Source organism: Gigantopelta aegis, unplaced genomic scaffold, assembly GCF_016097555.1.
Source record: "Gigantopelta aegis isolate Gae_Host unplaced genomic scaffold, Gae_host_genome ctg2974_pilon_pilon, whole genome shotgun sequence".
In the NCBI taxonomy this organism is placed as follows: Eukaryota; Metazoa; Mollusca; class Gastropoda; order Neomphalida; family Peltospiridae; genus Gigantopelta; species Gigantopelta aegis.
The window spans coordinates 54,875-116,532 of NW_024533124.1; the positions used below are offsets into that span (position 1 = coordinate 54,875).

The 61,658-nt window shown below is 34.8% G+C and overlaps 1 pseudogene; it reads left to right on the forward strand.

Annotated features, from left to right (window-relative positions):
* Positions 1–28,743: 28,743 nt before the first annotated feature.
* On the forward strand, positions 28,744–57,711 carry LOC121391797 (annotated as a pseudogene).
* The last annotated feature ends 3,947 nt before the right edge of the window (positions 57,712–61,658 follow it).

Consider the following 61,658-nt stretch of genomic DNA (forward strand, 5'->3'; position numbering starts at 1 on the left):
TTATTTCCTATGCTACTATCGTTAATTAATTATTAATAGCCACATCGTCTCTTATATAAGAATGTCATCTACCAAGACTCACCCTGCAGATACACTAGAGCAGAAGTACGCTACACAAGAAACCTCCAAGATTTATGGCATTTTAATTGATGGTAAGTCTATGATGTTACCAACTGGTTTTAAAAACGTCATCCTTGGTGGAGACGGGGTATACAACATTATGGAGGAGAGATGCTACAGTGAGATTAGTTGGAACAATATTTTCAAGACAGTACATTGTTTTGTAGCTTGCCTTTGATCTTTTCATAAAATAAAAAACTAGCAAGCGGTTATATGAGTGACTTTTTACATTGGTAATATTACTTGAAGAAGAGAAGAGAGTAAGATATTTGTGAAAGAGTTGATATAAATATTCTTTTAATAGTTAGACTGAAATTAATAAAGACTTTTTACAACTAAGAAAGGAGCTTTTTGATGTTGTAAGTTGTTTATTATAACATTTAATTATCAAATTAATATATCAGTTTGTTAATAGGATATATTATAATTGATGGACTCTTTATATTCGGTGGTTTTCTTCATGCAGTTCTCTTTTGAGGGTACGCGAGTAGCGTCATCTCGATGTGGTTTTGGTACCGGTTGGATCCCATATATACACCACTCTCTTTGTGTGTTGTATTGCCACAGGATACATTACATCATACTTATAGAGATCATGAGAATCTATTTAGGTACAAGCAATTGTGGGTAGCACATGATTTCCGGACATTTTGTCTATAGAGCTGGCACCAACTGAATGTTTATCCTTTCATAATGATATCTAATAGGGTTTTGTTCCAGGTTTGTCCTGGTCCAGCTGTGTATCAGATTTCGTCATAAACCAACATCCATGCTAAAGCACCAATATGGTTAGATAGAACATTATTATGACCAACCCTTTTTGTGTTTTCTAGTTTAATGTAGATTCCTGAATAGTGGAGAATCTATCCTTATTGTTGGCATGGTTGTGCAGAATAAGGGAATATTAGATCAAGAGTTTTGATAACTAGTTCCTCTTAGTGGGAAAAAATTCACTGTAAACTCCTGATCAACCTAAATAATACTTTATTGTTAGTGAGTCCTATAGATACAACTATTCCTATCTATTATCACAAGCATTGTGCTTTAATACGGGTACCTATAATAGTTTAAAATTTGATCACATTATTATTTCCTTCAAGAAAATAAGTGGGAGGTACATTTATTGATACAAAACAATATTATAATAATCTTGACTTGGCAGCAAATTCAATCGGGGCACTTGCATTTACTGCGTGCATGATTCTGTTGCACCTCTTTTAGGAGGATGTGGGATCACTATATTTTATATGAATGGAGTTAGAGAAAACAGTACTGTTTGTAGTGATTGTATGATAAGTATAATAGAAATATGTACTGTATTTATAATGATAAAACGTAGAACAATAAAAGCTATTGGATGGGTCAGTTCTTATACTACATACCAATGGAAAGTGGTAATGCCAGGACAAGTTTGAAGAGGGGATCCTGGGACAACAATGCAGGTATAATAATATTAGGTCATAGATTTAATATATATTTTAGATGAGAGGAACACGTAATATAAAACCTACTGGTGCTGGAACTGGTTTACAGGCAGCCAACTTCAAATGGAACATCAGTATGTGTTTCATGGTTTCTCACTTGTTGTCTTTTCTACTTTATGCTTTTTTTCACTACAAGCCAAATTGATACCTTGTCAAAAATTCACCTATGTAATGGAATGTTTTAAACAACTGGTCTGACATCAACACAACAAAAACCTGGTCTAATTGGCTATTCTTGACATCGTTAAGGTCTCTACAAGAGTTTGGTTAAACATGTAATAATGCAGGGACTCCGTACCTAATAAAAATCAATTAACTTTATTAATATATAAATTATTCGGGGGGGGGTTGATTTTCGTCATTTTGTTGATTAATTTTGGATTAAATATGTATGCAATGGAGGAGCTGAATGTGCGGTTGCATTGGAGATTACACAAACACAAGTGACTAAGACTGGATACAGCCTTCCTACTACTACTCAGTAAACACCATGTCAATTAACCAATAATATAACAACACTTATGTAATAACTTAAGATATATAAGTGGTTTTATTCAATGATGTGTATTATGGTTATTTAGAGGGAGTGGTACCAACACCACCATGTCACTTTCATTCTGTCCACCAAACTGCACGAAATAGTCTAAAGGAGTCCCTAAATCTAATGTTCGTACATCAAGGTAATATTGGTACAGATTATCCGAATGAGGTTCACAGCCCTAATAATCAATTAACAAGCGTACTTTCCGACCACACCTATCAATTACCCAGTCATTCGGTCAAATGGGCAACTCATATCTTAATGGCCACATACAATGATACATAGATTATAACATTTGACTGACCCTAGCCATGATCTAAAACGAGCTCTTGGTTGAGAAATCTTTAGCTCTACCTCTAAAACGACCCAGTTTCGGAAATCTACATTCACATACCCAAGTTATTTACTTACTACCACAACAATGAGATGAGACACTTACTGAAGCATGAAGTGCCAACCGCATTTCCAAAACTACCTCCCGCCGCACACTCCCATTTCAATTACTTCTGCCACGCCCCTCTATTCGATTAGAATAGCAATAATGTGTTTCATATCCTCTTCTTTCAGCTCTTCATTAGTCCATTTCCACCCCTAAACAACAGTGGCATCTCATATCACAATATTGTTTTGGGTGTTTTCTAATTTTACAATCAAACAGAATAACATGATAATTCCTATGCTGTGTCGAATACCTTTCGAACCCATGAGCATTAAAAAATTGTTTCTGAAGGATAGACCCATTTCTCATTCTCTGCAACCAAATTTGGGAAGTTCGATGACGTTTTCACATCTTATTTGAGAGCTGAGGAATGGTTGATCCGGTAGTGATCTTGACTCAACGGAGGAATCTAATTATTGTTTAATAAAGTTTATAACAATAGTTGAACTAATACCATATTCCTCTGGATCAAGTTCCATCAGACCACCTTCAAACATGACTATACCATATAGGACCTTGTGTATTCTCCTTTTTTCTTCTCTGTTTTATTTCGAGCTGGACATTCACAGCCAGTTTTTGGTGTCTGGTTGGTAGGAAGTGATGTAAATATTCGTCCAGAACAATACTTCACTGTAGTAGTATAGTAAGACTTTGTCTTAAACAATAATGAACATAAAAAGGTTAGTTACATCCCAATTTTTTAGTAAAGTTCTGTACAATTGGTGTTACCTGATCTACTAAAAGATGTACATTCTGCTGTGCTCATCATGATGACTCTACCTTCAAGTGTATCGTTCACCACCGTTCCTGTTCTTCCACTCAACGAAGTCTTGTAACACAAGAACGATTCTGTCCTCTCGATGTGATATACGGTCGTCACAATCTCCTGGATTTTGAATGGGAAATTGATTCTGTAATTTCACATTGAATGAATGTGAAGACTGCTTGGGACGCATTGGGAAGAATGATTCAATAAAGATCAAAAATTCGATTCGACAAACCCTCAATTACAACTGTAGAATTAAATCCAACATCTCAAGGATAATGGTTTCGAATTATTAGGAAAGTTCACCACCTGTCATCCACCTGTGTGTAATTAAAATGTAGCACTAATTACTACTATACTACCTTTGTATTTTAGTGTGGTGGAGCTTGAAAGAAAAAGGACTAAGTTTCTGGTGACAGACTGTTGAGAGTCAATGGAGTTATCAGTACGCACCTCAACTCATCCAGAGAAGCTCGGTCTTTAATATGCTAAAGCTGGTGCTATAATATAATTAAATGTTATTATATTATTTTATTATACAGATAGTGTTATTCTATTGGTGCATACTTTTAAACCAACAATTACTCCTAGTGGTAAAATTGTATACTCTGGTTGGCTCTACAAACGAGGAGGAACGGTGATTGCCCCAGTCGCACTGGCGTCAATATGGTTTTGTAGTTCGTGATGATTGTGGTAGTCTTACTATTACCCTTCCATTCTGATTTAAGGTATACATTAAATGTAAAATTATCATGGATTTATTTAAATAACCGCAAGCTCTGAGAAATTTGTAAAATGCCAGGAAGTTTGCCATAAACCTTGTGACCTAATAACAGTACTTCATTTACTATAATGATGGTGGTAGACACCACCTAGCAACACTATATAGTCGTATTACATCTTTTATAACACTCAGGTACACAATCCAGTGCAAGAAAAGAGCAAACCTCTCGCGTCTACCTAGAACCTCTTCTCCTTGGGTGCTATTGTTTTCTACAATCATTATCCTATTAGTAAAAGGCAGGTAGTGATGTCAAACGTCTATATGCTTTTAAGGCAACTAAGTGTGGAGTAAAACAGTATTATTTGCTCAGAAGATAAACAGAAATAAAAGGTAACCAAAAGTTTTCTTGACATTAATGTTTTATTTAGCTTATCTTACCTCTGGTCCAGTGGCAGAACAGGTCTGTTACTGAAGCTGCCAACTTAGAAAATAGAGTAAGTCTCTTACAAACTCTAATTACTTTGTGGTCTTTGAGTTGATGGTTTATCAAAAGACAGGTCTTACCACTTACCCTTGTTCATTCTAAAAACCACCTGTCTTGTTTTGAGAAGACCAGCGTGTTATGTCTATTAAAGCCCTTCCCCTTTAATTCATACCTGCTAGTTTAGCTCTATCATGATGAGACTAACAGCTTGTATGACTGGGTCCGTCTATGAGTTATTAATGTTACTACAGCGTTGATGATACAAACAACATTGATCATAATAACGCTTGATGATACTATTTAGCTTGATTGTGCTAAATCAAGTCTGGATAATACTGATCGTGATGATGATGCTAATAGTATGATGATGCTAATAGTATAGGATTACTACTAATAGTATGATGATACTATAGTATGATTACTACGAAAGTGGATGGTGATCCTAATAGTATCGTTGTGATACTAATAGTGTGATGATAATGATACATATGACCTTATATGTACTCTCTAAACACAGGTCCCCTATATAACAGAGAATGTTGCACAAAAAGGTCAGTGTAAGTGCACTTATCACTTAAATGATCAGAATGTTATGGGATATCTAAAAACACGGCAAAGGATTACTGGTTTTGGACAAAGGACATATTTATTCTTAAAGTAACATATCAAAAATCTATGTGCAAATATATGTTATTGTCTCTTCTCTTGTATAGTGTAAACAACTCTTCTTTTATACAAATAATGCAAACAGAACATCTCAATGGTGCCCTTAACTTACAAGGAGATACGAGTTTCTTGTGGTAGACGTAAAGACAAACGATTATTATTCATGCTGATAAACCAAAAACGATAATCTCGGGTTAAAACAATTAATTTCTCCCGAGTTTTGATAGTTAACAAGAGAAGGTATGTGTAGCCTAATAATTCAGTGAATATGATGTCGTATCATGTGACTTGTATCCTTATATTGCCTGTTATTTAGATGGATTGAATGGCTATACAATACAAAACAAGTCAATACCAGGGACCTACTCCATTACAAAAGACACCATAATATGATAGTAGAATTGATGACTTAATGTATATACTCTTTATCTCTCTTTATCTTTTGGTTATCCTTTATATTCCCAAATGGGCCCCCCCCTATGGATAATTTATATTTTTAATAAAATTATGGAATCATGGGTTCATGGAAGAGGTCCCTTTTGAGGAAAAAACCATTGCCATTTTTTCTAATGTGATGGAGTGGTTAAGTGTGGGTTCCCTTAGTGCTACACCTGGGCACAAAGCAGATTGGCAAAACTTATGTTTAATTATAGGAGTGGTCCAACACCACGTCCCAACTTGCACTGTCGAAATCTATCCAGTATGTTCAGGTTGAGGTACACAATATAAATCAATACATAGCCTACCTTCCCAACCACACCTATCAATGACCCAGTCATGACAAATCAAGGGAATTCCTTTAAAATGGCACAATCCCAATGTAGATACAGCAGGATTTTATAACATTTTGACTCAACCCTAGCCAGGTTCTAAAAGAGCTCTTGGTGGAAACATCTTTGTGCTCTACCTCTAAAACTAACTATTTTTAGAAAATCTCCATTCCACTACCCAAAGATATATAAATTAGATGACACTTTCCTGAGCATGGAATGGTTCGATAAAATGACAACAAACACATTATATTCTCGGATAAATCCCAACCCATCATCTCATTAATCAATAATAGTTAAATGTTTTTTATATTATACTTTTTTGCTAATGAATTTTTTTTCATTGTGATTTAATTAGAATGTTGTTTAGAAAAGGTCATTAGTTGCTGATGCAAAGGTCACTCCAGTTAGGGCTGAGAGGCAATAATGTCCTCTTTAACTGGTTGCTGATATGACCGAGTCTACTATTACCACAAGACTCAAACCTGCCATACAACTAGAGCAGAAGTAGCTCTACACAAGAAACCTCCAAATTTATGGATTTATTCTTGATGGTAAAGTCTATGAATTGTTTTCCGCACTGGTTTAAAAATATCATCCTGGTGGTAAGAAGATTATCACCATTAATGAGGAGAAGAATCTACAGTGATATACCTTGCAGATAACAAAACTTAGTAAGAAATAATCCATTTTTTTAGCTTGCCTTTAATCTTTTCACAATAACAGAGACTTGTACGTAGTCATTGGAGTAAAAATGTTTACAATTGAGTAATATTTGGAAGAGGAGAGAGGGTTAACTAAAAGTTTTGAACACCTTATATAACCTCCTCTAAATAACCTTTAGTTTAAGTGGAAATTAATTACACTCTTTTTTGAGATTACAGAGAGAGGTCATTCAAAGGGGACCAGTAGCAGATCATATCTCTTTATTGTTGAATTCTCAATTATAGGGTAATTTCCAAAGTCAATCCTTTCTATTTGGGTTCGACAATGTTTGCTCATATTGTACCTGCTTGAAATACTGGGGTTTGTTAGCTTTGGGTGTACTGGATAACTGGGTGGATACCATACTTAACCGCTACACTGTGCTTTAGTGACATCCCAAGTAAAATTAAGAAAGATTGTCCATCTCAAATTAAACCAAATATTTCTAGGCCTCACAGCAGGATGTTCCAAACATGACGTTGGTCATCGAGCATTCTTCAATACTACTACATTAAATCGGTATTTTTCATGAGATCGTCCCTTGGGATGGTCGAAGGTGTGTCCATTGCATTGTGGTGAACTTCCGACATTGATCCAGCACCATTGCTAAACCTAACGTGGTTGTAACCACACCCACACAATTAATATAGTGAATTTATTATTCATTAGTATCTTCTAAAGATCCTGATATTACTATTGGCTATCTTCTTCTTTTTGGGTAAAATTGTACCCAGAGAAGGTACTTGTTCAAGATTTGTGTGTCTTGCTCCATTTATTTTATTGTATAGGTGGGGTACATTCGAACTATTGTGGGCAAGTTTACCTTATCAATATCAACACAAGTACTTTCTTCCTTCGTGAGATAATAAATATAACTTAATAACTAGCCCCCCCAACCCTCTTATACTGCAGCCCTGCCACCTTTGTGTTTTAACCATTCTATTTTCATATTGATGTGGTCCTTTTATTTATTAAAGCCAAAAAATGGCAGTATAGGATAGTAGCCACAGTTGCATATGTTACACATATTTGTACATAGGATATGTTGTGATGCTTGGATTTATATTTCGGATGCTTTTTTATGTTTTTCTCCATTACTTGGAGATTTTGGGGATCGTTCACAACTATATTTCTCTTTAGTGAGGTAGGCACCTTATATACAGTGTATATCAATGTGAAATTACGTGTGATACAGCATTTTATAAATGTCAGTTTAAGTGCATGTGTGTTTGCATGTGATATAGCAAGTTATAAATATGTTAAGTGAAGGTTATATACATTACTATGTTAGTTTTTTGAAAGTGCCTGTTTACATAGGGCTAACACAAATAATTCATATACCAATGGAAGTCAAAATGTGGATAAACAAGAGACTTGGTAACAATGCAGGTTAGATATATGACCACACCTCCTCTTAATTAATCTGCCACTAGTTGGCAGGAACTTGTAATGCTGAGTCTAATATATTTTGGGGGACTGTTTTTTGGGTCATTTGAACTTCCAATAGAACATCAGTAAGTTGTAATAAATTGATAGATGACCATATATGGTTATAGTCTATTTCCAACGCTTCCCACTACATAACTACATCAAGGTCCAACCCTAATGTAATAGAGTTCTGTAAGAAATATGGATTAGCTTATCAATTAAAACCTGTCTGGACTGCATTTGCTGATATTATAGATCATTAAAAGGAGTCGGGTGAAATCTGTTAATGCATGGAAACATCATCTTTACTCAAAAGGAATAACAATATGTGTCCTTTATAAAACTGTCTACTTTTATTAACATGTTTTAAATTATGCCAGTTTATAATGTAATATTGTTATATTTACCAATACACGTTGCTATGGAAACATGTCATGGTGGGTAGTGGTATAGGGACCATTTTAATCATTGGTATTTCTTGTGATCAATACATGGTGTCGCACGCCCCTCAGCATTATCTTCACGGAGTCAAAAGATCATATGCCAGTTTACTCATACCAGTCCGCACATTGTCGATGATACCACTTTTCACACCCACTCTCACATTGATACCTTCATCTTCATCTTTCACTTCCTCGTCACTATAACCACAGGGGAAATCCTTAAAGGGACGAGTCACTTGTTGTGTCTTCAGGTTCCCCTCATCCTCCTAATAAAAAAAGATATGGGCACGCTCAACTAATAAAATTTAAGTTAAAAACTCTTCAAGGTCACCTCCTATCTTCTTCAAGGACATACTGATTTTCTAAAACTAATGCCCATTTCATTCTACATTTGCTCTTTTAATGCATGTGGTGATAGTACTATGGCTGTTCAAGTAAAGTGCTTTCTCTCCATAGTTATTTCGACTGCTTCTCAATTGACAATCAACGGTATCTTTATTTTTATATAAATATTGTTATCTCTCTTTTTTTTTCAGATTGAAAGATTGTGTCAAGATACAGGTCGTTCTGGACAGTTTCAGTCAGTGATGGATATTTCATTTATGATCATACTTTGTTTTACAGGTCGAATTAGTGGGTGTATCTGTTAACCAGGTTGTTGTAGCAAACAACTCATTTGTTCTGTTTAATGGATGATGGGCGTGTCTATCGAATTCCTATTCTTTAACAACGAGTTACCTAAGAGAAAGGTGTGGTCAGGGGTGTGTTATTAGATGTAATCATTTCATACTTTAGTGAGGATGATGGGTGGTTCTACTAGTAGTGCCTGTCTAGGGGGATTCACCTCGTGTGTGATCATGACCCCAAGGATTCTCATCATTTGCGTGAGTTTATGATTTTTATGATAACTTATTAATTATATTACAGTCAACGATTTAGTAGTCTTATCTCAAGAAGAGGTAGACTAGTGCCAGGAGAATAGAACGTCGTCCTGATAGATTGGGACGTACTCTGTTATCTCGTGCTCCTGTTGTACCTGTGTCTGAAATACCTGAGGAACTTATTGAGGAAGGCAATGGCCGTGTTACAAGGAAAATCACGAGATGTAGTTATTAGAGACATTACAACGTACTGTAAGTATGGATAGATTAATGACAGATGGGATTGATGGTTTAATGGATGATCCGTTAATTAGAATCTTGATGTTAATACTGCTGTTAATAATCTATTGAGTCGAGATGATGATGAAGGTGAGTTAGTGAGAGAACATTGCTCTTGTTCCTTCTGGAGGTAGTTGTGTAGCCATGGTAACCATAATCTATTTTAATAAAATTAGATGAATTATAACACTACTTGATCAGGGGCTCTGGGGAAGATTATTTAGAAGAATTGTTAATAATGTCTGGTCGTTTAATAGAGATGAAGCATTTCGTAGAGAAGGACGACCTTCAGCTATTTATAGTGATCCTTTAGGTTGCTCAAGAAATTCGTTCCTGGTGACATTAGCTGATCGTGCAGCTACAGGAAATGCTACTAACTCGTCTAGTGGAGGACCATCACATTCTTCTCTATCCTGTAGTAAAACAAAGGGTGTTGTCAAGGTAAGAGAGCTCTAATACACATCAGTTCATTTTGGAACACATTCATGTTGGAGAGAAGGAGATGTAAGTATTAATAAGTTAGATTTATAGCCACACCCCTCATTAGGACTCTAAGAGATTTTCAATCATAGCTGCTACTGCATCAGAACTATTAGCAGTTGATAATAAAGGTCCAGTTGTATGGCTGCAATGGAAATCTTTGCTTCCTCCATCAACACCTCATCCACGTTCTATTGAACTTGGCCTTCAAGAAGTAAAGGTAATACATATATTTATCTGCTCGTGTTCTTAGAGCAAGTGCAGTTACTGTCTCTGTAAAATAGCTACCTGGTTAGATCCACTGTTGCCAAAATATGGACAATATTTAGACATATAGCTTCTTCCTTTACTGAATTAGCTGGTAAATATTGTCTATTAACAACGTGTGAATTATTTTCTACAATATACACAGAGTCGGAGAATTTATTGGGGTAAGATAACAATCAATCGTTATTTTTATAATTGCTCTAATTACAGGGTGTCCCTCCATTCTCTGAGAGAAAATTACTTATATCTCAAGTCCAAGATAAGAAGATCTTATCATCCATAAGTGGATCTTTGCTTAGTGGAGAAGGGGAGGGGCTAAAAGTGACACTGTTCAAGAAGGTTCTCAAGTGTGTCTCCGCTCACTTCCTATTTATTCATCTGGATGTCGTGCTATTTATATCAAAGGGTCAACATTAAAATGTGGTATATTACAAGAATCTGTATTCTCTTTAAGTGAAAGTGTCGATTTAAAATTATTGATGATGTTTCTACTGAGAGAGTAGAAACAATGGAAGTAGATCAAAGAGATTTATCACAACCAGGTCCTTCTATTGGTGGGTAGAGTTATGTTTGCTATGACAACCTATAAAATTGATTATTTTTTTATAGGAAAATAAAGACCACACCCATTTGATGAAGAGGATGATGCTGAAGAAAATAAAAGGAAAAAGAGGAACTATGGTCACTGCGTGATGTAGTGTTCCTTTCTCCTCCTCTCCTCGTCAACTCTCTTGTACAGTTGGTCAAATTAGATGGTCTATATGCAGCTGTACTGTTTCCTACTATTAACGAGGGGGAGGGACCAGATGAAGAAGGTGATAAGAGTGTGTTTATCTCATTGGTCGTCTATTACGTCGAGAAGATTTAGTGTTTGTACAATTAAATGTCTCATTTATATAATACCAAAACTTGTCAATTAGGTCATACCAGGAACTGGTTCCAGTTTTGATCCAGTTTGTGTCCAGACAACACCTAAAAATTAAAGTTAACTCCAAAGTAATGTCTTTAGCATTAACTGCTGATATGAGAGGTATATATGTGATAGTAGCTAACCAAGGTATATCATTCTATGTAAACATTGTTAATTATGGACTAATTATAGGGACACTCTCCTGCTGTACTTTTAACTTGGAACTACTAAATTATCATTATCATGTATTTTCCAGAGCCATCAGCTCATTTTTTGTCTCTCCAATTGTTGCCACGCCCACCTTTAAATCCTCCTCCGATGCAATTAATATCTTTGGGTCTATCATTATGGTATAGTTGATTCATCTGGAGGGTTATACCCATTAGCAAAAGACAGTATGGGTGGTATGAAACAACTACGCTTACTAGTAAGAACAGAGATATTGACAATATTAATACATTATAAGTTTTATACATTAGAATTTACCCCTCCTGTACAAGCTATTACACACACTCCTTTCTCTTCTAAACAAGTATTAGTAGCTATGGTATTTCAACCACAACACATTAATACCTTTACTGAGACAGCTAATTTATCAGCATTGAAAGAGTTTCTCCAAAAACTACCCTCACCAGGTGGTTAATACAGTTATTTATTGGTCCTTTTATAATCCATATTATATAGATGTCGAACAATATCTTAGAGAGAGAACACATGGTGTTGTAATAATATCCTTCATCTGTTATCATCTCTCTCTTCTCCTGTACCTCCAACTCCAACTGCTATTAATAATAGTGGGCTGTGGACGTCCCACTCAAACAACTGGGCTGCGTGAAATAATGCATCAGGCATTGCAATTAGCCTCAACATCAGGTTTTTGCTCCACCCATTTTTTGCATTGTTTTATTGATCCTATAATAGAGTCTAAGATTATGGAATATGGGTGTTGATAATATTGGAAGTGAAGAAGAAGTTGAAAGAGACAGAGAGAGAAGATCGGAGAGTCGGCCATATTGTCATTATTAGATCACTTTTGTCTTTCAAGTTTATTTCATGATACGTTCATTGATCTCCTAACAGAAATCAATTTGATTGGTTACACACCTTTTTGGCAGCAGAGCCAGTAAAGTAAGCTAGTTAAAGCTATAGTTAATATTGTAATGATCTTTGTTAAATAGAGTTATAATGTTTTGCCTTACTTTTACTGGAATTAGCTCACAATTTAAACTGACGGTGACGAGGAGTTACTTTTCTACAATGATATATCCTTCAAGTAGTCATTTGGATATAATCCTTTGTTTCTATTATGTCGTAACGATCCATGTTCCTTTACTTGGACTGGAGAGGAGCATATACATCAAGTTAGTGACTAGAATTGACCTAGTTCACCTCATGTTCCTACATTTTAGGACATATTTGAATGTCGTACATGTGGTTTTGACAGGCAGTTTATGGGTTGTTGTACTGAATGTGCTTATACTTGTCTCGTGTCATGATTGTAGCTTTAAAAAAGAGCCTCACCAAATGGCATATTGTGATTGTTGGGAGAAAATGTAGCTGTCAAGCATTAGCACAGGAGATACTCCACTCGTATGTTGCTGCTTCATAAACATTAGGTCTGAACTTTTCTCTCTTCACATACTAACGCTCGTGGGGAACATTTGCTGGGAATGCTTTTTGGTAAGTATGAAAAGCTCCTTCAAATAACACAATTCCTCCCCTAGGTACTGTTGCTAGGCAACGACGAGAGCAAGGTCGTGGACAGGAAAGAAAACCAATTCTTCACTTCGTCAACGTACATCTCGTTTTGAAAGCTCTCATTCTGAAGTTCCTGTGCATAATTTTAACCCTCCAAGTAGTTGTCAATGTATGTTGCAATAATATCATAATGATGTCCACCAGATTTTGCTACTCGTGTTTTGATGGAGGTGATGGAAGATTGGCTTAGTGTTAGAGCAGCTTTACTTTGTGAGAGTGAGACTAGTGAGGGTGGAGGAGGGGGGAGGGTGTGGCCATTTTTTCTTATCACCATTGGAACAACATCGTATTTTAAAGGCTCAATCAAATACTAACACATTTGGACTGTCTAACATACCCATTGTTATCAAAGACCACTCACCCCAGTGAGTAAACAAAAATCTTTTTTACGATATTAACTCCAATTATAGTTTGTAGAGACATTATTGACTACATTAGTGAGCAGAATATCTCCTGAAAGAATGACGAAGAAGCTTGTATTGTCATGTCAACCGTTTCCTACGTTCAATACTTAGAGTGTTTGTTATTTGTGAGTTAGAAAAAATTAGTGGAACAGATGTTATTGCAAATAAATAATAAGAAAAAGGTAATTAATAATAAGTTATGTTTTAATAATATCTATTGTAGTACTACTAATGAAGGGGATCACTCTTCAATATATACAGAAGCTCTCTTTGTATTGTCATCATTATCTCCTTTAGCACTTCCTGAAAACTAGTCACTACTACACCGTGCTTATTATATTGCCTGTATGTATGGGCGTGGGCCGTCCATTTTTTACCTTCATTGATGAGTGAGAAATACAAGTGTTGCGGAGGAGATGTTTACGTTGCCCTCAGCTATTTATATCGTCAAACACTAAAGCACCTGTTGTGTCTGGAGCTAATGCTAGTGAAGCAGGATCAACTATTGGTAGGTATATCATGTACTGAGGAGGAGGAGGAGAGGAGGAGGAGGAGGTGGGAGGAGAAGGGGGTGAGCGACAGTGAGAGGTGCACGCCTCCTGGAGAGGGTGAGAAAACACACACTCATGTCAGAATTCTCCATCTACCTGCCACTGATTAGGATCAGGGACCTATACCATTCTTTTCTGATCAAGTGGGTGTGGTTTGTGAATAATTTTAGCCTATATTGCCCCTCCCCATACTTTAAGAAAGTAGTGATGGAGAGGATTTAGGAAAGTGTGGGTGACGAAGCATCGATAATGATGGAGGAGACATGGAAGAGGAGTTCGCTACCACGTAGGAGGAGGCGGAGAGACACATTGTCACCTCACGCGTCATGGGAGCTACTCATTGGGCGTTACCCAGAAACATTCAAATACAGCTAAAAGTTCTCTAGAAATGCTGGACGGTATGGTGTCTGTATTTCTAGTGATCTTAATGTGATTCTTGTTATTAGAGAGATAATCATCTAGTTTACAATACAAGTGTTGTCTTTACTAAGTCAAGCATTTTCTCTCATTGTACGATTATTACAAGAATTAGAAGACAATCTATTACTAGACGGACCACACCCACCTTTTGTTTTTACAACCACTCCCATATGATAGAGAAAGGGTAACATCTTTATTGACAATACGATGTAATAATGATGACATATTATAGATACATTCTTTTTATATGGGAAGGTTTTAGAACAAGTTGTGCTGCAATGGGTAGCTACTGTAAGGACACACTGGAAGCTTCAACTTCGACTTTATGTGCTTTAAATAGTGGCTGGAACAGGAGAACCAATAGAGTTTGCCACACGCCTCTCTCATCTCCCTACAACAAGTTTCTAAGCAGATCTTTCAATTCACCTGGTTTAGAAAGTCGCCGAAGTTTTCTTAGTTAATATTCTCAGTCTATGAGAGCAGAAGAGACCAATGGACATGGAGGCATTTTTACCTGGTCGGGATGTAGCTCGTATGGAACATGTTCCTTGGGTATTAAATCACTGAATATTTATTAACCTCATACAGACCCTCCACAATCCAGTTAATTATATTGTCTTATTCTCTCGTGGTTTATTAATAATCTTTAGTGATAGATCAACTACTGTCTTATCCTCTGAAGGACAAAGAAGGTTCTTTCGCAAGGTCTTCGTCGACTGTTTGTATCAGCTATCCTCCTCCTTCGCCATTTGCATCACTAGGAAGCCTACCTCTAGCTGAACGACCACAATTACTTCATCAAGTGTAAGTCATATCTTATTATTCATTATGTGCTTATCATTTTTAATTAGACAAACAGAGAATTATGCTTTGTTTTATAATCATCCAGAAATTTTAGAGGTGTGGCCTCAAACCTCCCTTAACGCCCCCACATTTATATCCATTAATTCGAAATATTGTTCAAGTTTCAAGTTAGTCTTAACAGAGCTACTACTCACGTGACTGACACTAATCCAACAGGTATAACTGCTCATAATTATTAGTTGGTGTGGTTTTTATCTTTTTAGTTCTCCTCTGATGAAACAAGTATTTTGTGAGACAAGTCATTCACTTGCTGCCTGTGTTTCTTCTTGGTCGTTGGTGTATGACTGTTGAATTGTTAGGTCGTTGTTCTCTGATAGCTTAGGTCGTCATCGTTATTCCATTTTCCATCAGTTACAAGGATTTGAAGTAACTGAAAGAGAGCTTCGTCGAGAAATGGACCAACTTCGTTCTTCATCACACAGAGATCTTCAAATAGATGTAATGAAAATATTATAATTTATCATTGTGTGGGTGGACTTACTTGCTAGGTTGATAGAGAGAGAGAAAGACTTCTACCAGAGCTCTTTAGACGTTTAAATGACCAGTGTGAGTTTCATCGTGTTGGTGCTAATCAACACGCCATTATGTGTTCATCGTCTACGAGTCATCCTTCAGAAATAGCAAGAGAAGGTTTCTGGAGTGTGTACGGAGTTTCTTTACTGCTATAGCTGAGGTAATGAATGGATGAATGGATACATGATTTAATGGATGTATTGTTATATAGGCAGTGTTATCAGAGAATAATCTTCCAGATTGGATCATCTTTATCTCATACTGGTCGAGCCTTAACATGTAAGTGATTAGTGGGTGGGGTTTTATATATTGTCTTACAGTTACTGAGGTTCTTGATGATCTCGTTAGTGGACATGATGAAGGAATGGACACAATTCAACTATCGGAGCTGTTACCATTATTTTATCAACCTGGAAAACCTGGATTCTATTCCATAGGGGTGGTGTGGTTCTCATACTACCTCAAGATTGAATGCTTACCGTAATATAGGAAGGAACCACTTCAGAGCATGAATATAATTTACTGCCTTTTCTAGAGTGATTTGTTTAGCCCTACTTCATTCCGAGATGATGCCCCTCCCACTTTGTCGCACATCTACAAATATTACTTAACACAAAAGGTAATCTTTTGACTGTTGCTAGGATACTGTGGTTTGCTAAGGATACAATGTTAATATAAAATTTACACTGAAACCCTCATATACAACAGAGAATTGAAAATAAAAGTACCTTGTTGAAACCAGTTTTAAAAGTGGTATTAATTGACCTTTGTTACTTGTACAGGTTTCTTGGCACGATTTAGCTTCTTTGATCCTATCGTTCTTATATGAAGGTCTGCGTAAATTGATAGTGTCTGCTAGACAAGATCAAACAGTATGAAGGATATGGGTGAGTTTATGTGTCCATTTGTATAGTCTATTCATCCATTGTGTAGATCCTCAGTTGCAAGTGACTCTCGGAGAGTATGAGGGCGGAGCAACACATTGTCTGTTACTTCTGCTCCGACAGATCTGTGAAATCAGTCGATGTTATAAATATGTTCAACTTTATGCAGAAATCAAGAATTGATACGATGTTATTGAGGAACCCTTACCAGTCTGTCCCTGAATAATGACTTGAATGATCCAGGAATGAGGATGTTATGGTCTAGGAATGTTAAAATACTAGTTTGGAAATGAAAAATTTGTTTTTTACAAAGGCAATGAGGTCTGGTTTATGGGATGTACTCCCATCACAAGTTTTGGAAGGACTAACTGCAAAGATTTGAGATTGTTATTGTGTGGTTGTCAACAAGTGGACTTAGATATTTTGAAAAAATCACTACATTCTCAGATGAAAGCCGTACGATAAGTTGTTACTAACTACTCTAATAACTCTCTCTCTCTCTCTCATCTCTCTCTCTCGCTCATCTTCTCTCTCTCTCTCTCTCAGGTAAAGGGTCAGACCTAATTATCAGTTTAAAACTTGGTTTTTGGTCAATAGTGGAGAGAATGAACAACAGAGAACGTCAAGATCTTCTGTTACTTTTTGGACTAGTTCGCCTGTAATGCCAGCTAATCCAGAGGCTTATCAACCAGCTCCCAGTATCAACTATACGACCAGCTGATGACCAAACTCTTTCCAACATCTAATACTTGGTACTCTCACGATTATATCTCCCCCTCTATTCCAGTAAAGTACTTCCTTAAAAGCAAATTTATTAGCAGCCATTAAAATAAAGACATTTGGCTTTCATTTTAAGAACAGGTTTGATCACATGACTCCATATAGCTTATCAGTATGATCAGTATAATCCAATAAACATTGAGAAATCATACTTTGTAATAAATAACATTTTATTTTATTATTTGTTCATGCTTTAATAATTAAACTAGTAATTTGATATCTAGCCAGCACAGCTGATATTTTTTGACTGAGGACAACATTACGTGTCCATAAATTCATAGTGTCTAATGCAAATCAGATCTCTAATTTTATGAATAACAGTACATATAACAATACGTCGCTATACGGGGCTTCCCTGTAGGGAGGGGGTAAATATGAGGGTGTGCACGGCACAATGACTTTTGTTATGGTGATTGCGCAGTTTATTATATGATATCTTACGTCCTATACGTATGTTATATTACACGTATAAATTATAAGAACTATTAATTAATATTGACAATTGTGCGTGTGTTCCATAATAAATAGATTTGTAGTTATTAAGGTTCGAATTGCGCAAGACCTGATATTATTCAGCACCTCACGCGTCCATTCAAGAAAGGTGACTTACACAAATTAGCGGCATACATCTGATCTTGAATCAACAGATTGACAGAGAAAGGTATGCAGGCATAGTATAAAGTTTACTGAGGAGACACCGCGAAGACTCTTGAGAGAAAACTCATCTCTCTGCTGCGCTGCTGTGTATTTTCGGACGCTGTCGTATTTTAAATATATCGAATTTAAACCGTTTCTTTTTGCTCTATTCTGGACAAGTCGTGTTTATATGTACACAGTGACGACTCGAACACACAATATTATGTGGGAAACGAGCAGGATTAGTATCAGCTTTAAAGCAACGACTCTTTATAAAGAAACTTCAGAGGACCACCATCACCACACTCTCGAAACACACAAAAAATTGTCTTAAAAGAATCATAGGAAGATACCACTTGATACAGAAGCTTCTGAGACAGGATTATACCTTGTTTTGACATGCAGACTGGTTTATGTTCACATCTAAAGTGTATCCTTTAGGTCGTTTCTCTGAGTTTAGCCCCTCTAATTATGACGGCAATTGAAGGAGTTCATCACCAGTAGATGTATGTATGTAGACCAAGAAGCAGTTTGTAGTTCGTCCAATTTTTCTTTGGAGATCTCCATGGTACTTAAAACAAAACAAACGACTATCTAATGCAAGCTTGCATTTATTTTCGACAGATTATCAAAGTAATTGCACCACGCCACACAACATGGACTTTGTTTTACGAGACTCAACTAAAAAAAAAAAATTTATTTTTACAGATACTTCTAATAGTACTTGTAAAATTGAAAAACAATTAATTTAAATTGTTTTTCTTTTCAGTTTATTAATAGCACTTTCAGTACTTAGAAGATGCTGTTTTTGTTGTGATGGACTACATACAGAGGAGACTTACTTAATGACCGCATGGTTGTCAGCTTATGTTTGCCCCAGAGATGCTTGCATCCAGGACCCTATTCAGGGCGAGCTGCTGATATGTGGAGTGCTGGTGTAATCCTTTACACATTGTTGGTAGGGCACTATCCTTTTTTTGACATGAACCCACAAGACTTATTGTCAAGATTCGTTCTGGTCATTACATAATGCCTCATACTATATCTTATTTAGCACGTTCTCTTATCAATGTCATTACTAAATAAGGAACCATCACAGAGACCACGTGCTGAAGCAGTAAGTCATCATCCTTGGCTAACAAATCCACCATCCCAAGAAGAGTCACCATTACCACTAAAAACAGAAATAGATCAGACAGTCCCCACACAAGTTGCTATAGTAACATTGATATATTACATAACATACTAATATTATTATAACTGTAAACACTGACATTTGTTAATACACACCACTTCTAATCTCACAACTTTACTTGTAACAATGTATACTCTAACACTCCACTTGTGTCCTCAGTTTATCTTTACCCAAGATAATATTTTGTAAAATATACTTTATTAAATTTTATTAATAAAGAACTGATTCTAAAAAATGAATAAAAACAACTCAATAATATTCTAGTACAACAATAAATAAAATAAACTATTAAAAATGTTAAAAATAGTCCACATATTTATACACACACAAATGTGACATATACTATTTTGATAAAAGGAAGTGGGGACTCAAAATTCATGAATAGAACCTCGTGGACATAGTTTACTGGAAATAAACCCTCTCTCTCTCTGTCACCTTCAATATAACCACGCTATACAATAGATAATAAAATTAGCACATTTATTATTATCTAGACTTACCCACCAATCTTTACTTAGTTTTAATGTTACAACAATTCTCTCTCCTTCTTTAAATCCTAATTCATCTACTCGATCTGGGTCACAATTATAAAGTGCTTCAACTAACAATAATGAATTGGTGAACTAGAAGGTTGCTATGGAAACAAGAATATCAATAGCTTCTACAATAATATTATTACTGCTTACATTAATACTAACTCAGGAATCATAGACACTCTCTTCTTACGTTTGGAGCTACTGGTAAACTGTAGGACTAATACATTAAATATGTTATATAGTACATTGATAGGTTCATTACCTTAGAGGCTCAGCAGTACGTGAGACTGTCCTGGTGGAGGAGGCGGGCAGGATCTGAGGAGGGATAAATGGTTAGGTTGAACAGCTACAAATGGAGTTTTTCCTGTAATTCAGAATGAGTATCTACTAATTGTGACATTGGTCTCCTTCTAGAATCTGTATAAGACGTCCTATTTTGGGAGAATTAGCAGCACTAGATGTACCACTAGTGGATGGTAATCCCAATGTGACTCCCACCCCTCCTCCAATTATATTATCAACTGTTTCACTACGTCGCATTCCACATTCAATCAACTGGATTTGGTATATACGTCATCGTCATGACAACCAGAACTAACAACCCCAATCAATATCAATATGCTCACACTTAGAAAACTTGTTCTTCATAGCATCTTGTAACTTTAGAGAAATCTTGATTATAAAGTACATAAAAACTAACCAGTTCAATACAGTCATCAAACTTCTTCTCCTCGGCAATATTCAAAGCTGTTTTTCTTCCTCTTATTCTCTGTCAGTTAAACAGGACAGTACAAACCATGCCTACTAATTAACACTTACTAGTAGTAACACTGGCATTATGATTTAATAATAACTTAATACATTGGGGCTGTCAGTTAATGTGGCAATATGGAGAGGGTATTACCCTCGCTATCAGGCTGGTTCTCACTACGGCTATTACCCAAAATAAAGTCAATCATATGTAATGATGTCAAATCTTCTTGTTCAATTGCCATGTGTAATACGTGCGTCCATTACTAATGAAGCCTTGAGATCACCACCCTCGCATATACCTACAAATAGATACATAGTTGTATAATAGAATGAACACATACTTGTACAAATGTCTAACATCTCGTAATTCAACAGCGTCAACTAATTCTTGATCCAATAAGGTAGTTTCAAGTTGATGTTCTATATATTTTCGATGAATATATTGTTAGTAATAAACTCACGACGTACATCCCTAATAGGTAATAAAAATTCATTTATCCATTGTTACAAAGTATTTGTCTATTACATATTAGCATCAGAGGGAGGTTAGGGTCTAGTAAATTAGCTTCAAGGACCTCGTTAAGTAGGGAATTACCATTACTCGTGCTATCTATAAAATGGTAAGATAAGATATCAAATGGACAGTTGGTACTTACCAAGAGCTCACACGTCTTTAATGCATCCAATTTAAGTGATCTTATACGAGAATATTGGACACCAAGTTCACGATGACGACCAGAACAATGAATGCACATTAATACTCCTAAATTGACTGAAAGCCACTCAGGATCAGGAGTTCCACAATCACAACAACGATCGTTACCTAATGACATCATAATGACAATATTGTTACTATTTTTAGCATACCAGGTAGACATTGAGTTTTTTGCTATTATATTCTTCACAAGTTGTCTTATGTCTCCCTCCAATAATTGTGGGGGAGGAAGAGGTTAGACAGATCTTACTAGGAGTAGTAACAGTATCTCCTCCAAATAATTCAAGCTGACATTGGTAAATTGGTCATCACTTGACGCCATCTAAAATATGATTATTAACATAAGACACTTCATCTTCCTAAACTCACTGTTGTAACTCTACCTCACCTTCAGCATCAAAAGTATAAGCCGAGTTTCTACATGAAAACAAACAGGCATTTTTACATTGCCCTTTAATTATCATTGTTAATTGTTAGTTCTCTATTAATAAGACCTTTTATACTATCACATACGTGCTTGTAATTTGAAAACAGATTTTCGACCATCTACTTCCACATTCTTTAAAACTGAAATAACATCCACTGGTATCCGAACATGTGGTGCATGAGTCTGAGGAATGGAACACAATACATCAATGGACACATTAGTAAATAATGGACAAAAAGACACATAATTAGATAATCAATGAAATTATTAGTAAATAAATGGACATATAATTTAATGAATGGACACATTAGACTTACATGGCTGTGAGCCATTGTGAAACCATTACCAGAAACTGTACAATATCTTTTAGGCCATTGTCTCGGGGTAATCTTAAAACATTCTCTGGTCTCTTTGCTAAAAAACCTGACTTCTCAGTCAATCCAGTATTTGTGACGGATCCGACTTGTATAATACCAGCTTTCATCACACCCAACCCATATCTTTTACGAAGTTATTTCTCGTACAGTATTTAATCTCTTACGCTCTTTGTCCTGTTTAGAACGAAGCTAAAAGAGAAAGGAACTTGTTATAATTATGTTTGTAACACAATGCATTATACCAACTGCTCTATATTGAACACGTACATTGTCCAATTCCCTTGTGTACATAACAAGTAATAGTTTTTGTTAGTTTAAATAAATTGTTACTACTTATTGTTACAAATTGTCTTGTATACTGACATACCAATTACAACTATAATATTAGGAGGTCCCTCTGATAACTGTGTTGTTAATCTGGTCTCCCCATTGCTCCATAGCTAGTAATAATTTACTCCCATCTTTAAAATAACTAGACAGATATTATAAAAATAACAAGTTATCATAAAATGACATACTTCTCTTGTGCACCTTGATAATAACCTACTAAGTGATCTGCTAAATCTACTCCTCTCTTTGTCTTTACGTCCAACACTTTTAGTAAATACTACAAAGTATATACAAGTTATGATAGCCTTAATGCTAATACACATACTTCACAGACACCTAACTGGAACTTTCTTCTCTCTGATATAAGTTTCCTGCTAACTGAAAGAAGATCAATACATTATGTATGGACTACATGTACCTCTTCTGCTGTAAAGACTCTATCTTGAGGATTGACACCTAACTGCTGAAGTGCTCTCTTCTCATCTCTCTCTGTTGATTTCTTGCTGTCTCATATTGACTGTACATATTGTTAATATTAGATTTATATTTGGCCTAGTGGTGCAAGATTAAGGGTGTGGTTGTGGTGTGGCCAGCTTACTCCTTTCAGTTCATTTTCAAAGAGAAGATTAAGTGAATAAAAGATCATGCTCTTGGTGGATGACATCTGAAAATGGATGAACAGGTGAACTGATAGATGCATAATAAAATGAAATGGATAAATGTTCTGAACAGATAAAGATATGGATTAATAAAAACTCACTAAATTTCCGAAAAGAGAAGCATTTGCTATAGAGAAAACAATAGTTTATTAATGTGTGGCTAATGTGTGTAGTTATGACAACCAATGACTAACTTACATTAAATAACGTCCCAAATTTGACAAATGCATTCCCTGGACAATAAAAACAACAACAATTAATCAACAAGACACACACAGAGATCAACATCTAAATATCAAGGAAGTTATCTTTTGTAACTACCTCAATTATTACAGGTAGTTAATATAATTTATTTAGACAAGTGATCTGTTCCTCATTGTCAACCTACTCTAAAAATTAACTATTCTGGTTCACTGGCTGAAGTGACAGTACCAAATTTGACTAGATCATCAGAAATGTAGTGAGGGCGTTACCATGTACTATAGGCAGACAATAAAGACATTATATGTAATAGATATAGCATACCTTCTCCATACGTATAACCCTCTTTCAAAGTGACTGTCAACTTACGAACATAACTTTTATCAGAAGATAGACTCACAATGATGCAAGCATCTTATATTGAGAATTCTGAGTTTGTTTACCTCTTCCTTGATTGGATTCACGTTTCACTTTGGGCATAAAGTCTGAAAACTAGACTGTTGTGGAGCCGAGAAGTCATCCTCTATCTCATGTATATACGCATCTACACACTGAGATAATTGGAGTCAGCTCCAAGATTACAGCCATAATCGATCTCCTTTTTCTCTCAAGAAATGTACACACCTTCTTAGACCTATTGACCAATCACATCACAGAACTATCATGCCTACCACGTGTAATAGTTCCAAAATGGCTACTTCACAACAAGAGAGATCACTCGCCCAGTCTATAGTTTTAAGTGTTGGGATGGACAAAGTGAAGTATGAACGATGTGAGAGAAAATATCAGGAGATTATTGCAGTTTTTTATAAATAAACATTGTGGCTTAAAAATTCAAGTAATTATTACTAAATTCTAATTTGTAATTATTATTCATATTTACAGGGTAAAGGGATTACTCCAGTGAAGTCAGATATTAGTTCTTTTATCGTTGAGGCTAAATCAAGATCCAAGAGAGTTTACGAGCTATTGTAAGTAATTATAATTGGATATAATGTGTCATTTGATATATAGCCATCAAAACCGACCAGTACTCAAGTTGAATTTTTTAGAAAATCGTGTAATAAAATTAGAGAAAGCAAACGCTTCACTTACAAAACGTATGAAATATTTAATATATATATATATATATATATATATATATATATATATATGCTGTGTTGTTCTTATAGGAGTGAATACCTTGAACAACAGTTAAATGCTTTATACCAAATAAGGTAATATCATTATAAAGTATTATTAATAATATAGTGGGTGTTCCTTCTAAAGACAAAACAAAGGACAACAAATGAAGATGAAAAAGGAGGATGATTTTGACTTGTTTGGATCAGATGAGGTGGGTGTGGCCCTTAGTATTGTCATATTAATATTGTCTTTAGGATGAGGATCTTTTTCTTGCCGAGAAAGTTACAAGCAAGAAAGAGTAATAAGCCTTACAAGGCTACAAAGAAACCCCTTTAAATAGTAAGTTTTGAAATGACATATTTTTTATTTGTTTTCAAGAGCCAGCTATTGTGGCTAAATCAAGTATTATATTAGGAAGTCAAACCAGTATGTTATGTATTACCCCCACCTTATTTATAATATATATGGTATGCTTAGTTTAATAGTGGGATGATGAACCCCAGGTGGGTTGTGGTCACACATTTTACTATTACATTCTATGTAATTTAATATGAATGAATTAGAGAAGTGTGTTCGAAGTATTCGAGACAGATGGTCTCAGCGTGTTTTATGGAAAGCACAGTAAAATAAATTTGTGTGTGTGTTTGTTAATATTAACCATTATTAGCTAAAACTTGTCCCTGTGGCATATGGCATACTAAAAACTACAATAAATTGTGTTGTTGAGGATGAGAAAGATTGGAACTGATTTCTTGAAGAAGAAATTACAAAATTTGAAGATTATGTAAGTATTTTATTATATGAGCAATTAAGCACATGTCTCTTCTGTATACACACAAGGTCACAAGTGTTGATATTGCTGCTTTCAATAAACTTTAGAGTTTTTGCTATTAAATCATCATATTTTTTGTTAAATAAATTGTTAACATACTATGATCATGGTGACTTTGTTGCTCCTAAACTTCTAGTACCAGATATTCCATTTTTTTGGATGTTGTCGTGCTGTTCCATTGATTCTTGTCGTTGTTTACGTAATGTTTGACGTGATTTGTCGTAATAATTCAGGGAGATCCTCTTTCTCCCATCCTCTTCATTTGCTTTACCCCCTTTACCCCTCATCATCTGGCCAATCTAATAGTTCTGAAGATGTTTTTTTTTTAGCTCTATTGTTAATAGAGACAAAATTTGTATTGTATATGATGACTATTTCATACCTGTTGAGTATTTAGGATCAAAGGCCCCAAATGTTGCAAATTAGGACCACCATCGTTTTTGATGTCTATGTTGAGTTTAATCTAGAAATATAATTATTATTAATTATTCATAGTTTATTTATAGACCTTTTAGTTTTCTGCAAATGTGGTTGCATGTCTCGGAACAAATCTGGAGGTTCTTCTTGTGTTGCTATTGGCAACTGTGGATCTTTTTGTTCCACAGTAAATCACTTCTTCCCATCATTCCCATTCGGTCTATATAAATGAGTGGGGTGTGGTCAGTACATGTACAGATTTTTTAACCGTCCATTCACTTTGTGGCTGCACCCCTACTTTTGAGGAGGGTTTTCTTGCCACGTTTACCTGTACTGGCACGACATACTCTCACTATATCACATCCACACAATCACCAGCACAGAACTCAATGAATCTCAACATCACGTGATTTTGCAAACGTTTCCACACCATAGAAACCAGATGACAAGTCATGGCTCTTGCATGGTTAAAAAGCTAGTTGAATTTATAAACCACTGCATTTTCTTCTTGCAGTAGAACACGACGCCAGAGGAAGATTTTGATCTACCCAACTAAATCTTTGCCTGCAGGCTTCCATGAAGACAGGTCAGTTATAGACTAGTGAGATAACGTATCGTAGAATCTTTCTGATAGGAGAAAAAAAAACAAAACAAACAAAAAAATTGATCCTGGTGACAGGGAGAATGGTACTTTTACCAAAGGATCCACAAAAACAACAGAATTTAGTGAGTATTCATGTCTACATTACACTAGTATACTATCTGTTATAGAACTCACTCCACGATTAGAAAAAACTGAGTCCAACCAAAACAACTTCACCAAGATTAAATCGGAGATCATCCTTCTCCAATATGGAAAATTAATCCAGGGGCATCTCTGCATCATGAACCCTCGTCTCTCAGCTTTTTTAGCCATCACCCCAAATCTCTCCACCCAGACGACCAACCTTCTTGTCAGGGTACACACCTTACACACAATACTCTATTGGCTTCCATTGTACTCATTATTGTCAGATCTGTCCTCCAATATCTAGACGAGCCCTATCAGCCCAACCCTTCTAGACGTCTAATTATGTACACGTCCTAAAACTTATCTTCCACTTTACATTAAAACCACACGTGAATGGGACGGGGAGATGGACATCAGATATTAAGATGCAGCACTTCAAGCCACACATCAGAACGAATAATTGAACTCTCTCAAACCTAAGACTAATCTCCTCCAACATATCAACCATGTCGTCAATACAATGGCCTATTTTCTCCAGCATCACTACAACATGTACCTAATGAACGCTTAGTTAAACTAGCCATGTCCTAAAACAAATTCCGTTATCAAGAGGAGTATAATCCACACGCCTGGAGTGTGTCTAAGAACAGCACTCCTAGCTCAAACCTCTCCTGGTATTGACCACTTAGCTCCCCCCAACCCCTCCCAGCAAATGTCGTCGAAAGAGGGGTTTAATATACTTTACTATACTATATACTGTACTAATATAGTAAGAATTATTTATTAATTTGGCCAATTCAACATTAACTAATTAGGGTGTTTTCTGGACGTGTTGTTGCTTATCCCATTCTATTCCACAATCTAGTGAATTTTATGGTATTAATGTTTGATAATAAGTCAGTTATAAACAACTTTGTAAATGGATTCTGAACACTATTGCCCTCTGTTGCCACAGCACACCATGCTCAACAAACAATGGACCACATTATGACAATTACATACACGCCTTACTTTAACTATCAAAAAACCTTTCTTCAAGATCCAATTAGATGCTAATATCCCATCAATAACTAATGATGTTACTTGTACATACAGTCTAAATAATGTGTAGATTAAAGAGTTTAATAAATTTGTTGTCCATACTCTCTGATGTTTCCATCGGTGACAAGGGATCTAACTTAAAATCTAGTCCTTGCAGTCCATGAGATAAAACAGTTTCTATAGCCTTGATATAACTCTCTTTGAGACACTAAATACTAAAAATGAAAAGCCCTATAATAATAAGTATTACCAATGTCGATAAAACAAAGCTAATTTTCTTCTTCATTAGGTGGAGCTTTACGTTTGCAGCCACTCCCTTTCTGTAAACTTGAGATTCATGGTACTAAAAGAACTGTTTAAACTGCCCCATTCCTCCTACACAAATATAATTATTATTATATATACTGTGAATATCTATTATTAACCTAACTGGGACGAGTTGATTCCCATAATGTCCTCACCACCCACTTTCTTCTCACCATTCAGCAGCTAATACAGAATAACTTCCTTGATGTGATACATAAGTTCCAAGCTCCGCCACACAACCTGGACTTGCTCACTTAATGACTTATGTTGATTATTATTCAGGATATCCTCTTACCAAGTATGGTTCCATTTATCAGTCCTGTTAAAAACACTGAACATCATTTGGCACACCCATCATATAACAACAGCTGCTCGTAATAGAATCCTTCCCACCTAATAATAAGAAAAATAAATAAGAAATTATGTTATTTTTTACCAAAGAGAGAGTAGCATCTTCTGCAAAAACAAATTGGATTAATTCTATCCTTTCTTCTCTCTCGATACAAGCCATAGCTTTTTCTCCCATTCCTAAATAATATGAAATTAAGTATAATCACAGGATTACTTACTTCAGCTATTGGCTTTCGCATGATTAATGTTTACAGCCCATCTTATCCTTAGCCCATGCCAAGAGGTGAGGTCTAGAGGTAGTTAATTAAAAAAGGTGTGGTTAGAATAATAAACATCCTTTTTAGATCAACTCGAGGAGGTGGAAGAAGAGCAAGATGGACAGTCACCGTAAACAACATCCTTAATTAAGTGAAGAGAGTTTTGATGAAAGAACCAAAGACGTCTTTGATCTATTAGAAAAGATTGGTTAAGGGTAAATTGAAGTAAAAAAAAAAAACAAAAACCACACAAAAAGGATTTAACTGATATCATGATGTATTGTATAGAGCATAATGGAGCAGTATATAAAAGCAATGCACAAAGAATCTGGTCAGTTATTGGCCATCAAACAAGTCCCAGTTGATGCAGATCTTCAAGATATTATCAAAAGAGATCAGTATCATGCCACATGTGACAGGTAGCGTATCACATGACTTTTTTTTTTTGTTTTGTTTTTTTTTTTTTTTTTGTCACATGATCTTGTATTGGTTTTCCTATAGTCAATATGTAGTTAAATATTATGGGAGTTATTCAAGAACACTGACCTTTGGGTAAGTATCATATGGTAATAATTACATGATATATATGATATATTAGATTGTAATGGAATACTGTGGAGCTGGCTCTGTGTCAGATATTATGAGAATTATTGAAAGACCGGTATGTCTCCACCCACAAAAGTCACATGATTTGTTATTGTCTATATAGTTAAATGAAGATGAGATAGCTGTTATATTACAATTTGCACTGAGAAGGCTTAGAATATCTTCATTTTAAAAGAAAAATTCATCGAGATATCAAAGCTTGAAATATTCTACTCAACATGGATGGCCAAGCTAATCTAGGTTGTGTGTATAGTTAACACTTGAATAAGTAATTTTATTTCATTTTATTATATATAGCTGATTTTGGTGTAGTGGACAGTTAACAGTAAGTTTATAGAAAGACTATAGCCAACTAGTCCATCATATTAGATACTATGGCTAAAAGGAACACTGTGGGTACTTGGTACTCCATTTTTGGATGGCACCCGAAGTGATACAAGAAGTTTGGATATGATTGTCTTGCTGATATTTGGTCACTGGGTATCACAGCCATTGAAATGGCCCGAGGGGACGTCCTCCTTATGCTGAAGTACATCAATGAGAGCAATATTTATGATACCAACAAAGCCTCCGCCTACTTTAAAACAACCTGATAAATTCTCAAATGAATTTTCTGATTTTTATTAGCCGTTGTCTTGTTAAGAGCCAGAGGAACGTCCCTCGCAACTAGCCTCTTACAACAAAAATTTGTGAAAGGGAACAAGTCAATTAGTGTCGTTAAAACTCTCCATACAATTGGCTATGACCAAACTTGAAGAGGAAGAAGAAGAGGAAGCTGATGAAGATGATGAATTTGTCACTGCTAGTAATACAATGATACAAAAGGGATACCCCGGTGATGATGATTCATTAATAATTACGAAGCTACTGTAACTGATTTGGGGACATTAGTTATTGTTGATGAATGATGAAGAAGAAGTGTTAGATACAATGAACGTGTGTTTATAATGTAACTATAATAACTCATAATTATAATAACTTGTTAGGTGTTGATACAGATAAGAAACTAAAACCATATCGTCCAAATTTTATGCAACATTTCAAAGAAGATCATGGCAAGAAACCAGGAAAGAAACCAGCTCCTGTTGGACCACAAAGTATATATGCTTACTTTCCTAGCATACCTGAGGGAACAGAATTTAAAGATTATGTAAGTTTTTTATTTGATGCAAAACTAATCTCTCTCTCTCTGTAGCTTAAAAAATTTAACACCGCAGCAGTTAGAGGAACATATGGCTCTCCTCGATAAGAGAATGGATGAAAGTTAGAGGCTTTAAGGAAACGCATATCATCAAAAAAGACAACCCATTTTACAAGCCATTGATGCCAAAAAGAAGCAACAATTTCGTTAATCATATTCACTTGTTTTACAATACATTATACGACTTAATCCATTTTTTATTCAATAATAATAATAATATGGCTACTAACAATATTATTATAATGTAAATTAAGTTGTAGGGGTGGCTTGAAGTTGCTAGAGGAACACCTACATGTGCAAGCGACAAGGTGCTGGCTAAACCAGCAGGGTTAGTGAGCTCTTATAATATATGATGTCTTTAACATTGTTTTCTTATTCCATTAGACCACTGTTAACAGTTTAAACGGATGAAAACTTGGCAGATTTTTTGCAAGTCCTGAAAAAAAGAATATCTGCAAGACTGCAAAGAATGGGTTGAGTAAGTATTCATCCATTTCATGTACCCCTTTGTCCATATTTTCTTATTATATAGTATTAACCAATTCTACTATTATTGTTATATACTAGGTCATCAAATTATATTGTGTCATTTGTATTCCCCTATTTTTGTCAGATTGTTGTCATAAAAACTAATAAATAATAATTTTAATAAATATAATTATTCTTGCATCTTGTATGCATTTTTGAAATACACTTCTAGTCTAGAATTAAGACCTAGCTAGATCGAGACTGCAAGCACACCAAGCTTCCTTGTATTTTTAATATAGTGTCTTAGTCCTTCCCAGCAATTTTAATAGATTTAGAAAATCAAAAAAAAAACCCTTGTGTGTTGCCCAAACGATTCCTACTCGCTCACCCACTCAGGCTTCCACTTAGGTGGGGCTCCAGGATTCCCTGCTATTGCTAGCTGGACCGCCACCTGGCTTGGTAACCCTCGTCTTCGCGAGGTAATCCTGGGTCTGGAGCGTCGCCCTAACTTAAAACCAGCCGTACGGGATTCCAGCTCTTAGGGAATGTCGCATTCAGGAACCGGGACCACAAATACACCAGCCTCATCTCGTTTAAAGGGAGACTACCAGCCCTATCCTAGTCGGCCTTTCGGATACTCCGTAGAGTATGCTGGTAACCATCTCAGAGGTCTGATGCATTGCAGAACGCTGGCCCACAACACACTGGCACTCATGACCGTCTTGGTTTCCTTTTATTGTACGTAAGATTTTTGTCTTCAGCCTCTTGTGGGGCAGCACTGTGTACGCTTATGAATCTCATTAACGGTACTATGAATATGATTAACTGCACGATTGAAGTTAATGATAACTATGGAATATAATTAACGCAGCTGTTAAAAATAACTAAAACTGTAATTTAAAGGGACAAGATAAAAACTAGTCCAACTTGAACAAACATTATAAATGATTTTTATGATTTCTTTAATTTTATACAGCACACAAAAAAGAAACAATCTTGTAAGCAGTAAGAGTGTTTATAACATAACTATAACTTGTTAGGTGTTGATACAGATAAAGAAACTAAAGAACCATATCGTCCAAATTTTATGCAACATTTCAAAGATCATGGCAAGAAACCAGCTCCTGTTGGACCACAAAGTATATATGTTTACTTTCTTAATATAGCCTACCGAGGGAACACAAATTTAAAGATTTTGTAAGTTTATTTACTTGATGCAGAACTAATCTCTCTCTCTCTAGCTGAAAAATTTAACACCACAGCAGTTAGAGGAACATATGGCTCTCCTTGATAAGAGAATGAGACAAGGGTTAGAGGCTTTAAGGAAACGCTATCATCAAAAAGAGAACCCATTTTACATACATTATACGCCATTTTTAATTCAATAATAATATTATGGCTACTACAATAATTATCAATTTATCATTATTATAATTATCATTAAATTACTAATACTTATGTAAATTATTTTGTAGGTGTGGCCTAAAGTTGCTATAGTAACTGAGCAGCACCTACATGTGCAAGCTACAAGATGCAGGCTAAACCAGCAGGGTCAGTGAGCTCTGATATTAAATGGAGATGGTCTTTACATTGTTTTTGTAGTCCTTTAGAACGCTATAAACAGTTTTAACAGATGAAAACTTGGCAGGATTTTTGGAAGTCCTGAAAAAAGAAATATCTGCAAAGAATGGGTTTAGTAAGTATTCATCTATTTCATGTACCCTTTGTCCATATTTTTCTTGTCCATTTATAAACTATCTCACCATTTAGATCACACGTTATTGACAGAATATTGGATGAGGAGAGCAATAAACGTCATCATCTTCATGAGAACATAAGATCAGATCAAAACATCTCATGACAGAGGCTCTTGTTAAAAAGGCTGTAGAACTAGAGGTATACCTTTATTGTTGTCACATGACTAGTCACATGATCACCTGCAGAGAAAAAGACGTGGTGAATTGAAAAAGAAAATGGATCAACTTTCAAAATTTGAAATGGCTGAAAAAATAAAGGTAATATTTTTTTATTATTTTAATGATGTAATATACTATATGCTATATATAGTATCAGTCATTAATCCTATGGGCGTGGCTCATCTTAACCCTACTCACAAACCCATCCTCCACAACTTTCAGGAACCCTTTTCAAGCGGCAAGAGCAACTCCAGCTCCACAAAAGCAGTTTGAAGAGTTAAAATCACATGGTTCATCATTGACCTGCATCTAAATCATTACCTAATTATTACATCAGTCCTTATTTGAGGCCACGCCTACCTTCAGCTCCTCGTCCAAAATACTACTAAACATGAGAATTAGAACAAGCCGCATTAAACGACCTCAGGTAAGTCTCATGGACTCAATCACATACTGACATTTCCATTCCTAGAACTGCTCCAAGTGGTACAGGAATCAGTCTGCCCATCAATGATAAAATTCATACTAATGTTTGTATGAGATTTTGTTATCTTGGGAGTGGAGTTAATGTGAGTCACCTTACCATGCTAAAGTCAAAGTAGATCAACAGCATTGTGGAGGAAACACAATATGTCTGTTTGAAGGACATTTACAACCTAATGGTAAGTCCCTTATCTATAAATGTTCAAGTATTCGGCAATCTTACTAGATGAATTCACTATCTTTCTCTCGACGTCATTATGGATGCCCCTGTGATTATCCATGTATATTGATGGCATGATTAACTGTCGACTTAGTTCATGTTGTGAATATAAACATTATCCATGACAAATGGTTGGAGGAAAATCAGCACATTTTCGTCTGCTTCAAGTTAATGGAGGCAAGCCTTGTTATCTTTGTGAACTAAGATCAAAAAGATCATCTAAACCTTCTAAATCTAAGGTATAATACATTATAGTTCATCAGTGTTGCATAATAGTTAATAATAATAGGAACTACACAGTGACTTATTGACACCTGATGTATTACATAAAGATATAACAAACCCACTAGATAAAGATCAGCAGGGACATATATTAGATAAAGATCAACAGGGCCCCCATTACATGAAGATCAGCAGGGACCACCCATTAGATAGAGATTGGCAGAACACCCATTACATGAAGATCAGCAGGGACACCCATTAGATAATGATCAACAAGGACACCCGTTACCATGAAGATCAGCAGGAACACCATTAATATAGATCAACAAGGACACCCCTTACATGAAGATCAGCAGGGACACCATTAGATATAGATCAACAAGGACACCCATTACATGAAGATCAGCATGGACATCCATTAAAACAGTCGTTAGTACAAGTCGAAGAGTATCAAGATGACTTTGAAGATGATGACTTTGAAGATGATGAAATGAAAATACATATGCTTCTGTTTTTGAATCACACAAAGTCACACTGCATCGTCTGTTGAAACCACACCCCTTCATAATCAAGGTGATTGTTCTGTCCTGTCTTCTAATACTCATCAACCCTCAAAAGACCACACCCACTAAAAATGATACTTCCGCTTTAGAATACCACAATGAAAGTCCTGAGACTCATTTAACTTCTGAGTCTGAGTCTGAGATCCAATCAAACAAAGAAAAAACTCGATCTGCTACTTCAGAATCAGAGCATCTTCTAGAAAACAATCCAAAACTCAGTCCTCTCCATGCAGGCATTCTGAGATACAATCTCCTGAGCATGAATCTGGACATTCTGAAACCCAAGTCATTTCACTAGAGAATAATACAACTGCAAATCTTGAAGACCCAGCTACTGAAAGAATATCCTGAACCCAATCCATTCCAGACAAGCATGCCAAGACTCAACCTCAGTCTGAGCATTCCCAAACACAATCTGAACATTCCATCTTAAATCTTGAAGCTACAGAGAAACATCCAGAAACCCAATCCACTCATGCTGATAATCAATCTCTTGAACATCAGTCTGAAAAATCCTGAAATATCTAACCTCACCTGAGCACTCAGCTCCAAATGTTGAAGGATCAAAGGAAAATACAGAAAAACCAATCGACTTCAGATGAGCATGCTGATATTCGTCTGAAAATCCTGAAACGTCTACTTCACATGAGCACTTAGCTCTAAATGTTCAAACATCAAAGGAACATCCAGAAACCCAATCCACTTCAGATGAGCATGGTGATATTCAGTCTGAAAATCCTGAAACATCAACTTCACCTGAGCACTCAGCTCTAAATGTTGAAACATCAAGGAACATCCAGAAACCCAATCCACTTCAGATTAGCATGCTGATGTTCGGTCTGAAAAATCCTGAAACGTCTACTTCACCTGAGCACTCAGCTCTAAATGTTGAAACATCAAAAGAACATCCAGAAACCCAATCCACTTCAGATGAGCATGCTGATATTCAGTCTGAAATCCTGAAACGTCTACTTCACATGAGCACTTAGCTCTAAATGTTGAAACATCAAAAGGAACATCCAGAAACCCAATCCACTTCAGATGAGCATGCTGATATTCAGTCTGAAAATCCTGAAACATCTACTTCACCTGAGCACTCAGCTCTAAATGTTGAAACATCAAAAGAACATCCAGAAACCCAATCCACTTCAGATGAGCATGCTGATATTCAAACCCCTTCTGAGAACCATCTATCTCTAACAATGAATTATTCCACATTGCATCCAGTTTAGTCCATACAGCACTGACAGGAGCAATGAAACGAGTACATAACAACAATGATATTGAGAATGAACCATCTAATAGTTCTTTATTAGAGAGTGATAGTGAAATAAGAGAATACTTGCAGACAATATTAGATAGAGCTAAGAGCTATGTCCCAGAATTTAGTTACTAATAAAGAAGAGATAGTTCATACAAAGCTGGTCAAGTTGAGAGTGAAGTGTCACTATCTCAACATCATCCATCAACTTCAAGCTCATCAATGATTTAGACAATTATGGAGCAGACAATGGACGTAAAAGTCGACTTGAAGAAAGACAATATATTGAGACATCAAGTCAAGATGAAGAGCAGCACGAATCTGAGTTTATTGTACGGAATGGGTCTGAGTCTCCAGATCATAAATATTTAGTAACAGTCCATCATCTTCCAGAATAGGATCTAGTCTAACTAATAGAACATACAGTGCATAATAAATTTAATAATTCAATTAATATTTAATAATAGAGTATTGTTAGCAACCTTCAGATGTAACTGCTTTATAATTAGCTAAAAATGGTAATCTAATACAATTAACTGATGTTATTGTAATGTCAGTTAATGTCATCCAATGATAAAACATTATATTCTATTTATAAATTAATAATAATATCTACAATTATAATAATGATGGTAACTTTATCTAAATAATGCTTAGAATCATCATTAAGATTATTAGTACACTTATAAAAACAGTCTCTTCTTTTATTGGATTTGAGGGAGGATCATCAGTTTACTGCACTCCATATATTATTAGTACTGTATGTTAACTGAAAGTGTTGTCTTTGTTCAAATTTTCCATTGTTAGGATAAATGTAGCTATAATAGACACACTGTAATAAAATATCTCTAGTTGATCCTTGAGTAAGACAAGTAAACTGATGATACTGTAGCATTATATAATGCTACAACATTATTTACATCTGTATTAAGAAGTAGAGCATTCCATCCACTCTCTATATCAGTTACTATTGGTAGATGCCATTGTCAATTACTAGTTTATATAATAATATAATGTACAAGATGATACTCTACATAACTAATCTAATGTGTATCTTTCAATATATGTAATATAATAGAGTTTGACAGAAAGTACTACTGCTAACTGAACTGTATTACTTAGAGTGACATAATATGTAAGTCTCATGTCCATACTCTCATACTCTCATTATTTCATATTTAAACTATACAAATTACAAAGAACACAAATAATATTAATATAACAAGATATGTAACTTTAAAATAAATCATACATTAATTAAATTAATTAAATTGAAGGAGTAATAAATTGTCAATATTCTTCATCTGGTAATAAATATTACACAACTCTCTATGACACAAAAGGAATATATATAATAATATATGGTGTGGTTATTGATGTACCTTCCTTTTACTGCAGGGACCATATCTATACATAAGATATATGATAACAGCTAAATATTATTAATAGTAATAATATACCAATGATAATAGCAATAATCACTATATAAAGAGAAAGAGAGAGTGAGGACTTATATATTACTATTATAATAATAGTACCTGCTATAATTTTTTTGGATTAATATCATCTCTGGTATCATCTGTAGGTATGTCTGTTTGTTGATGGAGTCACTGGTGTTTGTAGATGATGGAGTAATCTCTGTCAAAATAATAGATAAATATTGAGATGGATCTATTGTCTACTTTCTTCACTCACCAGTACAGTTAGTACCAATATATCCAGTACCACTACAATTACATGTGTAATTATCAGGGCAGATAGTAATACACATAATCCTCCATTTTGACAAGGCATATCTCGTAGACAGATATCTGTCAGATCACATCCATTACATGTAGCATTAACAACTTCACCAGGACCACAGGTATAGTTACAGACAACTGTGTGTAAAAGAAAAAAACGAATTTTTATATTGTACATTGCATGATACTCCATAGAGATCACTGACACTGGCTTAACTATTATTAATAACTATTACTCTACTAGACTATTAACTCACCAGTACAGTTAGTACCAGTATATCCAGTACCACTACAATCACATGTGTAATTATCAGGGGCAGATAAAAATACATGATCCTCCATTTTGACAAGGCATATCTCGTAGACAGATATCATTCAGATCACATCCATTACATGTAGCATTAGCAACTTCACCAAGACCACAGGTATAGTTACAGACTATATAGTATAGGATCAATATATTAGATATATACTAGTTTACTTACCACATGTAAGTTTAGTATCAGCACTGGCCAGCATAGTTAGTTGGACATGATGTAGTACACATATTATCAAGACCAAAGAATGGACAACAGACTACAGGACTATTTGATAGACATCTTCTTGATCCATGTTACAAGCAGAATTACAAGCTAATTAAAAGGAATATTTACAATCTATTCAAATAATATTATTAACTTACCTAAACAATGATTAGAATCACCACCAAGGTTATCAGGTACACAAGTAAAACAATCAGTTTCTTAGCATTGGATTTGAGGGAGGAGTACCAAACCATCATTAGTTACTGCACCTCCATGTACCACTTGAACACTCTACCTGAAAGTGTTCTCTTCGTTCAGCAACTCCACTGTTAGGAGTAAATGTACTATAATAGATACTCTACGATAAGTATCTCTAGTTGATCCTTGAGCAAGACAAGTATACTGATATGATAATACGTCAGGAGCATATGATCCTGCTCCATCTGCTTGAATAAGTAATTGAATCAACTCCCTCTCTATCTCAGCTACTGTAGGTAGAGGACATGATGTCTGTCCTATAGTTTATGGTAGCATTATATCAATATAACTGATGATAGAGTATAGCTTCATCTTTCTACTCACTGATTACTAGTACTAAATATGTTTACTACAATATATATATACACGAGTATGTGTTCATCTGAAGTTTTTATAACTGCATCTACTGTTTTCATTTTGTAAACGATATAATTGAATATAATATGGTTTCATAACATACCTTATGCCCAAATGTAGTAAAATAAAACTTATATTAGTTACTAAATCTAATAACACTTCCAATTATAGTCATGATATAAATTATGACATCATAATGGCAAAAGCATTAACAACAACACTAATATGTTTGTAATGATACAGCTGTTATAGGACACTAAATAAGATAACAATAATAACAATTTTTTGTAACAGACTGAACCAGTTTATAGTATAAACACAACAATTCAATAACATCATAATTACACAATCAACATAATTGATCTTGTTATATTATGATACTTATTATTGTTAATGTTGATAGATATATAAAGTTTGACATATGGAACAGTAGACTATCTCATGTCCATACTCTCATGTTTTCATACTTTGAAGTGAAATGCACAGAAAACTATAAATACTTTATAATATAAAGAATAGCAGAAAAGTGTCATAAATTAAATGTGTTCATTATATTATATTTTATTACTAATTAAAGTTGTCGAGATTAATTTTGGATTAACTTTTATATAGAATACAATAAATAAATATAATAATGTGGGTGTGGGTATATTAACATACCCTTTTTACTGCTGGGAACCCATATTTATACATAAGATTATAATAACAGCTACTAGTATATAATACTAATAGTAGTAATATACCAAACATAGTACCAATAACAATTGCTATTAAAGAGAGAGAGATAGTGAGGACTATATCATATTATTAAAGCAATTAGTACTGCTATAATTCCTGGTGGTGGTTTTTGGTCTGTTGTTGGATGGAGTCACTAATGTCATGGGATGTAATAAGTGATGTTGAGGGAGGAGGTGAGTATGAGGATGAAAGAGGTGAGGGAGGAGAGGGAAATGACAGAGTGGATGAGGGAGTAGTGGAAGAGGATAAGAGAACAGATGAGGGAATAAACTCTGTCAAAAATAATAGATAATATTGAGATGATCTATTGTCTACTTTCTTCACTCACCAGTACACGTTTAGTACCAATATATCCAGTACCATACAATTACATGTGTAATTATCAGGGGCAGATAATAATACACACATGGATCCTCCATTTTGACAAGGCATATCTTGTAGACAGATATCTGTGTCAGATCAACATCCATTACATGTAGCATTAACAAACTTCACCAGGACCACAGGTATAGTTACAGACAACTGTGTGTAAAAAGAAAAAAACGAATTTTTATATTGTACATTGCATGATACGTCCATAAGATCACTGACACTGGCTAACTATATTTTAATAAACTATTACTCTACTAGGGACTATTAACTCCCCAGTACGTTAATACCAATATATCCGTACCACTACAATTACATGTGTAATTATCAGGGCAGATAATAATACACATGATCCTCCATTTTGACAAGGCATATCTTGTAGGACAGATATCTGTCAGATCACATCCATTACATGTAGCATTAACAACTTCACCAGGACCACAGAGATAGTTACAGACAACTGTGTGTAAAAGAAAAAAACGAATTTTTATAGGGTACATTGCATGATACTCCATAAAGATCACTGACACTGGTTCTTAACTATTATTAATAACTATTACTTACTAGACTATTAACTCACCAGTACAATTAATACAATAGAATCCATACCACTGCAATTAATGTGTAATTATCAGGGGCAGATATAATACACATGATCCTCCATTTTGACAAGGCATATCTCGTAGACGAGAATCATTCAGATTACATCCATTACATGTAGCATTAGCAACTTCACCAGGACCACAGGTATAGGTACAGACTATATAGTATAAGATCAATGTATTAGATATATACTAGTTTACTTCTTACCACATTGGTAAAGTTAGTATCAACATTAGCAGTGTAGTTGTTGGACATGAGTAGTACACATATTATCAAGACCAAAAAATGGACAACAGGACTACAGGACTATTTGATAGACATCTTCTTGATCCCATAGTTACAAGCAGAATTACAAGCTAATTAAAAGAAAAAATTTATTATTCAAATATTGTATTATTAACTTACGTAACAATGATTAGAATCCAATACCAAGAACATTGGATATACAATTAAAACAATCAGTTCTTAGCAGTGGATTTGAGGGAGGAGTACCAAAAATCATCAATAGTTTACTGCACTCCATGTACCACTTGAACACTCTACTGAAAGTGTTGGTGTTTGAAAGTTGTCCATTTTAGGAGTAAATGTAGCTATAATAGATACTCCTACGATAAGATCTCTCTAGTTGATCCTTGAGCAAGACAAAGTATACTGATGTGATGATACAGTAGGATCATATGGTCCCCCTCCTGTGTCTGCATCAAGAAGTAGATCAATTAACGCTCCCTCTCTATATCATCTACTGTAGGTAGAGGACATGATGACTGTCCAGTCACCATTATTAATGGTGAGTAGATAAGGAAACAGCAATGAAATACAATTCCACAATTTAGTAGACCTATCTATAAAGTAATTGAATATTAAGAATATAATAGTCATTAATAAGTACTTACTTATAATAAACAAGTATAAACAAATAGAAAGGGATATCGACCCATAAATAATTATATTCAATGTACTCATGACTTTTAATTAAACATGTTAGTGGTCTTCATAATCATTACTCATTATCATTAGTAATTAGAGGAGTAACCCCCTGAAATAATAGTGATGAGTTCATTCAATAATTCATGGTTCATATAGACTGGATTGGTCATAATAGTAGATTCTGGAAAAATAACAGTATATATGAGAGAGTACTTACCCATCCCAAACATTATCATTGATGTTATCCTCAGTGCTATTGTTACTATAGCCAACCATCATTGCAAGTGAAATGTATTTTGGTTTCTAACTTAGGGACTATACACTAACAAATTATGTAATAGTGACAATGAAATACTAACATATATAATTGCCACATTTTAGTCTTTAAACATTTATTAGTTCTAATTAACATGATTAATCTCTTATTTTCATAGAGAAATTTTGTATAGGATCAATGTTTCCTTTAATACCAGTTCATATCTATAGTAAAAAGAAATTAATGTTATTAAGTGGTAGATATAATAATAATATATAGTCCTATAGTTATTAAGTGGGTAGATATAATATAATATATAGTCCATAGTAGTTATTAAGTGGTAGATATATTATAATATATAGTCCTCTAGTTATTAAGTGGTAGATATTGCTATTATATATATAGTCCTCTAGTTCACATATTAAGTCACTGCAGATTTCATATTCATAAAATGATCTATCTTTTGTATTTGTTATAGCTTATAGTTCTTAATATCATTATTATTATGAGAGTACAAAACAAGTACCAATAAATTCAACATTATGTCAACATTATAAACAATACTGGTACATTGTTTACTAGATACCTCAACTTTACACATATCACATAATTATTATAAGTAGTAAGTATATAATGTTAATGAATGTATCATGCTAACTGTCTTCTTATCAGATGTAAGTAAATTGTTGTACTCTGTATTTACATAGTTAATTGTGTCAACAATTATCAGATTACCATAACGAAAAATCACTAACAAAACAAATTGACATTTATATTTTATAAATATGTTCTAGCTCAATCACAATATCATTATGATAGATCAAACAGTTGAATGAAGAGAAGTAAATCTTCTCTTTAGAGCTATTAAGAAAATATAATATATTTATTATACAATAATAATAATAACTAATCCTGATTTATCATCATCTTTTAGAAAACATTAGTACAAGATCGAAACGAGGTACTTTTACTTAACTGAATGTTAGGATGTTATATGCTGGATGAAATAACCCTGTGTGTGTGTTTTGAGAGAGAGAAAGAGAAGAGAGCGAGAGAGGAGAGAGAGAGGAAGACGGAGAGAGAGAGAGGAGCTAGTCATAGAAAAGACAGGATCTACCTTCCTTAATATATACTGATCATAGCTGCAATAATTCCTAGTTAGGGTATGTCCCTCCAATTTATTAGTAATCACTGTTTGATAACAAACAGTTAATAATACATTATGAGTTTAGTTTAGAACCACAACCCACCTTGAGGGAGAAAAGAGGGAGGTATTCTAATAGTAAGTGAGCATATTCATACGTTGATGCTGAATGTGAATAAACTTTCCATAATTGAATGAACTGACTTGTTGATAACTAAATGATAATTAGATACGTCCTTTTAATTTAATTGTGTGTCCATCATTCCTTATCTGTCCATCCATCCATGTCCTACCTTTTCAGGTTTAATATCAGCTAAACACCCACTCATTCCATTAGTAATTACAGGAGTTTGACTCCTCCCTCTTCTCATGATGTTCCTTGCTCGTCTGTGACCTCTTCAATTGATACCTTCTTTCTTTTGATCTCTTTGGGCTTGTCTTGTGGTTCCTTAGCAACAGGAGGATTATCAGGTTTAGGAGATTTCTTTTTTAGTTGATTTTTTAGGCAGCAGATTTTTCTTTTCAGTAACAATATCATCTTGTTGTTGTTTAGCTTGCAAATTTCTTAACCTCCTACTCAAATTATTACTAATGATATATTGGTAGAGTCCATATAGTACCGTCATATATAAAATCATGGACAACTTTTCTCTTTTAATACACTATATTATTATCTGGTTCCCGTCTAATTAATGTCTTAAGATCTTGTAATGCTTCCTTTAATTGTTTAAGACTCTAGTATAATCATAATATATGAAATAGGCATGTACAGTATAACTTCCTAGCTATAGCTCTTACGAAAAGTCCCTTAATATTATTAGAGTCTAGCTCTAAAGCTGTAGTACAGCTGGTCTCAGCAGATGCAAACTATGTAGACTGAAAATAGAAGGTCATTAGTAGGTGGTGGTCTCTTACTCATTTAGTTTGAATAACAAAGGTGCTATGTTAGGTATATGGACTACTTCAAGTGGACATAATGAAATACAATGTGAATAACAGTCCCTATAGCTCCTTTGTGCACCCTAAAAAAAATGGACCAAATGGATAAATGAATGGACAAATGAATTGTACCTTTTGACCCAAGCAAATTTCCCTTTATTTTTTAAATTCTTCAAATTCATCAGGTTGCACCTTTTTGACCACTCCATTTAATGAAGTTGTGCTGGGTGATGGTGGGTGTGGTTTGGGAGACATTAGTACTATTCCGGTCCACTAGTTCCGAAGCCATTGATGTGATAATAACAGGAGAGGGGAGGGTCAGCAGAGGACACAGATCATTATCAGAATGGGTCCATTACTCTGAATTGATTGCGAAGTAGGAATAATCGTAGCATTAGTGGGAGGGGTTATGTGATTAGTAGGTGGAGCTACAGCGGACAAAAGGGCAGCAGTAACTCTGTCAGCATCAGGAAGACAGATTTTTTTGGAAGGAAGTCCCCTTCCAATTATACCATCTTGATCTTGTAGGAGAGGCTTTATCCTGACAATAGATATTTAAAGTTTAATACAACAATAGGTACATTGTTACCTCGAGGAGGCTTCAACTTGCCTTGTCACCGTCCATCCAATTCTCAGAGCTACCTGATAGTCGCTATAAGCTTGCGTCAGTTATCTATATGTATTTATATTATATAATAATAATATAATAATAATAATAATAATATAGTAACTGACTTCTCTATTGTCCTCCTAAGCTGATGCTCTCCCCATAAATGCCTTCAAATTAACTGATATAATTGTATAGATTCAGTTTGTTGCATCTGAGATAAGCGAAGTAACAAATCGCCATTTTTAAAATGACATGCTGCTCTGTTGCTAAGGAGTGTTGCTAAGCGAGTTGCGTACTGATCGTGTGGCTCTAAATGTAAACATTAGTAAACATTGTATATTCAGCTGATATTATGGGTGGAATACCTGCTTGTCAACTGTTGAATAGCTTAAAACAACCAACTTCATATTATTTCTCAGCCAGCACTGCCCTATTGTTTTCCTACGTACGAAATTAAATTATCTATACCATCATCTTTGAGAGGTTTTGCCATCTGAGATGCGTAAGGGACGGACTGGTGGCAGAGGGGTTGTGGTTAACAGGTGGGTGTGTCGCAGGGGACGTGTCCTACAGTGCCCCTCTTTACTTCTTCAACTGGCTGACTATTCCTTCTTTTCACTTCCTGTTTTTTTCGTTCAACAATTACTGCTTCCAATAATTATCTTTTTCTCTTCTTGCCTTTAGCTCACACCTTTGCTTTCATCATTATTACAGGGACTTCCTCCCTTCTGACTTGACTTATTAAGATAAATCTGCCTGCTCTTTTATTATCTGGGTTCTAATGTTTAAACTATTTCTAAATCTTCAATGGCTTCTTGTGTGGTTTGTTGAGTGCATCTGTGCCTGTTCTAGCTCGGGCCCCCCCAAGAAAGCCTAAATGACAAATAAAAAAAATAAAAGGATGATGGAAATAAGCACACACCACCTTTAGTAGTTAGTCGGTTTCTTTATTTAAAGCACTCTGACAGTCAGTTATGGACCCATATATTTTCAACTTTGAGGGAAGTAAGTGCGCTTGTTATTGATAAGCTGCAGCGATGGAATAAATTTAATACTACGAGTACTACATAGACCAGAGCCTGCTATCATAATCACTAGATATAAACGCCCATAATAAAACAGAATATTAGAATGATTATACAAGCCACACCCACCTCATGCCGTTTTTCAAAAAAAAAAAAAAAAAATCCTCCCTTTCTGACAGTCTGTGTTTATCGTTGATCACTTTAATTTTAGTCTCTATAAATAAAATACGAATAGACATCATTAATCTATTCTTTTATCGAATCATTTAACCATCCATGTAATCATCGCAGTACCCCTTTCACTTAGTTCTAATGAGACCTATTCTTTTTTTCTTTTTTTCTTCACTTCTTCTTCAACTCTTACTTCAGTATCATCATATTTATCCCAACCAGCAAAGTCAGTAGACTTGATATGATTAGATTGAGAACGTGTTTTGGTATATTCTAATAAATTAACATTTACATAATATAAAAATGTAATATGTACTTTAGCATTTGAGTTAATCGTGACTGTAGTACGAACTGGAGGTATGCAGTTTGATCTTCCTCCATTTTATCTTTGATGTCACTCTCTCTTGAGCAATTACATTCTCCCATTGGCCATCAATATTAAATGGACAGATTACCACAGTAAATGGACACATACTTAATCAATATCACTTTTTTAATTCTCTCCATTGTTCAGTAGATAATTCAGTGCTCTCTTTTTATTTTTTGATCAATTATTAAATAACTTACTATAATACTAATTAATAGTTAATTAATAGTTATTATATTGACATGTACCTGTTTGGTTTTAAGTTCTTGTAGTCTTTTCTCAGTAATGTCAATGAGGTCGTGGATAATAGCCTTCATTTCTTGATCTAAAATATAAAATATGACATTAGATAGTAACTACTGGTCTCCAGTGAGAGATGTGGTTTACAGTGACATACATCTTCGTATATTATACTATTTCTTCTATATCCCAAATCAGTACTAACACACACACAATATATGTTAAATGTATATTATCACCTGATATCACAAACGATGCACTAAAAATCAATAATTAAGTAATTTTAAAGGAGCATAGATTAGCATACATGAACAGCTGGATAGTTACCCTCAATACAGTCATATTGTCTCCCTTCTGACGAGTTATTACATTGACCATATAGTTGTAATCAAATGATCTATTGGAATATCCAGTACCAGCCGCCGCTGTACCAAAGTTAACAGCCATTTTACACCTGCAGCACACGTCTCTATAGCGAGACACGCCCACTTTAAAAGTTTAATTGATTGAAGTGAAATTAATAGTTTATTAATAATGAGTGATCATTAAATCAGATGTCTCTTCTGCTGATAACTGATCAGCAACTGATAAATATTTGTTTCCATTTAGAGCTCATTGGTAAATCAACGACATCCTTGACTATCAGATAAATTCGACTAAATTACCAACAGGAAGAGACTGATAATGTGGGGGTGTGGCTCTACATTAGCTGAGTCTCATTAATTTTACGATATGTCCATGCACCTCATCAACATTATCTAATGACTTTGATGATGAGACAGACATTCCTCTGTGTTTCTTGTAACATACTCTCTATATCTTCTCCTACAGAGGAATACGGATCTTTAGATGAACTAGGCGTGGTCTGGAGAGACAGTATATGTACTAGTCAGAGAGAGAACTTGTTACATGACGTCTTCCTTGTCTTGTTTTTGAGACAATAGAATAAATCCACTAACTCTAGAGTGTCTAATAGAAAGGATCTATCCATCTATTTTATCCATTCATTCCATTTAAACTTACAATGATTTAACTTTACTTTTCTCTTTCTTTACTTTTTTAGATACTTTGTTCAAATTTCTGTTCTAGATGTAGTAAATGTATCATTCAATGTCCTCCTTCCATCCTATTATAGTCCTAATATTTATTCATAAACAATTATATACTTGATCTGAATCTGACTCTTTAGGTTCAGCAAATATAGCCCACCGACCATTTCTTCCAGAAACTATAGCTTTGTTTGTTTTGTCTATAATTATGATATATTTATACATATATAATACTTATTTACTGTATTATGGTGAATCCTCTCCTGATTCCTGAATAATCAGAATATGGTCAGGTGGCAATAATGACGGGGAGAGACCTATTAATATGCCCCATTAATTATTTACACTGTACATATGTAATATGTACATTTCTTTATCTCCTCGTATCATGTTCAGTGTTTGTACTTTTTTACGACAATCACAGCTGATCCTTGTCCCTAAACCTGTGATGATAATTATTATAATATTAATTAATTACTAATAAATGTTTCCTTTCTTAATTGATTGTTTTTCATTGCAGACTTACAGTCCATTTGTTTTACTTTTTTCACCTAATTAAAATAATTATCAAGGATTATTAAAGGGACATACTTGATGCACTTGAAAAGTTTCAAAGAATACATTGCAAAACTTGAAATGATTTTGAGGCATAATAACTATTCTTCCATTTATGTTAACGGATATTTCCCTCGATAAAAGTGGGGTGTGTCACAAAACACGTGACAGCAGTTAACACTGAGTGATCGCAATATGGCTTCTATAAAGGGTCCTCAATCAGAGCAAACAGATACTGACACAAAAAGAATGGAGTCTTTTCAAGCGCTGGAGAACTTCGACGTGTTCAGATAGCTAACGAAGGAATGAGTGTACTCCTGATTTCAGTCTAAGAGAAGCTGAGGATCTCTTTGGACAATCTATGTTTGTGGTTTTGATGTAACAAGTGTGGACTTGTATGTTATATAACTGTTATGTAACCTTAATGTAAAGGTCTACATGTATTTGTTAAGGAATCCTAAATGAGCTGTTTAATTTATAATAATATATTTGTTACTCTTAAACTTGATATAGCGACAATGTGTTAATATTTATTGTCATTACACTATGTACGCATTTCTAGATTACAAGGACCACAACTCCAACGCAGGATATAGTTTTGTGGCTTTAGTGGTAAGTTATCATTTTTTAATTTTAAAACGGAAAGGTGTTATATTCTAAAGAGAACATGACTGTTATATTACTGTAATATTGCACTTACCCAATAGCTATCAAATATAACATAGAAATTATATTTATATAATCTTTCCATTTTCATAGAGCACTGATGTCTTTTGAAGATGATGAGTTAGACAGAGCTTATAAATTGCTTGAACTCAACAGAAAAATTCTGTGACATATACTCTTAGTTTTCTCTCGTTCAAAGTCGTCTACTGCACAGCAAGATCTCATCTCCGTTCATGAGAGGCCCTATGTAGACGTACCATTAATGCAGACTGCCTCGTTTTTTGAAGGCGTGGATTCTAGTGTTTCCTCAAACAAGGTTTACTAGCTATGTTAAAGGTGGCTATATCTTGCGTAAAGCGTGGAAATTCATATGAGAAGATATACGGTAGCTGTTTGAGCAGCTGTGTCAAACACCTAGTCCACTATGCTCTTCATGGAAGTGTCTCCTGTTGATCGCCATATGGGACAATCAAATGATGATCAGAAAAATAAAGGTAACAAAAGAGGAGGAAGGCTTCAGAGAAGGACGTGATGCTCTAACATCAAGTCTACCTGGATTGTTAACTGAGTTTGAAGAAGGATTAGAGGGTCTGGAGAAAGATTTAGTGAAGTTAACCTCGATGAAGAGTTGATGAGAAATGCAGATGATGAACAGACACTCCCAATGTCCAACGTATACTAATGGTAGTAGTGGTGGTATCGATGAATTGATTCTGAGAAACAAGCGGTATTGTCTCCTGACAATACCAACTCGTCTATTCAGACATTGGATGATGATGATGCTCGTCCTGCTCGGCTAGCTTGTACTTTGGATATGGACTATTGAATGTCATTGTGTCTCTTACCCGCCAAAACTTAATGAAGTGGCTATTTATTTTATGTGGTTTCCATGGCAGCCGTAAAGTTGGCCTACAAGCATTAGAGTATGCTAGTAATAGTCCAAGATATGACAGTCAGCTCCGTTATCAAGGTAAGAGTGTGGTGGTGGTCTTATGATCCCTATCTCTTTATGTTTAAGGTTTTTCACTCCTCTGTACCGATTACAAAACCATAGTAACGTCCATTTTGTTCATTAGATGGTAGAACACAAAGATAGGCAGGTAATATAAATTAATTAATAACGAGTGTGTTAATTAATTATTATTAGTTTTTCTATTAAAGGGGCCTGAGGAAGCATCTCGACTACTGAAAGAAGCAGAGGCTTTATTCCCAGACTCTGCCTTCTTTTTATACTGTCAGATTCAAATCCATTTATCTTAGAGTAATAATGCATAGTATTTTTTTACTCCATCTTTATAATTCTGTGTATTCTGAATTAGATAAGCTTTGGAATCTTATCGCTAGTGCAGCTGGTTCCTCTCTATGGGACAACGGGAAATTGAGCATATTTGTCTCTTTGAGAAAGGAGGGATCCATCTCCTTAACTGCTCATTTACGGACGCCCTTCCATGTTTTTATAAGGTTATGCCAATCATTATAGGCGCTGTTACTTTGCTGATTGTCTGTCCATGTTTTTCTTGTTTAGCTATCCAGTTTTTTGATTATCATAACATTGATTTTTTTGGTGTATCCATTCGACCAAGACCGAGACAAAGATGGTCGTGCTTTGTATGTTTTTATTTACCGCCTATTTAGAGCTGCTCTTGTTGTCTGGGTATGACTGGAGATTTAAAACAACCACGTTAACTATTTTACAAATGAATGTGGAAAGTATAGTGAATAGAAAGACATACAACTTGGCGAATATCGCGCTAGAAAGATGGAATGAATTGCATGGACTTATGGTATAAATGGACAGATACAATAGAATGGATCGATGTGATTCACTATTTATTATTATTGTAGGCAAGTGTATATCACAAAATGGGCCTACTCCATTATGGGAAATAGAGATTGACATTGATGTTAATAGAAGTCATTTATTTATGGAGGGCACTACCTTTCTGCTCAGAGAGACCAACTTCGTCTACTAGACATGGTAGATCATGCTAACCTCTGGCCAATGTAATCCCCTTTCACCACGGCTTGAGAGCTTTATTAAAGGGGGTGTGTCCTCATCTGCGTTAGATAGATTAGAGATGCTGAAAGAGTATCCCCAGACAATTAATTTAGTATTATTTTGTGGTATATAGATTACAAGATGCTGCTAAATTTGAGCAGTAACTATTAAACATGACAAACATAATTATGTCCTTTGCTCTCTATGAACTTGCTATACTACATATTACAAGAGATGAAGTAAGTTTATTATAATATAATAGTATTATAATATTATCTTCTTTACTATATAGTATGCTATATGCAAGGCTATTGTTAACTCATCTAAAAGTATTGTGTCCATTTCTGAATAGTGTATGTCCATTTATCTATTTGTTTGTCCATTAGGATGCATTCTCTGTTATGAATTTGACAGCTCGACTCAATTTAAATACATTTCTGCTATGTCATTAGTCAAATAATGAGTGGGCGTTGCATCACATTAATAAGACTCCACTGTGAATTCTGTGAATTATAACTTTATAATTATTAATATTGAGTAATCAACTTGGTGCATTTTAATTTTATTCAAATTTTATAATATTCTTATATCAATTTATAATAGCTGCAGAAACACACGGTCGGGCAAATGAGATCCAAAAAATCTTTCAAAGTATCTTTGTCATTTTTTAAATTCTTGTCCAATAATTTCTCAATATTAGATTTCCCTCCCTCCAGACAAAAACAAAAGTAGGTGTGGTCATCATGCATTAATAATTGTCTGTTCAATACACCAATGATCTATACTGCTATCATAACGTTTGTTTCCTCAACTCTTTAAAACTCATAGTGGGTGTGTCTGTTAAAATGGTCTTAGCTCTTAATAGTTGATCTTGATATTGACCTAAAAATAAATACAATGAGGTCATTATTACATCATTGTTATTAACCTTTTCGTAAAGTTTATCTAGTAATGATAAGAGATATTGTCTGATGTCATGTTGTCTCTCTAATCCAAAGAAACTGTGCGTGCTTGTTCATGAAGAATCTATTTACAATAAATTATCTATAACCCACCTCCACATTGAGCCACACCCACAAGATGCAGTACCTTTATCCATTTTTCTGCTCCTGATTCTTGTCTCTCTAGTCTAACTTTAATTTCTAGTATTTTACTGCCTCTCCATTTAATGCCCACATCATTTGTACATTTAACATAGACATCAGTACGTACTTCAGGGGGGGAACGTCTTCTCTGTCCTACTTCCTAATAAATTTAATATATCTATATCATCTTTTAGAGGCCAAAATATTCGCCATTCCCAGACATTTTTGATGTTATGAACTCTCAATTCTGAATCAGCAGTAATAATATTATTAATAATTACTAACTATTATTAATGTTATTCGAATATTAATTAACTAGTGCGGTAGTCACGTGATTTTCAGCTGTTTATTAAAAAGGGTATCATCTTTCTTCTCTGTCAGCACTGGAACTCGACGTTTTAAAGCTCGGTCTGTTATCTACTATTCTTGTAACTTATCTTTGATTTCTGAAACAATATAACAGAAAGAAAACGTTATATTTTTTCATCTTTTTTTTTTTTTTTTTTTTTGAAGAGGGTTAGTGTCCACCAGTTTTGGAGGGAAGGAGTTAAATATCAAGATGGGACTAAGTGAAAGTAGCTGTTCGTGTACGTCCATTCAATAACAGAGGTACATTGTCACATGACATGTACATATAATAATACAGTGTAATATAGAAATTCAACTTGGAACAAAGGCAGTAGTTTGATATGGAGGGTAATCAGACTATATTGGATAGTGCCCAAAGTGAGCAATAATTAGAGTTGTTGTAATATTTCATGTATTTTATTTTAATTATGACTAGTGCCAGGGAAAGGACAAAGAAAGTAAGTGAAGATTAAAATTTACAGTATATGAACCAAAATTTCTCTCTCTCTCTCTCTCTCACACACACACACCCACACACAACTCACATGTACTCACTCACTTAAAGACATTTGCCTTTGATCATTGTTTTTGGTCAATGGATCCAAAAAATAGAAATTTGCTAGTAAGTAAAAAGGTTGTTACTTTTTGATATTACTTGTTTGTACTAATAATTAGGTCAGGAAAGATGTTTTTGGTGCACTACAGGGACAGACATTTTAGAGAACTCTTTGAAGATGTACAATGCTTTATCTTTGCATATGGACAAACAGGTAATGGACACATTGTGGTTAGTACTCCCTCTGTAACAATGAGAATATATTTGGTCATTTATACATCCATTCATCATACTATGTATCCATTGTTAGGGTCGGTAAATCATATACTATGATGGGTACAGGCTCTGATGAGCCACTACTAAAGGGTTAATACCACGATTTGTGATGCATTGTTTTGCTAAGATATTAGAAGTAAGTTTTGCCACACCCTATTGTATTAATTATTACTTATAGTTTGATGATGCCAAATTCTCATTTAAAGTGGAAGTGTCATATATGGAAATTTATAATGAGAAAGTACGAGATCTTCTCTCTGCTAAAGGGTAACTTATACCTGTCTATCTGTCTGTCCATTTTGTTTTGTCTGTCTGTCCATTTTATTTATCTATTTTGTTTATATTCCTATTTAGTGGTAAGACAAACACTCAAAGTACGAGAACACAAAACTCTTGGACGTCTGTTGAGAGTCTGTCTAAACTTGCTGTGACATCATTCAAGATATATCTGATCTCATTCTGAATGCAATAAATCTCGAACTGTAGCTGCTACACAAATGAATGCAGAAAGTTCTCGATCTCATGCTGTCTTCTCTATTGTCCTTAACACAAACACAATTTGATGCAGCTACTTCGTACTTGTATATTTAATATATCTATCTATCTCTGTCTGTCTGTCTGTCTATCTGTCTGTCCTGTCTGTCTATCTGTCTGTCTGTCTATCTTTTGTCTGTCTATCTGTCTGTCTGTCTATCTCTTTTTTCTTTTATAGACTGGACTAGAGAGAGTTAGTAAAATTAGTTTGGTTGACTTAGCTGGTAGTGAGAGAGCAGCTAAGTCTGGTGCCTTAGGTGACAGGTTAAAGGAAGGAAGTAATATTAACAAGTAAATGTTTCTATTTTATTATAATTTATTGTAATTAAATATTATCTCTTAGATCATTGACCACACTGGGTATGTTCATTTCCACTTTAGCTGATATTGGTAATTTGTATGGTAACCTAATTGTTTTAATGACTATCTTTCTAGTCGGCTGGTAAAAAGCCAAAAAATGCTTATGTACCATATCGCGACTCCACCCTAACATGGTTATTAAAGGTATTTTTAACCCCTTGTTGTCTCAATATATATGTGTTCTCCTATTATAGGATAACTTAGGTGGTAATAGTAAGACTGTTATGGTTGCTACTGTTAGTGCCCATGCTGCTGATAATTATGAAGAGACCTTATCTACATTACGTTATGCTGACAGAGCTAAACGTATTGTAAATCATGCTGTTGTTAATGAAGATGCTAATTCCTAAAGTCAGTCAGTATGAGATATAGGGATGAGTCTAAAGGTTTTGTACATGTTAGATTGTACTAGAATTGCGCGAAGAAGTAGAGAAGTTGAGACAAATGTTGTTAGAGTCTGGTGGGTGTTATGGATGGAATATTAACAGCAAAGAAATGACAGAGTTACGTGAAAGATTACGTATTAGTGAATCCTTAATGACTGAAATGACAAGTCATGGGAAGAAAAATTGAGAGAGACAGAGAGACTACATCAAGTAAGTAATGAGTTACATAGATGGACTAATGTATAATGGATGATGTTATTAGGCTAGACAAAGGCTCTAGAAGATATGGGATATCAGACAGCTTCTGTATTGGAGTACAGACTGATAAATATTATTTGATCAATCTCAATGCTGATCCTTCAATGAGTGAACTATTAGTTTGTTATTTAAAGGAATATACTCGTATTGGTAGACCTGACACAGCAGTACCACAGGTAAAACCTCCTTGTTAATAAAACCACACCTCTTTGACACGCCCACTCTAGGATATTCAGTTTACGAGGGTTAGGGTATAGCTAATGAACATTGTATTATAGAATTAGTAGATGGAGACGTCTTCTTAACTCCATTAGACAAAGCTATGTAAGTTACTGTAAAAATGTATATAATTAAGGTGTGTTTGAATTAGATTATAAGGAATTATAATATTTACTTTGTCCTCTATTGTCTCTGCCTCCTCAGACAAGAGTCAATGGTCGTATCGTCACAGAGAGAGTCCGATCAAACCTGGTGGGCTCGAATATTTAATGGGTAACATCATCTTTATCGTTTGAGTTGTCCTAATGTGCTGTGAGACTAATAATGAAAATGAAGAACCTGTTTATGAATTATGAAGAGCTATGAAAGAGATCTCTTGTTAATGAGTTAGCAGCAGGTGGGTGGAGTCAGACTGTTAAAAATTATAAATGTTACTATTTGTTACAGATCTATTTATGCAACAATGCAGAAAAAGTTTACAAGAAAACACAAATTGAAAAGAAGTTTGCAGTAACAAGTTGCTTACAATAATATTATATGTTGTTATCAGGTGCTTTAGAGGCTCAGAGAGAAATGTATGAAAAGAAGTTAGCGGACCTTCAGACACAACTTCTGAATCATCAACTCTGTGTCTCCGTGTGGACCTCGACAACAGAAACCTTTACCTTACGTGAGTACAATGGATTGAATGGAGAAGTAAAATGGACAGATAGTTTACGGGTTGTATCTCTTTAGGTTAGAGGAGGAATGGAAGATCAAATCGTGAGAGATAATGAACACTGTGTTACTAGCTAACCAACTTGTAAGAGAAGCTAACCATGTTATCAGAAGCACTTCATAAGACAACACACTTTAGAGTGACATTGACTGTAAGTACATTACCATGGCAACTATTAGCATAAACACTTGATCCATTTATAATATTCATCCCATTTTTAGATTCCCAATCATTTTTAAGTCCTCGTCACACTTGAGTTCTGAAGAGAGCCTACAAGTATAGATAGCTATACGTGTTATCCACAGACAAAGCGGTACTGGACTCTGTCTTGGTCATTAAATACTCTCGCTGAAAAGTGTTAACTATGAGAGATATGTACCAACGAATTGAAGAGGGAGGACCTGTGCCCCCCTTTATTGTAGGTGTGGTCTTTATGTATCCATTTACTTTTTGTATGCATCCATTTTAGGATGATAGTCCTGGACCTGATCCATCTTTGATTTAGAACACATTCATTATTGGGTGTGGCTAACATATTTTTAGAATGTATTTTTCATGTAGTCCAACATTGTATGATGCACCTATTATTGGACCTACTGGAAAGGTATTATGTAATGACTCCACTCATTACATCATTATTACATCATTATTAGGTATGTGGGAAACTAAAACTGGCTGTTCAATGTTTACCTGGTAAGTTAATAACAGAGTTGAGTATGATGTGACCACACTCTTACTTTCCTCATTAGCAAACTCTGAGAAAGAGCGTGACACTATGGATGATGTTGACATGGGTGTTTACGTGGAAGCCCCTGAGGAAATAGAAGAATTAAGACCAGGAACGCACATTACTGTACAAGTCTCAGTCATTGAAGCGAGTGGTCTACCTATAGCATATTCCTCAATTTGTTCTTCAGTATAAATTTTGGGGACAAGAAGAATCCTTGATAATTCCACCCCTGATTCCAACATCTGGACTTGAGTCTCGTCCACGTTGATGGCATACATCAGTTTCAACATTTGTCAAATATTTAATGTGAAGTTACTGAAGATTCTTAGATTATATTGAAGATGGAGCATTAGCTGTTGAAGTATGGGTCATCGAAGAGTGGATTTTTTAGATGCATCACCAGAATCAGGTCAGTCATAAAAATACTATTATGTTATTCTATATATCACCCCACACAGATGATGACTCAAAACGTCCTCGTTCGCTTTCTGAGAGATGGAATGATTGTCATCAAGAGGTTGGAGTTGTGGGTGGAGATCATGGAACTCATGATCAGGAGAATATTTTCCTGTAGAAAATGCAAGCAAAACCTGAGGTCAGAAACAGGAGAAAATTTCAAATTAGACAGGTACTGAAGGGGAGTGGCTACTTTTAATTGATCTATACTTATAGGGACAATCTCGTCGAATTCTTGTTTTAAAATAGGTCAAGTTCCAAAATCTGGGAATGGGGCCTTAATATGTTGATAGTATTACAAGTATAAAATGGGGGATGGTCTATTTACGTAATCGCTATGAACGAACCATTAGATTCATATCCAAGAATCAGATTTAGAAAGGTGGTTACTTAAAAGTGATGTTTTAATCACTATTTGTAGATTACGTAATAATGGAGCGATGCATTGAGTATCGTCGAGAGTTTTAGATACTGAGGTCAGGAAGATCATGGAAAAGAGAGATCGTAATGAAACAGACACAGTGAAAGAAAATGAATTGATAGATCATGGACAATGCTACAGGTAAGATAAATGGACACATAGATAGATAGATAGGTAGATGAATGACACATAGATAATAGATAGGTAGATGAATGGACATAGATAGATAATAGATAGATAATAATGACATATAGATTAGATAGATGAATGGACACATAGACAATGTCTTTATTTGTTTAGTGGGAAAGGATGCTGTTGTCCAACCTAAAGCTGGTTCATGTGTCCCCGGTGCTCCTACAAACTGGCAGTTAGCACCTGGTATGAATCTCGAGTTCCAGGTAGGATTTTAGACCTCACAAGTACCTATGTATTATAACTTAATATAATATATAGTATGTTATATTATAGTAATACTGAGATGAAGAAGAAGGTAGACCATAACTGGATTAGTACATACTGGAGAATGTTAGGAGAGAAACCAGAGAACATGATACCTCTACCAATTATTAAACAGAAGATCATCAGTAAGAAGGATTCTAAATTATCGAATATTGTGTCATATTCTATTCTAATTATCTAAATGAAAATATTTCCTTTCATTTAGCCTGTAGCTGTAGCATCTTGGTATTCTACCGTTTCATGTATACAACATTCTTAATAAAGTACTGGAGCTAATGACAGAGTCTATTGCTGTTTTGCGTATCGGAGTGCTTTTAAAAAATCCACCTGGTATCAAATTAGTTGCTAAGAGGATTATTGTTTGAGAGTCTATAAAAGAATGGGATTTGGAGCAAACTATAATGAAGCATTTACACGAGTATGTCCCCTGATAATTATAAAGCAACATGAGTACTTTGTATTAATGATATTAATTAAAGATACTCCCTCTTATTACAGGACTATCGTCACAAGCGTGTGAGTTTATGTTTGAGGTTGTTACTGAAATCCCTAAAAGTGAGGGATTGAACCTCCTCCAAAAATACCAGCAAATCCCTCTTTTGTTGAACTTGAAGAGATGAGAATGCTGTCGACAAATTTAAAACTGAATGGCTTCAATAGCTATGTACTTTGACTGTATAGATTTAAACAAGTCCAGTGGGCATTCTGAAACCCACACCCATTTAATTTATACTATAGGAAGTAGCTTTGGAAGGAGAATTAGCAAAGTCTGGCAAAGCATTAAAGAAAGGTATACGTTACATTTAACGAGGGGCTTCACCAGAGCCATATAACAGTCAGTATCTATATATATTGTGATATATTTATAATATTGTGTATATTATATATTGTGTTAGATCATTTTATTTTAGCCTCAGTCACTAAGTAGAGCTGACTCAGGTATTGTGTACCGTAGAACTGAGACTCCAGAACCTGATGTAAGAAAAAAATCTAACGTATAAATAGAAAATAATAAATTAGAATATATCCATAATACTCCTATTTAGCATGTATTATCTGAATTTGTGACCCATACACCTCAAGGACCTGTGGACCAGTACACCTCAAGAACATCTGGGAGATTCTGTGACCAGTACACCTCAAGGACCTCCGAAGAGATTCTGTGAAGTTAGTACTCACACCTCCTGGAGAAGCCCAGCCAATCATATCTTGATGAAGAATTACAGTCCACATGATACTCAGGTGACCTTCCTGAAGTCAATGTATGAGGCGGGGAGATGGTGAAGGTGATAAAAGTGAAGTACTGAAGTAGCATCATCTGTTGACGAGGCCAAATTTGACACACCTCCAAATGATAATTAAAACCTATTGCTCAGAGACCCAAGAATTAACTAATGAAGAAATACCTTGATGAACATTTTGTCTTTGTAACAGGTGGAGGTGATGGTGAAGTGAGACCAAGGTGAGGATGAGCCTGGAGGTGAGGTGGTGACCAGAGGTGAGGGTGAGGCTGGAGTGATGGGGAGGCTGGCAGTAAAGATGAAAGTGAAGTCGTGGTGAAGGTGAAGGTGATAAAGGAGGGATGAAAAATTTGTGAAGTTAAAGTAAAGAAGTGGAAAGTATAGTGACAAACAAGAAGAAGAGAGATCATCACCAACAGAAGTTAAGTCTAAGACAACATCAGAAGTAAAAAGTATATCATAATAGTTAATGTATTAATTTAAATATATTATAAATAAGATAAAAAGGTATAACATATAGTTAATAGTATTATTTAAATATATTATAATAAGATAAAAAGGTATAACATAATAGTTAATAGTATTATTTAAAATAATTATATAAGATAAAAAGTATATCATAATAGTTAATAGTATTATTTAAATATATAAAATAAGATCAAAAGGTATATCATAATAGTTAATATTATTATTTAAATATATTATAATAAGATAAAAGGTATATCCTATAGTTAATGTATTATTTAAATATATTATAATAAGATAAAAAGGTATATCATACTAGTGTTACTAGTTTATTTTAAATATATAATAAGATAAAAAAGTATATCATAATAGTTAATAGTATTATTTAATATATTATATATAAATAACAGGTATATCATAATAGTTAATAGTATTATTTAAATATATTATAATACATTAGGGATAATTCACCAACACTAAGTAACTCATCAGAGAGTAGTGAGCATCTTCTGGTAAACCACAAGCTCCAGAATAAAAACTAGGAGAAAAGGTATATCATATATACTATAATAATAATTTAATAATCGGAGAAACAGGTATATCTAATATAATAATAGGAGAGAATCTATATAATAATATAATAATATATAATAGAGAACAGGTATATAATAATATAATAATATATAATATAATGAATATTGGTTATTATAGGTATGGTAGAAGTATCTAATTGGTTTTAAGATGGTGTGTCAAGTTTTTATTGGAGAGACTGACTTCGCAGCTGGAGAATGATTGTTGTGTGCCTTAGATCGTCCTCAAGGTAATTGAGGGTGTGGTTAATGATGTTGTAATCAATCCTCGTTACAGGTAAACACAATGGCTCTGTTAAAGGAGGTAAATATTTTTAAATGTAAAAGACAAACATGGTATCTTTGTACGAAGATATAAATTATTCATGAGCCTTCTTCTTCTTCAACAACTCTTACTCCGTCTGCTTCCTTCACACCAGGGGTCAACCCTCGGTTACAAAACCTTACTCCTTCCCCCTCAAGTTTCCAAACGAAAGTCCAAAATCGGCTTCTCGTATAATGTCTGCACAACTCCCACGAAAAATATCATATCTGTCTCTCATTTTGTACAATATTGTCTGTTGCGCCAATATAGCAAAACGACCAATTTATTAATATCTGTTATTAGATATAATTTGTATTATATTATTAGTTTATTTCTTTTTTGGGTATTATGCCTAATAAGTCAACAGCGTTAATAATGATAATGTTATAATAGACAATTCAAACTTCAAATTTTAGTTCAATTTTAATTTTTGTCATACACAGTTCTCTCCTAATAACGTGGGACAAGTTTATTTTATTTACAAGTTTTGAGAACTTGGTCAACTCCTTTGAGATTTTTTGGGAACTATCCTGGAAATCATACATGTTAATGAATATCACTGTTATCTGATCAAATCAAATACCTTCATAACATTCTAAAAGTTGTGAACTGGTCCCATTGAGAATGTCCTCATTTTTAATTTTAGCTTCTTTTTTAATTTTAGGATGTTTCAATTAATGAGCAAGCTGACTGTGATGAGCCATATAGGGAACGCAAGTATAGTAGGATTTAATTTGAGTGAAGCAGCAAATTGCTTCTTGCTATTTCAAGACTGTCCTGTATTCGAGTATAACAGACCTTAGGGAAGAGAGCGCGACTGACATCACACACAACACAGCACACCTCACTCGGCATAACCGTTGATGATGAGATGAAATGTGGATTTGATAATATTAATTCCTCCAAACAAAATGCTGCCTTGTCAGATCTATATGTATAATAGAATGTACATGTTCTCCTAAACTTACTGATGTTGTTGATATTAAAAGATCAGCTAAAATGCAGAACCAGCTGTTCATAATCTGCCATTGAACTAAAAACATGATTAGAATATTATATTAATATATTATTATTATATACATTTCTAATAGTTATGTAGTTCAGTAATGGCAGATAATATATCTCCCTTTGCTTTATAGACAGCTACTTCCTCTTCATATATAAGAATAATTAGTAGGTCTTTCCTCAAGGATTGTCTTGTTAAAATTCTATAGCTTGGTTCATATCTGAATTAGACAAACAATGGATGGCATGAGCAATATCATGGACCACACTCTTGTTTTCCTTCCATTATTTACGTTGTAATCGGTTAACTCCGCTTGCTATCAGAGAAACGTTTCTGAAGACATTGCAGTGATAGCTATGGACAGATAAAAATAAAATTGGGATGAATAGCTTGTGAAATGGATAAAATAACAAAGTCAACTGGGACATAATGTATAAATTACTTCTGCTCGTTTAAAATATCGCCAATATCTAGAGCAGCTGGTATAACTGTTCATGAACGAGCCAAACTAAAAAAAGCTGAATATTCAATCACATGTTTTATAAATAAAGTACCTTCATCTCCTAAATTTGGAGCCTAATTGTCTAATAACTCAGTACCCAAAAAGATCACCTTCTCACTCTCCTCTTCCCTCCATTCTCTCCAAATCTCTGAGAATATTCCGACTGTCTCCAATCCTGGAAAGCTACTCATTTCTTCTACAATTAATTCTTTCAGCATCCATTAGTGAAAGGAAGCAATTAAATATTCATTGATTTTTGAGCAATAGCTCATGAATCTATTCTAATAAAGCGCCTTAGCCATGGCACATTTTTGAAGAAACTGCAGTAAACAGACTTATTCATCTAATTTGATGCGATTAAAAGAGCAAAGAAAGTCATCAGATTTAGTTCAACTTTAACAGCAGCAGCAAGCAATGAATTATTCAAAAACAAGAGATTATGTAAGTAGGATTGCCAGCTGTGTCCCTCAATCTTCTCCTCTATTATAGTTACATCATCTTATAGAACATGGTCAGACTCAAGACATTATCGCCACAAAAATCACAATCTAAAAGTCTCATGGAGATCACACCAATACACATCAGACCACGCCCACTTGTTCCTTAGCAGCAGTGGAGGGACCGAGGACTAGCTACAACCCTTCAAGAGGAAGAGGAACATTTCTTGGAGGTGGGTGGTTCATTAGTGTTATTGTGTTAATATATTTTATAGGAAACAATTTGAAATCACCTGACCCCTAGGGGGCCCCCCCCCCCCCCCCCCCCCCCCCCCCCCCCCCCCCCCCCCCCCCCCCCCCAAAACCCCCCCCCCCCCCC